General features: G+C 35.6%; 3 protein-coding genes and 1 non-coding gene across 4 annotated transcripts; 1 reads left to right on the forward strand and 3 right to left on the reverse strand.

Annotated features, from left to right (window-relative positions):
• Positions 1-2,604: 2,604 nt before the first annotated feature.
• On the reverse strand, positions 2,605-2,979 carry LOC108468387 (uncharacterized). Its single transcript, XM_017769274.1, has one exon. The coding sequence runs from the start codon at positions 2,977-2,979 to the stop codon at positions 2,605-2,607; it is 375 nt and encodes a 124-aa protein (XP_017624763.1).
• A 29,636-nt stretch (positions 2,980-32,615) lies between these two features.
• On the reverse strand, positions 32,616-35,105 carry LOC128290548 (uncharacterized). Its single transcript, XM_053026243.1, has 4 exons — positions 34,923-35,105; positions 34,322-34,387; positions 32,982-33,341; positions 32,616-32,912 (listed from the first exon to the last, which is right to left on the reverse strand). Exons 1-4 carry the CDS (start codon positions 35,103-35,105, stop codon positions 32,616-32,618), a joined length of 906 nt encoding a protein of 301 aa, XP_052882203.1.
• A 14,098-nt stretch (positions 35,106-49,203) lies between these two features.
• LOC128291114 (small nucleolar RNA R71) lies at positions 49,204-49,310 on the reverse strand. Its single transcript, XR_008280890.1, has one exon. It is a non-coding gene; the product is annotated as a small nucleolar RNA R71 (small nucleolar RNA).
• A 514-nt stretch (positions 49,311-49,824) lies between these two features.
• Positions 49,825-56,131, forward strand: LOC128290549 (uncharacterized). The gene is made up of 6 exons (XM_053026244.1): positions 49,825-50,367; positions 50,472-50,622; positions 50,818-50,901; positions 50,980-51,148; positions 55,613-55,987; positions 56,098-56,131. The coding sequence occupies exons 1-6, from the start codon at positions 49,825-49,827 to the stop codon at positions 56,129-56,131; spliced, it is 1,356 nt and encodes a 451-aa protein (XP_052882204.1).
• Positions 56,132-60,948: the final 4,817 nt, after the last annotated feature.

A 60,948-nucleotide genomic window follows, 5' to 3' on the forward strand; every position in this document is an offset into this window, starting at 1 on the left:
TAACTTGATGTTCATGTTAGCCATGGTTCAAATCCTTGTTATGCCATGGGAATGGTATTTGGCCAAAGTTGTTATTGTGTTAAAGCCATTGCATGCTAAATGTGAAGCTTGCTAATGATGCATGCAATGATGGATTTTCTACTCTTGAAATTTCTTGTAGCCATCTTGAGTAAGACATTGAGTTTTCTTTTGTTTAACCATGATTGAAGTTGAAAGGGCATGATTGTGATGTATTCGCCATGATGCATTCATGAGCATGGTTCATGCTTCTTGCATGTTAGTAAAATTTGTGTTTTGGATGGCTATGGACACCTTGAAATTGACCTTGCACCTATATGTGTATATATGATTGCACATGATATTTTGATTATGAAGAAAGTGATAAATATGTTATTTAAAGAAGAAATTTGTTGAAGAATGTTGTGAAATTTGCATGTACAATCGGCCTAGTACACATATGATGTGAAAATCTTGCAATTTATTGTTGATTTTGTGCAAGTATGACTAAGTATAATCAGCCACATGGGGGAATTATTGTGCATGCATTCGGTTAGAGGCAAGCTTAATGATGCCTATTCTTGACTTAGGTAATCGGCTACCTTGTTGTGAGCTAAGGCCGAATGTGTGCGTAATTAAAGAAAATTGACTAAAGTGCTTAGTTATGTGATGTTGAGTCAATGATATGTGTATTCGCCAAGGCTAGCAAGCGAGACTTTAATGAATTGAATTTGTTTGAATTAGCTCAAGAGCTTAGAGGGCCACAATTGGATAAGGGAAGGAAAAAGTGATCGATTAGCCGTCGAAGTTGTTCGACAACATCCGAGGTAAGTCCTCAAGAAATGACCCTACTCGAATTATGTGAAATGAAATATGGATGTGTAATGATTATTGATTTATGTGTGTATGAGTATTTGAATGATACAGGCTAAGTCCCAAGGCGATTATGCAAGTGATATGTTTGTGTTTGAGCCTTAGTAACGAAAATGAAACATGGATGTGTAATGATTATTGATGTATGTGTGTGCATGAGCAATTGAATGATATCCGGGCTAAGTCCCGAAGACATTTATGCTAGTAATTATACCCGGGTTAAGACCCGAAGGCCATTGTGCTAGTGACCACATCCGGGCTAAGACCCGAAGGCATTCGTGCAGGTTGTTAAATCCTGGCTAATACCCGAAGGCATTTGTGCAAGTTGTTCTATCCGGGCTAAGACCCGAAGGCATTCGTACATGCGGTTATATCCGGTTGTATTCTGAAGAAGCTTGGGCTGAAGGTGAGCGTTGGTTGCTGTAATAAATTTAATTAGTACGCTCGAAAAGCCCAAAGGAAAAGGTATGTTTATATGTGCATTGGAAAAGTCGATATGTTTGAGTAACATTCGTTCAATCGACTAACGAATTTTCAGCTATTGAATTGGTTGATATCTTGTGAAAGTATACAATGATGAAGTGTGAAGCAAGTATGATTATGTGAATGTGTATTAATGAAATGATTCATTTGGCTATGTGAATGTAATGCCTTAGTTAAAGCTGATTTTATTGCTTGAGACTTACTAAGCATAAAAATGCTTACCCGTTGCTTTGGCTCTCTGTTTTATAGATTTTGCTCGTTAGCGATCGGATTCGGGATCATTAAAGTCGAAGTCATCTACACTATCAAAGCCTCCATTTTGGTATAATTTTGGTTGAACTTTGAAATGGCATGTATAGGACTACCCTAATGTTGAAGGTCATGTACCTTTCGGTTTTGTGTAAGCTTGGATAGCCATGCGAAAATGGCTTATATCGCTTTTAGTATGATTCTATAATAGTTTGTATGATAATCATTATGGGGTATGAAATTGTCTGAAAGGATTAGCCATTGGAATGGTTAATCATAATCACACTTTGTGCTATGTGTGCAAAAAGGGCCATTTGAATCGTGGAAATCATGAAATAGGTAATGGTTACTTTGAAAACAGATGCTGGCAGCAGCAGTGGTATGGTTTTGAAAAATCACCAAAATTTGTAGGAATGGTATTAAATAATGAATAAATTATGCAAATGAACCTTAATGAGTCTACTTTCATGTGGAATAAACGAAACAGTCATAGGAGTTACATGTTAAGAGATATTAAAGCTATTGTGAGATAGGGGCAGAACGGTTTCTGGGTCCCCTGTCGCAACTTTAAAAATTTATTATAAATTATCCAGAAAGAATTAGGAGTAATTCCTTATATGTACAGATTCCATTTTGAGTCTAGTTTCATTAGAAATAAACGGCACCAGTATTAAAGCCCTGTACGGAGAGATATTCAAGTTGTAACGCGCGAAGGTCAGAGCAGTCGATCACTGTAACATGGGTTACTTTAACTAATAAACTGTACCAATTGGCCTGACCAAAAATTCTAGAAATAAATCCATAGATGGATATATGAGTCTAAATTCAGGGAAAATTTACGGAATCAGTTTCCGAGTTTTGAAACTCGAGATATGATTTTTAAGGTGAAAGTGACGCAGATTTCCAGCCTGTCTGGAAATGTCAAATTGGTGGGTGAAATATGTGGATTTGGCTTGTTAACCCCTCGTGTCCGACACCGGCGATGGTCTCGGGTTCGGGGTGTTACAGGATAAGTTCATTGTCCTTAGGTACACAGACCCTATCTTTGAACATTATACACCCATCGGTACTAATCCGAAAGTCTGATTTACCATCTGTCTTGCCCTGAGTCGTCTTGACTTGAAATTTCTTATCACCCTTCTGAGCTTCATAGATCTCTTGAAGGAACATCGATCTGGCTCCCAGTTCTGCTAGAACTGAACCATCATTGGCCATAGACAACTGAGTGTTCATGGCCCTCAAGGCAAATAATAACTTTCTACTCAGAGTGTCGGTGACTACGTTTTCTTTTCCCGGGTGGTAGTCGATTATCAACTTGTAGTCTTTTATCAACTCCAACCATCTCCGTTGCTGCAGGTTCAACTTCTTCTGAGTCATCAAATACTTGAGGCTTTTATGGTCAGTGAACACTTGCCATTTCTCACCATACAAATGGTATCTCCATATTTTCAATACGAATACAATGGTGGCAAAATCTAAATCGTGCATTGGGTAGGTTTTCTCATGCGGCTTTAATTGTCTCGATGCATAGGCTATGACCTTACCTTCTTGCGTGAGTATGCACCCCAATCCATTCAAGGAGGCGTCGCTATATACCATAAATTCCTTTTTCAATTTTGGTTGCACTAAAATTGGGGCTTCGGTCAATAAAGCCTTTAATGTCTCAAAACTCTGTTGGCACTTATCATAACATTCAAACTTGACCTCTTTTTGTAGCAATCTAGTCATTGGAGTAGCTATAATCGAGAACCCTTTAACAAACCATCTGTAGTACCTAACTAAGCCTAGAAAGCTTCTAATCTCTATTACATTCCTCGACAGTTTCCATTCTACAATAGCATAGATGTTACTTGGGTCAACTCTAATTCCAGCACCCGACATGATGTGTCCTAAGAATCCGACCTCTTGGAGCAAAAACTCACTTTTACTAAACTTGGCATACAGGTGCTTATCCCTTAAGGTCTGCAAAATAGTTCTCGAATGGTCCGTGTGTTCACTTGTATCTCGAGAATAAATCAATATATCATTGATAAAGACCACTACGAACTTATCCAAATATGGCCAAAAAATGCGATTCACCAAGTCCATAAACACCGCAAGGGCATTCGTTAAATCAAAGGGCATGACAAGGAACTTATAGTGCCCGTACCTCATCCTAAACGCGGTCTTCGGTACATCTTACTCCTTGTCCCTTAGCTGATAATAACAGGACCTTAGGACTATCTCAGAAAACACTGTGGCTCCTTTCAATTGGTCAAACAGATCGTCTATCCTTGGTAAAGGATACTTGTTATTCACCGTCACCTTGTTGAGCTGTTGATAATCTATACGTAACCTCATCATCTCGTCTTTCTTTTTCACAAAAAGTACCGAGCACCCCACGAGGAATAGCTCGGTCTCGCAAAACCCTTATCCGTTAACTCTTGTAGCTGAACTTTCAACTCCTTTAACTCTGTCGGAGCCATCCTATATGGAGTAATCAAGATGGGTGTCGTACTAGGGACTAACTCGATGCCAAACTCAACTTTCCTAGTTGGAGGCAATCTGGGTAATTCCTCCGAAAACACATCTATGAACTCACATACCACTGGTACTGACTCGATCTTCAATTCAGATACTTAAGTATTCAATAAAAAATCAAGGTAAGCTTCATACCCTTTTCTCAAATATCTCACTACCGACATGGATGATATCACTACAGGTGAATTATCTAATTCACCCGTTTCAACTCGAAGAACATCCCTGCTTCCACATTTCAACTCGATAACTTTTCGTCCACAATCCACTACAACACCATGAGAAGTTAACCAATCTATCCCAAGGATTACATCAAATTCATTAAACGGCAATAACTTCAGATTGGCCGAAAAATGATGACTTCTAATTATCAAAGGACAATTTCTACATACTTGGTCAACTATCACATGTTTTCCTAATGGTTTGGACACTTTTACCACAAATTCAGTTGGCTCGACTAGCATTCTAATATTGGGTATTAGTTTCATACAAATATAAGAATGGGTAGACCCGAGATCAATTAAATTAATCACAGCTATATCATGGATAGAAAAAGTACCCGTAATCACATCAGGAGACTCTGCCTCTTCACGGGCACGTATAGCATAAGTCCTTGCAGGCGCTATGCCCTCAGACCTCACAGTGGAATTCTTAGGTGTACCTTGGCTGCCAGCCTCACTTCCCCGGTTCTTCTGTGGTTTACCCCTCGAAGAAGCGTTACCCGATTTCACAACTTGATCTCTATTTTTTCGCTCATCTCAGGACAACTATGGATAAAATGGTCAAGTGACCTATACTTGAAATAGCCTCTTTCACTTCCTCGGCATTATCCAAAATGACGTCTACCGTACTGAGAACACTCTGGTCGATCCAAGCGAGCACTACCAACACTCGTGATTGCAGTGGTTTGGGCTTTACTCACTGCATACTGCTTATTCTTGCTCTTGCTCGAGAACCCCACTAACGCATTTGACCAAGTAGGAAACTCTCTCGATCTCTTGGATGAGGTTTGATGTGACTTCCCCATCTGTCTCTTTTTTGACTTGCAGGACTCAATGCCCACTCTTCTCTTTTCCTTAGCCAATTCTTCGGCCTTGCAAGCTCTATCAACAAGTACCACAAATTCTCTTAACTCTAAGATGTAACACCCTCTTACCCGAGACCGTCGCCGGAGTCGAGCACGAGGCGTTAACAGACTTAAATTATCACTTAAACAATTTCAAACAATTTATTTCACCTTTCGTAATAAACTGCCTATCTGTGTCACAGTCGCTAAAAAAATCATATCTCGAGTTACAAAACTCAAAATTAAAATCCGTAAATTTTTCCTGAAACTAGACTCATATATCTATTTACTAATTGTTTTCCAAATTTTTGGTTGGGCCAATTATTACAGTTTATTAGTTAAAGTTTCCCCCATTTCAGTGTTCGACTGCTCTAACCACTATTCACTACGAATCACTTTTCTCTCTGTACAAAATTCAAATGACTATTCCATTTGTTTCTATTAAACTTACACTCAATAAGGAATCTATAAATATAAAGTATGACTTCTAATTATTTTTTTTACAATTTACAGTGAATTTTTAAAGTCAGAATAGGGGATTCAGAAATTGCTCTGACCCTGTTCTACCAAAACTCAAATTTCTCATAATATACAACTCAGTTACATGTTTTGTTTCTTCCATATCAAAATATACTCAATGAGATTTAATTTCATATTTATTCATCATCTAATTCTGTCTCTACTATTTTTAGTGATTTTTCAAACTCACGTCATTGCTGTTGTATGATACTGTTTTATAGCAAATTTCACCTTTTTATGAATTTCCATGGATTAGATAGCACATTAAGTATACTTAACACCAAATATGATCTTGATTAGCCATTCCAATGGCTAATCATTACCAAACATTTCCTTACCACCCAATAGCCATATCATAAGATCATATACATAAAATGATTATAATGTTATACATGCCATACTCAAAATATACAAGCCATTATACCAAAATGGTCCACGAATAGTGTAAGCGAGCCTCTAACTGTTCCCAATTTTCGAGCTGGCTTGTCAAAACTACAGAGAATGGAAAGGAGGGAGTAAGTATAAATGCTTAGAAAGTTCACATGTAAATAGCAAGTAACATAATCAAGCAATCCAACATAAAACATCATTTGTATAAATATCACCAAGACATTCATGTTACATTTGCATTTATTATCTTACCATGATTTCATCGTACCAAGTTCTCAACCTGAGGGTTTAAGTGCATACCTGTCCAAATTTTCTCATTCACCACACTTACCAACATGTCACCTTCGTCTTAAGTATTCTCCTTATTCACTTAAGATTCACCCGTTGAACACATCAGAATATAATTTGGATACACGGATTGCATGCACATAAGTGCCATACCCGCAGCTAGACAAACTCAATAGCCTGCAAAAATTATGTAGCCAAGCTTCCATGTAACCCGCCCATAAGTGAACTCGGACTCAACTCAACGAGCTCGGGCGTTCGCATCCTTAAGTGAACTCGGACTCAACTCAACGAGTTCGGATGCCTAGTTACATCTCACAAACTTGGACTTAATTCAACGAGTTCGGAACTCAAATATCCTAGTGACATGTCACTTGTATCCTAATCTATTCCCAAGGTTCAAAAGGGATTTTCCTCAATCACACATCTTTACTGTCTTCCACAGAATGTCGGAACCGATACTTGATAGCATTTCATATTTATCAAGTAGCTCACTTAATTTGTATATATTACTAAATAATAATCCACAAAGCATAATATTTCATGATAATAATCATCATATCATATAAATAACATTAAATTACTTAAAATGACAATTATGTTACTACATTTACACCTGAACTTACCTCAGTACAAAATGTTAGAAATCGAGCCTATTCCTCGTAAACTTTATTTTTCCCTCGATCACGACTCGAATCTTGTTTCTCTTCATCTAAAATAAAAAATTTAGCTTATTTAATACTCACATTTATTAAAACAGTCCTTGACTCAAACTTTGGAAAAATCACATTTTTGCCCCTAAACTTTTACATATTTACACTTTTTCCCCAAGGCTCGAAAATTAAACTTCATCCTATTTTCTTATGTTTTATGACATGCTGATCATTTTTCCATTCTATGGAAACATCAAATTCTCACTCTAACATGTACTTATGAACATTAGGTATTTTTACCGATTATGTCGTTTTACTCGTTTTCACGTAAAATCGCTTAGCAAAAGTTGTTTAACACAATTTCAAGCTTCATATTCTACCATAAAAAATCAAATAAACACATTTCACCTATGGGTATTTTTCTAAATATAAACCCTAGGTTAAATTATTGCTAGAATAAACTTAATCAAGTTACCAGGACTCCAAAAACGTAAAGAACATTAAAAACGGTGCTAAAATGGACTTACAATCGAGCTTAGAAGCTTGAAAAACCCTAGCTATGTCTTCCTCATGTGAAATTCAGCCAAAGGGTTGAAGATGGACAACAATTGGCTTTTAATTTTGTTTTTAATTCATTTTAATAACTAAATGACCAAAATGCCCTTAATTAAAAACTATGGTATTTTATCTTCCTTTAGGTATTTTTTTCCAAACTGGTATAATGGTCTAATTACTATCCAAGGACCTCCAATTTAAAAACCCATTACTCACAAGTACTTATTACCTTTGTGAACTAGAGCACACATTTTACAACTTTTGCAATTTAGTCCTAAATATCAAATTGGACCCTCTATCGATAAAATTTCTAAACGAAATTTTCACACAATCATGAAATCATTCCATAGACCTTAAAATGATAATAAAATAATTATTTATATCTCGAATTTGTGGTCCTGAAACCAATATTCTGATTAGGCCCTGATTCGGGATATTACAACTCTCTCCCCTTTAGGGATTTTCGTCCCCGAAAATCTTACCGGTAAACAGGTGTGGGTATTGATTCCTCATAGTTTCCTTGGGCTCCCATGTAGCCTCTTTTACCCCGTGCTTTTGCCACAATACTTTCACGAGATCGATACTTTTATTTCTTAGTTGCTTGACCTCCTGAGCTAAAATCTTGTTCGGTTCTTCATTGTAAGTCATATCTGGTTGTAGCTCAATTTCCGTCGGTGAAATTACATGTGAAGGATCCGAACGATACCGGCGTAACATAGATACATGTAACACATCATGAATCTTCTTTAATTTAGGTGGTAATGCTAACCGATATGCTACTAGTCCAACTATTTCAATTATCCCATACGGTCCGATAAAATGAGGACTCAACTTGCCTTTCCGACCAAATCTAAGAACTTTCTTCCATAGAGACACTTTTAAAAATACCTTATTACCGACTTGAAACTTGATTTCTTTTTGTTCTGCGTAGGATTTTTGTCCATCTGAAGCAGCTTTCAAACAATCTCGAATCACTTTCACTTTTTCTTCGGTTTTTTTAATTAGATCAACTCTGTAAATCTGATTTTCTTTGAGTTGAGTCCAATACAATGGCGTCCGACACTTACGACCGTACAATGCTTCATAAGGTGACATCTTCAAACTCGTCTGATAACTATTATTGTAGGAAAATTCTACCAACGGTAAGTATCTTTCCCAACTACCTTGGAATTCCAATACACAACATCTGAGCATGTCTTCGAGAATCTGAATTACTCTCTCTGATTGTCCATCAGTCTGTGGATGGAAGGCAGTGCTGAAATTTAACTTCGTACCTAATGCCTCTTGTAGCTATTTCCAAAACCGCAATGTAAATCTCAGATCTCTATCCGAAATGATCGACAAAGGTACTCCATGAAGTCTAAAAATCTCACTGATATACAATTCAGCCAACTTATTAAGAGAATAATCAGTACATACAGGAATAAAATGAGCTGATTTAGTCAATCTGTCGACTATTACCCAGATGGCATCTTTCTTCCTTAGAGTTAACGGCAACCCTGATACAAAATCCTTAGTAATTCGATCCCATTTCCACTCGGGAGCCATGATAGGCTGAAGCAGTCCCGAAGGCACTTGGTGTTCAGCTTTCACTTGTTGACAAATTAAGAATTTTGATATGAACTCGGTGATATCTCTTTTCATTCCGTTCCACCAATACATTTTCTTCAAGTCATTATACATTTTTGTACTGCCTAGGTGAATTGACAAACAACCACTATGTGCTTCATGCAAGATCTTTTGAATCAACTCATCATTTTTCGGTACACAAATCCGATATTTAAACATTAAGCAACCATCAGAACCGATTCTAAAATCTGATCTTGTATCAGCCTCACATTACTTCCTCTTGGCTTGCAAATCTTTGTCACTTTTCTGAGCTTTACAAATCTCTTGTAAAAACATCGGTCTTGTTCTCAACTCTGCTAGAATCGAACCATCGTCAGACATCATCAACTGAGTATTCATAGCTCTCAAAGCAAACAACGACTTTCTACTCAAAGCATCGGCAACAACATTCGCTTTCCCCGGATGGTAGTCAATCACAAGCACGTAATCTTTTAATAATTCTAACATCAAGTCCTTGAGACTTTGGTGGTCGGTATACACTCGACACTTTTCACCATACAAATAATGTTGCCAAATCTTCAAAGCAAACACTATAGCAGCCAGTTCCAAATCATGAGTCGGATAATTCCTTTCATGAGGTTTCAACTACCTCGAAGCATAAGCCAACACTTTTCCTTCTTGCATAAGTACACATCCCAAGCCATTTAGAGAAGCATCACTATACACCACAAGTCCTTTACCTGACTCGGGTTGTACTAACACTAGTGCCTCAGTCAGTAACTTTTTCAATTTCTCAAAGCTTTGTTGACATTCTTTCGTCCAGTCAAATTTAACATCCTTTTGGAGTAGTCTGGTCATAGGAGTAGCAATTATAGAAAATCCATTTACAAACCGTCAATAATAACCAGCTAGACCCAAGAAACTTCTAACCTCAGTTACATTCTTCTGCGGTTTCCAATCAACAATAGCCGAACTGGGATCAACCCGTATGCCACCATCTGAAACAATATGACCAAAAATCCAACTTCTCAAAGCCAAAATTCACTCTTACTAAATTTGGCATACAACTACTTATCTCTCAAAGTTTGCAAAACTATCCTCAAGTGCTTAGCATGCTCTATCTCATCTTTCGAATAAACTAAGATATCATCAATAAATACCACAACAAACTTGTCCATGTATGGTCGAAATATACGATTCATTAAATCCATAAACACAGCAGGAGCATTTGTCAAACCAAATGGCATAACTAAAAATTCATAATGGTCGTACCTTGTTCTAAAAGCAATTTTAGGCACATCTGAATCTTTTACTCGCAGTTGGTAATATCCAGACCTCCAGTCAATCTTTGAAAACCATGTTGCTCCTTTCAGCTGATCAAACAAATTGTCAATTCTCGGCAACGGATACTTGTTCTTTATTGTTGCCTTATTTAACTACCGATAGTCTATACACAATCTCATAGAACCATCCTTTTTTTTTCACAAATAATACGAGAGCACCCCAAGACAAAAAACTCGGTCTCACAAAGGCTTTTTCAGTCAACTCTTGCAACTGCGACTTTAATTCTTTCAACTCTGTTGGTGCCATTCTTTATGGAGCAATCGAGATCGGAGTTGTTCTCGATATCAACTCAATACCAAATTCTACTTCTCTGATAGGAGGCAAACCTGGCAACTCTTCTAGAAATACATCCGCGAATTCACGTACAATCGATACTGATTCAATTTTCTTCTCAAATTCCTTTGTATTCAACACATATGCCAAATAAGCTTCATAACCCTTTCTAAAATATCTCTGAGCCAACATCGAAGAAATCATACTAGGCAATGCCTCTGATTCGTTTGATTCAACCCGTAAAATTTTACCATTTTCACATTTTAATTCAATAACCTTTTGTTTAAAATTTACTATAGCATCATGCAATGTCAACCAATCCATACCCAAAATAACATCAAATTCGTCAAACGGCAACAACATCAAGTTGGCTGGAAAATAATGACCTCTAATCATCAAAGGACATTTCTTGCATACTTTATCAACTATAACACATTTTCCTAACGGGTTTGACACTTTAATCATAAACTCCGTAGACTCAATAGGTATACTCATATTAGACACCAATTTCATGCACACATATGAATGAGTAGAACCGGGGTCAATCAAAGCAATAACGTTAACATCATAAAGAGAGAAAATACTAGTGATCACATCGGGAGATGAAGCATCTTCACGCGCCCTTATGGCATAAGCTCTAGCCGGAGCTCTAGCTTCAGATTTAAATGCTGAATATCTGACTACATTCTTACCGTTTGCCTCATTCTCAGCATTTCTCGAAGATCTTCCTCTCGAAACTGTACCACTAGGTTTTGTACTCTGAAATTTTTCTTTCTCAATTCTCTCGGGATAGTTTCTAATAAAATGATCTGGAGAACCACACTGGTAACATTCGTTAGTTCTACATGGACCAAGGTGACTTCTACCACATTGTTGGCACTCAAGTCTAACGAATCTCGAATTTCCCACATTAGCCACAGAAGTAGTCTGAGATTTAAAACCCGCATTTTGCTTCTTACGATTCCTATACGAATGTCTGGCTGAAACATGAGACCGAGAATACATATCTCTGGATTTTCTAGATTGCGGTGGGAATGCACTGCTCATCAGTCTTTTTTCAAATTTCTAGTCTCAGCTTTTACCTTTCTCTTTTCTTTAATTAGTTTTTCAGCCTTGCAAGCCCGATCAACAAGTACTACGAACTCTTTCAACTCAAGAATTCCCACAAATACTTTGATATCTTCATTGAGTCCGTCTTCAAATCGTTTGCACATTTTAGACTCTGAAGGAATACATTCTCTAGCATACTTACTCAACCGAATGAACTCCCTTTCATACTCAGTAACTGTCATGTTGCCTTGTTTCAACTCGAGAAACTCTTTACGCTTCTGTTCAACAAATCTTTCACTGATGTATTTCTTCCGAAATTCTTCTTGAAAGAACTCCCAAGTCACTTTCTCTTTCAGTACCACTGAAATCAATGTCTTCCACCACTAATAGGCTGAATCTCTCAACAAGGATATAGCACATTTTAAGCACTCTTTAGATGTACAAGTCAATTCATCAAATACCCGAATAGAATTCTGAAGCCAAAATTCTGCTTTCTCGGCATCATCATCAACATTTGACCTGAATTCTTTAGCCCCTTGCTTACGAATTCTGTCAACTGAGGTTCTATGAAATTGCATCAGATCTATACCTTGAGGCATCGGGGGTACAAGTTGAGGAATCAGGGGAGGTGGGGGAGGTTGTTGAGCATTCGGGTTCGTGCGAACGAACTCAGTGTACCATGCATTCATCATCTGGAGAAAGGCTTCCCGAGCCCCTTCTCCTCCTCCTTAACTAAAAGTAGGAGGTCAGTTTTTAGTCGACACTGCCCCTTCAGCAAGAGTTGGTGCATTACTCCCTACATCATCAGCCACAGCTAGATCGGGATCCATTTACTATAAAAAAATCATTTTAAAGGTCAGGAGTCGTCACACTATCACAATATATATGGCATGTATAGCAAAACCCGTATATACGCCACGTTAGTCCGAGAACCGACTAAATCATAGCTCTGATACCACCAAATGTAACACCCCCTTACCCGAGACCATCGTTGGAGTCTAGAACAAGACATTAACAGACTTAAATTACCACTTAAACAATTTCAAACAATTTATTTCACATTTCATAATAAACTGCCCGTCTGTGTCATAGTCACTAAAAAAATTCACATCTCGAGTTACAAAACTCAAAATTAAAATCCGTAGATATTTCTTGAAACTAGAATCATATATCTATTTACTAATTTTTTTCCAGAATTTTTAGTCAGGCCAATTAGTACAGTTTATTAGTTAAAGTTTCCCCTATTTCAGTGTTCAACTACTCTGGCCACTATTCACTACGAATTACTTTTCTCTCTGTACAAAATTAAAATAACTATGCTGTTTGTTTCTATTAAATGTAGACTCAATAAGGAATCTATAAATATAAAGTATGACTCCTAATTATTTTTTTACAATTTACAGTGAATTTTTAAATTCAGAATAGGGGATTCAGAAATTGCTCTGACCCTGTTCTACCAAAACTCAAATTTCTCATAAAATACGACTCAGTTACATGTTTTGTTTCTTCCATATCAAAATATACTCAATAAGATTCAATTTCATATTTTATTCATCATCTAATTCTGTCTTTACTATTTTTAATGATTTTTCAAACTCACATCATTGCTGCTGTATGATACTGTTTTATAGCAAATTTCACCTTTTTATGAATTTCCATGGATTAGATAGCACATTAAGTATACATAACACCAAATATGATCTTGATTAGCCATTCCAATGGCTAATCATTACCAAACATTTCCTTACCACCCAATAGCCATATCATAAGATCATATTTAGAAAATGGTTATAATGCTATACATGCCATACTCAAAATATACAAGCCATTATACCAAAATGGTCCACGGATAGTGTGAGCGAGCCTCTGACCGTTCCTAATTTCCGAGCTGGCTTGTCAAAACTACAAAGAATGGAAAGGAGGGAGTAAGCATAAATGCTTAGTAAGTTCACATGTAAATAGCAAGTAACATAATCATGCAATCCAACATAAAACATCATTTGTATAAATATCACCAAGACATTCATATTACATTTGCATTTACTATCTTACCACGATTTCATCATACCAAGTTCTCAACCCGAGGGTTTAAGCGCATACCTGTCCGAATTTTCTCATTCACCACACTTACCAACATGTCACCTTTGTCTTAAGTATTCTCCTTATTCACTTAAGATTCACCCGTTGAACACATTGGAATATAATTTGGATACACAGACTGCATGCACATAAGTGCCATACCCGCAGCTAGACAAACTCAATAGCCTACGAAAATTATGTAGCCAAGCTACCATGTAACCCGCCCATAAGTGAACTCGGACTCAACTTAACAAGCTCGGGTATTTGCATCCGTAAGTGAACTCGGACTCAACTCAACGAGTTCGGATGCCTAGTTACATCTCACAAACTTGGACTTAACTCAACGAGTTCGGAACTCAAATATCCTAGTGACATGGCACTTGTATCCTAATCTATTCCCAAGGTTCAAACGGGATTTTCCTCAATCACACATCTTTGCTGTCTTCCACAGAATGTCGGAACCGATATTTGATAGCATTTCATATTTATCAAGTAGCTCACATAATTTGCATATTACTAAATAATAATCCACAAAGCATAATATTTCATGATAATAATCATCATATCATATAAATAACATTAAATTACTTAAAATGACAATTATGTTACTACATTTACACCTGAACTTACCTCGGTACAAAATGTTAGAAATTGAGCCTATTCCTCGTAAACTTTATTTTTCCCTCGATCACGACTCGAATCTTGTTTCTCTTGATCTAAAATAACAAATTTAGCTTATTTAATACTCACATTTATTAAAACAGTCCTTGACTCAAACTTTGGCAAAATTACATTTTTGCCCCTAAACTTTTACATACACTTTTTCCCCAAGGCTCGGAAATTAAAATTCATCCTATTTTGTTATGTTTTATGACATGCTGATCATTTTTCCATTCTATGGAAACATCAAATTCTCACTCTAACATGTACTTATGAACATTAGGTATTTTTACCGATTTTGTCATTTTACTCGTTTTCACGTAAAATCGCATAGCAAAAGTTGTTTAACACAATTTCAAGCTTTTTATTCCATCATAAAACATCAAAATAAACACATTTTACCTATGGGTATTTTTCCAAATATAAACCCTAGGTTAAATTATTGCTAGAATAAGCTTAATCAAGTTACCAGGACTCCAAAAACGTAAAGAACATTAAAAACGAGGCTAAAATGGACTTACAATTGAGCTTGGAAGCTTAAAAAACCCTAGTTATGTATTCCTCATGTGAAATTCGGCAAAGGGGTTGAAGATGGACAAAAATTGGCTTTTAATTTTGTTTTTAATTCATTTTAATAACTAAATGACCAAATTGCCCTTAATTAAAAACTATGGTGTTTTATCTTCCTTTAGGCATTTTTGTCCAAACTAGTATAATGGTCTAATTAATATCCAAGGATCTCCACTTTAAAAACCCATTACTCACAAGTACTTAGTTCCTTTGTGAACTAGAACACACATTTTACAACTTTTGCAATTTAGTCCTAAATATCAAATTGGACCCTCTATCGATAAAATTTCTAGATGAAATTTTCACACAATCATGAAATCATGCCATAGACCTTAAAATGATAATAAAATGATTATTTGTATCTCGGATTTGTGGTCTCGAAACTACAATTGCAATTAGGTCCTAATTCGGGATATTACATAAGATTCCAACCAATAGTCGGATGTCTTCATTCAATCCATCCTCAGACCCCTTACACATAATAGCTTCTATGGATACAAACTCTCACGCATATTTATTGAGTCTCATGAACTCGCGCTCATACTCCGTCACTGTCATACGGCTTTGCTTCAGTTCAAGAAATTCCTTCCTCTTTTGATCGATAAATTGTTGGCTAATATACTTCTTCCAGAATTCTTCCTGGAAGAATCCCCAAGTTACCCTCTCCCTCGGCACAATAGACATGAGAGTATTCCACCACTGATAGGCTAAATCTCGTAGGAGTGACAAGGCACACTTCATTCACTCTTCGAGTTTGCATGATAGCTCATCAAATACCCTAATGGTATTTTCCAACCAAAACTCTACTCTCTCCGGGTCATCATCAATGTTCGATCGAAATTCCTTGGCCCCATGCTTACGGATTCTGTCTACTAGAGGTTTCTCCCTCCTAATCATGTTTTCTCTAAGGGGAGTCATAGGGGTAGGATGAGGAATCAGAGGAGGTGAGGGAGGTAGAGTGTTCAGATTTGCACGAACGAATTCCGAGTACCATGCATCCATCATTTGGAGGTAAGATTCTCTAGCCCCTCCACCCTGACTCATTGTCACGAGCCCACTATCTACTGACGCGGTCCTTTCAGCGAGAGCCAGTATATTACTTTCAACATCATCCACCGTAGCCACGTCAGGATCCATTTACTATATCTAAAAAAACACAATTTATCTCGTCAGAAGTCGCCACACTATCAGTATACAACTATGACATGTATAGATAGACTCATACTCACGTAGGTTAGTCCTAGAATCGACTAAACCATAGCTTTGATACCACTAAATGTAACACCCCTTACCCAAGTCTGAGCCTGGGACTGGGAACGAGGTATTACTTAACTTAAACACATGCATACAATCATTTTTGAGTCATAAAAACTAGATCAAATTTAAAACTTTTCACTCTTAATCTAGAAATTCTTAATATTGGCCTACATGGTCCAAATCACACTTTGGAAATGATCCGGGATGAATCTGAACACCTTTGAAAACATTGAAAACTGTCACTTGAAACAGGGGCATGCATTTGTATAGCCATTTTGACCTAGCCGTGCTGAAGGCCCGTGTGGTTCACACGGCCTAAGCACAAGGGGACACGCCCGTGTCCCTAACCCGTGTAAATTTAATTCCAAATTCAAACCTACAGAGATTTTTACACGAACTGGCACACGCCCTTGTTATAGCCCGTGTCGCAGCCCTTGTGTAAAAAACTTAACATTCTATTTCTGATGTCAACAACAAATTAGGGGCACACGTCCAAGGCACATGCTCGTGGCCAGAGGCTGTGTTCTCCACACGAATGGGACACACATTCGTGTCTCTGCCCATGTGTTTACTGCCATGCATACTGACTTGCAAATTCAATGTGCAGGGGACACACGACCGGACAACACACCCATGGGGCTGACCGTGTGTCACACATGGCCTAGACACATGCCCGTGCGTCTACCCTTGTGGACAAAAATAAGGCTATCTACCAAGCCTTTTTGCTACCTTTACTTGCACTAACTCATACCATATCAATATTACAAATTCAACCACAACATGATAATTAAAAACAACCCATATTACACTATAATAATCCAAGCATGCACTTATTCATTCATGCAATTTGCCCATCCATGAGACATCATCAATTGCATATCATAGATAAATATTAGCCATAATTTGTGGCCTTATACAAAAGAAAGGGTTTCATCCCAAGCCAACACATTCGGCCAAATAACAAAGACACAAAACTCAAAAGACAAAGTCCTATACATGCCATATTCAAAATAAAAGAACTAACTATACCAAGCTTCAAATGATAGTGTGAACAAGGCCTCTAACGGTATCTGATCCACAGGCTAATTTAGCGGCACTACAAGGAAATGGAAAGGAAAAGAGGTAAGCATAAAGCTTAGTAAGTCGCATGTAAATAATAAAATAACTACAAGTTACCATAAGGGATCATACTTCTAATATAATTCAATTTTGCACTCGAAAGTGAAGATTCATAAATATTATTTGCTCATATTCATCTCTCACCAAGCATAAACGTTGATTGAATTCACATTTCATACTTCATGTAACATAAACAAATGGTTATAAGCATAACTTACTCACTTTCCTTTATTATTAAATATACAATGTAAATGAAGCTCGTATTTCGTAATTCTCATTTAGGTACCTGTACCACTCACCACATGGTCAAAAGTTTTCTTATTTCGATACAAACCATAAATATCCTATTGAACCATTTGGAATACCACAAGATATTTAATAGCCCCAAACATGGGATAAGATGCCGACGCCATATCCCAAACGTGGTCTTACACTAGCTAGCACGTCAAAGTCGATGCCATGTCCCAGACAGGTCTTACACTGACTTTCATATATCGAGGCCGATACCATGTCCCAGATAAGTCTTACACTAGCTCTCATCTATCGGTGTCGATGCCATGTCCTAGACAGGTTTGACACTAACACACAACAAGATGACGCCCTGTACCAGACAGGTCTTACACTAGCTCGTATATCTCAAGGCCGATGCATGTCCCAGACATGTTTTACACTAGCTTTCGTCTTAATACCGATGCATGTCCCAGACATGTCTTACATTGGCTCTTATAATGGGGCCGATGCATGTCCTAGACATGTCTTACACTAGCACACATATCACCTAATGTCATGACATGAATATCCAAATCTATTCCTAATGTTCAACCGGGAGTCTTTATTACATTAATTCTTATAATTCACATTCCTAACACAACTCCACAATTCATGCCAAACTAATTGTATAATACATGATAACATTTAATTTGCATTATTTATGTACAACTTACCTCAGTCTACAAAAGTAGGTGACTAGGTCGAGTTATTCAACTAGCTTGGTCTTCCCCCAGTCTAAGTCCAAATTGCGTCTTTCTTGATTTAAAATGAAAAATTTCTCTAATTTAATCATCATAATAATTAATACACTCTAAAATTCATACTTTGGCAAATTGACCATTTTGCCTTTAGACTTTACAAAAATTACGAATTTTCTCTTAGGCTCATAAATTGGTTTCAATCAAATATTCATATCAACCAAGCCTAGACGAACCTATTTCATGCTTATGGAAATGCATAATTTCACACATTTCACATGATTACCACCTATTTTACAAGCCTTACAAAATGGCCCTATTAGGGGTTTTCATGAAAAATCCTTTCACAAAAGTTGTTTACTTAACAACCAAGGTTCCTTTTCTTCCATAAAAACTCAGCAAACATCATAAATTCTTTCATGGAAAATCCCTAAACTGTCAACCATTTTTCAAAATAGTCCCCTCAATGGAAAGCTCATGCTACAAGGGTCCTAAAAATACAGAAATCATCAACAATGAATATGAAAATCACTTACTTTTAAAGGTGATAAGTTGTTGAAAATTTCAAGCTTCCAAAAACCCCATTTTTGCTGAAAAGTTTGGTGGAGGAGAAAGGAAAAATGAAAAAGATCTTGGCTAGTCACTAGGGTAATATTTTATTATACATTAAGTCACCTACCCATTTGACCATTTGATTTTCTTGTCCCCTATGGCCGGCCATCAGCTTTTAGAGGGTCTATTTACTCTTTAAACCCCTCCAATTATGGTTCTCCAACAATTTTACACCTTTAACTAATAAAACAAAACTTTTACCCTTTATGCGATTTGGTCCTTTTTCGCAATTAAGCTCACAAACGCTACAATTAACTCACCAAAATTTTCATGCACTCATATAATCATACTGTGACACCAAAATAATAGTAAAAATAATTTCTCAACCTCGAATTTGTGGTCCCAAAACCACTGTTCCAACTAAGCCCAAAATTGGATTGTTACATAGACAGATCCTTTAAAGTGATGGTAAATAGATATCCCTCATATGAGTTCACCAACGTTTGATGACTAAACTAGCTTTGGCTATAATAAAGAGGGACAACTATGCAAACATTAGTCTTATGTATTCATGAGCAAAAATAGGTTGTCAAAATGAGAGGGGAGTCCACTGAAGACTCTCTTAGGAATGAAGTCAGCTGAAGACTATCTTGGGTAGAAAATTGTGGAGAATAAAGATGGGAATGTTTGTTAGGATTATAAAGTGCAAGAAAGTCCACGGGGACCATCAGACGAGGAATTCCACAATGACCCTCTTAGGAGAGGAGTTCGCCAATGACTAACTTGGATGAAAAATTCGTAAGAGATTTACAAAGGAAAGAAGATGTCTCTTAAGACTATGTTGCATGATAAAGTTAATCTGGGGCTATAAGATGTGGAAGCCCACCACAGGCAGTCTAGGAAAGAGGTAGTCCACTGAGAACTATTTGTAATGAGAATTTCTTGGTAAATGGTTTGCAATAGGTAAGGTATTACGTGGCTGATTAATAAATACTAGTCTGCAAGATTGAAGACGCTTCGTTATTAGCCACATATCATATCCAAGACTGTAAATGATGATGTTAAGCTGGGTTTTCCTTAAGGAATGATCTATGCAAAAAGCTAAGTTAAAGAAAGACAGTCACCGGGGTAACATGGAAATCACATGTTTAGAATAATGTGGAATGGACGGATCAGGCTAGGGATCCACTAAGATGGTGAAGACGATTTCAAGTCTGCCAGTAGAAGAGGTAGTGACCAAACCACATAGACACATATATGGTTATCTTAAGGAGGCAAAACCAGGAAAGGTAAAATGAAAATCTGTAATAAAGTAGGACAAGAATCAAATTTGAAAAGGAATTGCTCTTTGGAAAAGTATGCTTGAAAATAAATCAGTGGAAAAGTCAGCTAACAGTGAAAGTTGGAAAAGATAAGGCTTTGACCATATCAAAAAATTGTGAAATTTCCATCTACACACAAGAAGTTGAAATTCTGTGCCTTTATTGTTTCTTCCTAAAAATATAGAGTAGTTATAATGAACTGACATTTAAAATCTCAGTAAGTTGTTTTTGAACTTATGATTTGCTGCCTGTTATGTAAGAACAAGGATTGTCGAGACCTTAAAGAAAGGGGGAAGCCAAATTCCTACAAATTCCTGTGATGGGCGTTAAATCCATTTCATTCGTATAAATGGGCTCCTTTAGAGCCCACATGTCAGGGACAAATTTAGTGTAGCTGTAGTGAGGCATTAAGTTGTAATTTGTAAATAATTATTTGTGTTTGAGAAGGATGAATGACTGCTAAAACTTAATACTTTAAGTTTATAGAATTTAACTGGAAATTTAACCTTGAAAACTATCATTGACCATGAAATTGGTTATAGGTTGATTAGTAACAATAATAGAAATAAAAATGTTAGTTTTTTCTATGTCTACAAGAAATTCAGATTAGAAGTTTTATTAAGTTATTCAAGTTAATTGTGACACTTGGTACTTGGACTTGGTGATCTGGTCGGGTATAGTGTGCTACAGATGAATTGTGTAGGTATTTTTTGCAAGTCTTGAATGGGAATCAAAATGACATTTTACCAAAAATAGGCCTTGTCACGACCTCCAACTATCAACGTTGCAATGTGGTTTCAAAACAGGATGTCATCACAACATTGGTATATATGAAGTCATGACGTGACATACTGAGATGGTGACGTCACAACATGGATAGCGTGAAGTCACGACGTCAGCCCAAATTTTTTCAAAATTTACAATTAGGTCATAATTTAAGCTCAGGTTAACAAAAGAGCTTTTGTAAGCTCACGTGTGTAACAACTCAAAAGCCTGTGCTATCGGAAACAATGGTTTTGGAACACTTTTCTCCAATGATCGAGTTAGTAAAATTTTTTAATTAATATTTATGAGTTAATTATAATATTATATTAAAATTTTTTTGACGAATTTTTTTATTGGATGGTTAGTTAAAGTACAAATATATTGACCCTAAAGTTAGTGTTATTGGAAAATGAGGTATCAGAACCTCATTTCTATAAATCAAGCCCATAAATAATTTTATTAAATATTTACAAAGTTATTATATTGGTGTATTGAATTTTGAATAGGTAATTTTATTGAATTAGTGATTAATTAATGTACAAAGACTAAATCATAAAAGTTGTAAAAGTCAAATTGTTATAAATTTTTAATTAGCTGAAGGACTAGATGAGCAATTAGACCCTCCCTTGTTTGAAAAATAGTGGTGGATGACAACTAGCATGCACCAACCAGGTTAATTATGATTAATGTGATTAAATTTTGGTTAATTAAATAAACTAGGACTAATTAATTATTAAAGTAAGTATATATTTTAAAATCAAAGAAGCAAAAGCTATTGTTCATCTTTTATTCTTCTCCAACCATAGCTAAAAAGGGAAAAATAAAGTTTCATGCATATCAACTTTTGGTCCTTCAAATTGGTATGTATTCAAGTTTATTTTTCGTAAATTTTATATTTTTGAGATTGTTGTAACTCGATTTAGTTAACCCGTATATCTATTTTCAAAACTCTTCAAGTTTATAAATATTTTCATTATTGAATCTTGAAGCTTTTGGTGTTAAATGGTTACATTTAAAGACTACATATGGAAAAAGACTAATTTGTAAAGTGAAAGTTGCTAGTTTTGAACATAAAAACTAAAGTGCAAATATTTCAAAATTGGTATGAAATTTCTGTAAATATGGATAGTAGTGAGCTGTAGAAGCATGAAATTGAGACCGGTTTCGAAATTGAGACTCAAATTTGAAAGTTATAACTATTTCTGTCTTAGGGACTAAATTGGATAAAATGTAAAACTGTAAGGAGCATTGAGCTAATGCATATTTATAATAGGATGAAATAAGAGGGCTGAAATTGAAAAATTGAGTTGAATAATTGTATATATTGGGAATTGGACCAAATTAAATATACTCGGGAAAATGGCAAAATTTGTTGATTAGTCCTTAGAGTGTTGTTTGTTTGTTCTCTTGAACAAGTAAGTTCATACGATATGTTTATATTGAATTTTATGTATTTAAAATTATAATTGTAAATATTTTTAGTTAAAGTTTTGATTGTTTACGATTTGGTACAAAAATGTGATATATGGATTAAATCATAAAATGACAAATTGACTGATAAATTGAATATAATGAATTGAAATTTGAGGTTGATTAGTTGAATTGAACCAAATTGATATGATTATGTTTTATCTTCAAGATAGAGAACTAAATTGAATAGACTAGGGAATATTGTATATTGTTGTAATTGCAAAATTGGTTTTATGTTAAGATGAATTATAATGTTATGCATACAAATTGATAATTGGTTTATGCAATGAAAACATTGAATTGAGAAATTGGCTTACAAATGAAATTGAGTAAATTGCAACCCTATTATCAGCTCGAGCAGAGTTGGATATAGTTGGCATGCCATAAGATAGGAATAGTTTAGCGCGTAGGTTGTGCAAGTGTACACAGTCGTTATCAAGCAATAAGTAAGTATCGAGTTATCGTCTCCACAGGGATTGTATTTGTGCTAAGTCACCTAATTTGTAAAATTATATTAACAATTTGGTAAATAAAAACACAATATAGTTGAGAAGTGATGATTAAAATATATTAAGCTAAATGCAATGATCCTTAATGCAAATTATCCTAAGTATGCAAACTATGTGATTGAAATAGATTTTAGCAAAATTAAACACAATTTTCAACAATTATAACATAAATAAATTAGGAAAATTACTTTAATTAAACTCAATTTATTTTCAACATGCTTAATAACATTCGAAAAAACATTCCATGGCAACTCGATCTTTCATGAGTTTAGAAACCACATTAGGTCCTTTCAAAATCCTTTAATTAGTAAATACACATTTTACTGATCCTTATTTACTAAGGGTTTCTTAGTATTCGTGTGAGGTAACAGGGACGTGTTAGGTTTGAAACAGATTAATCACACAAATCTAAAAACTATGCTGATAGCAGGGCTTGGTTAGAGTTGTTATGCAACCTGCAATTTAATCGGGTTAGGATCTAAATTGAGCATGCACATTTCAATTATTTGTCCACTAGCCTTCGTCTGGTTAGGATAGCTCAGCTATTTCAAGTGCATTTCAATCACGTATGAACAAAATATCAACTTGATTTTAATTGAAAACATGATCGGTTAAGGCACAAACATTATAAGCATTAATCAAATAAATATTATTTGATTAAATAATGTTAGCTTAAATAAAATTAAGCTAACATTGTTGTAAACAAGAACAAAGAACACATAGCAAACATTTTTAGATTAAATTAAAGAAAAGAAAGATTAAACCAAAATCAAAGTGGCTGTCACCCAAGACTTTGACTGACGAGGCTCTTTCGCTTCTTCACTTTGCTCCTTTGCTGATGGCTCTCCAAGGTGGCCGACCAAGGGCTCTTTAAGAGGATTTAATTGCTAAAATCTCTATGAAGAGATGATGCTAGGAGTGGGAAATGGAAAATGCTAAGAGAATTGAGAGAGAAGAGAGAATGATGAATGATGAGGGAATGAAGGGGTCATATTTATAGGTGAAGAGAGGTGGGTAGTTTGCTAAAAATAGCTAGGTTTAGTCTTTTCAAATCTCTTCCTTGGATGGCCGGCCACAATTATTGAAATTTGAGCTGATTTTTTCTTGATTTTTAAGCAAATTAAATGCCATAATAACTCAGGACTGAGACTCGGTCAATCGTAAATCTTCTGGAAAATCTCTAATTTCTTCAACAATACAAGGACCTTGTGTAATTAAACCAAAAAGTGGTTTAAGTGGACAGCCATGTGTAGCCGAGTTTATGAATGGATGGAGTATTAGAACGGACTTGGTCTTCAATTTGGACGGTTTTTGTAATCCAACAAAGCTATCAGACCTGTCCAAAATAAATCAATAAGTTAAAGGACCAATGAATAAAATTTAACCAATTTTAAATAATTAATTAAAACCCAAATTATTAATGAAATATCTTAATATGAATTATTAAATATAATTTTATATTTTATTATTTAATTTAATCATGCATGGCCCATTTTATGTCTTAAAAATATAATATTCTCAAACCAATATAAAATAAGCTATTTTATGCATGAAAATTATATAATAAAGCATAAAATCACATTTTAATATTTTCTATGTCCTAATTTCATATTTTCATATATTTCATTAATTTATTAAACAATTACTTAGTTTTAACAACAAATTTAAGTAAAAGGTGATAAATTACATAGGAAAAATCCTATATATTTTTCAATTTACACACCCCCAAACTTAAATCATTGCTCGTCTCGAGTAATGTTTATGCACAGTAAAAGGTCTTGCTAAGACAAATTTGCTAATTGTGTAAGCAGCATCAATATTTGTCCCATAATCATGCATTAATAAATTCATGCTCATCGATAGTTTTTATTAACAAGTAATTCATATGTAAACATTTTGAGAATTTTATACTAAGTTTCAAAATATGCCAACATGAATCATAGTTTGTATGTATGTCATAGCCATAGATAACATTCTTCATTCAACATAATTTCTTATCAATCAAGCAAACAATCATAAGGCTTATTTATTATCTTCTTATGTTGAACTTAGGACTTCCTCTCCACTAATGTAGGTGACATAATCATCAAATCAGTAGGTCTTTTATAAGGTTGTAATGGGGCCTGGTTAAAGGTAGGGATTTTAAGAGATGAGACATTTCATTTTTAAAAATCTTAACATTTAACTTTGTCTTGGTTTTCTCGTAATACAACCTTTCTCTTTAAGTGAACCTTTGGAACACCCCCAAACTTATTTTGAACTCAAGCTCATATATTTTTCCTTTTTGGAGACTGAGCAAACTTTTGTTCGCTCTTTCTTTGTTTTTTTTTTAAGCATGAGCACATACATCTTTTTGAAAATTTCCTCAAATGTTGATTACCAAGACAACTTTAGTTAAGATGGGTGCACAAAATTAGGATAACTTTAAAAGATGGTAATGTGGCTTATAATATAGGTTTATCGCAATAAACAGGCCTTTAAGGTCAAAATTACAGTTTCAAGGGTCTAATATCATAGGGTTGGCTTGAAAAGGCTCAAATGATCCAAAGAAATGGTGCGCATATCATTTTAGATTTTTATGTCCCCTAGGATTTCGCCTTAAAAAAGTTATTAAGTCAATTCTAAAGATATAAACCTTCATGCATGTCTAATCTCAAGAGCAACTAAATTTTCATGGAAAACATTACTAAGGCTAAGATCATACAAGCATTCCATTCTTCATGATAACATACTTTCACTCAGATAAAATTATCATTCGTATTTGCATACAAACTATCTCATTAACAAAATATCTCTAAATATTCATTTATTAAAACATACTTATGAAATAAATTATTGAAACATACTTGAAAATTTTAAAAATTTAAGCAATTTATTTACCTTACCCCATTTAAAAAGAAGCAATGTCCTCATTGCAAAAACAAAGTAATGAATGAAAACTGAACACAAGGTAGGGTTGTAAAAAAAGTTTAAATGGGATAAATAATATATGAATTGTGTTGTTAATATGATTTCAGGATACAAATACATGTTGTGATTTATAAAAGATCATGCGAACTTATTATACGAGCCTAGAGGACCAATACAGAAATTTGATGAATTAATGATTTGATTCGAAATTTGAATAATGAAATGAAATAGTGAATAATATTATATTGAAATTGGATGTATTGTTGAAAATATATAGAAAATGATATGAAATTGATATTGAATTGAATAGCTATTGGTTATAAGTGATTGGGAATGTTATATTCTTTATTTATTATAAGATGCAATATATGTTCATACTCACCTTGTTGATATGTGGTTGCCATATCGTAAAGATAGTATCTTATCAAATTAAGTTGTAATTTGAGGTAAGTTGTTGTTTACATATCTGTGAACTTACTAAGCATATGTAATGCTTACCCCGTTGTTTCCCTTTCTCTGTAGAGGGATAACTTGCAAAACATGTCAAATGAATCGTCGAGAAGCTTAAACTATCCCGATATCGATTCAGAAGCTCTTTTGATCATTTTATGTTCGGTTATATGGCATGTATATAGGGTTGATATAAGTGTTTACCTTGGTTGGTTGATTTTGGTTTGAACCTTGTTGAATGTCTGGTTTTGGACTTGTCCATAGGCATGTATAAATGTGTGCAAGCTTGGTAATATGTTATATTGCATGTGGATCTTATGATTGAAAATTTTGTAAAATAATTAGTATGGTTATATTGGTGAAATTGATTGAATGTACAATAGGAGAAGGATTAAATGTTTACAAGTGAAATGATTACTTAAGGACTTTAATGATATATAAATGTTTGGTTGATTGAGAAATTGTGTGTTAAGGTATTGGAATGGAGTTTAATGGTATGGTTTAATGCATAATGCTATGAAAATATGATGACTTTAAATTGTATATGGATGTTAGGTAAGTTTGAATTGAGCTAGAAGTTTTGATAAGTTTTGGTGCCAAAATTTTAGACATGATGCATTGGCAATTAGAATTGTTTGAATTGAGTAATCATAAATGAATGTTTGGGAATGCCTTTAAATTGGTTTTGTACAGGTTTAGAAGGGCATATATTGTCACACTTGGATTCCTTTAAACTCGGCTATGTTGGACCAATTTGGGGTTCAGATTGAAAGGGACCGTAAGCTGGCAGTCTCTATTGAAAAACAAGAAATTAGTTAGGAACAAAATTAGATATGGTTGAAAATCCATTTTTGTTCAGTTGAGATGAAACCAGCCGATACTTTAGTGGGGGATGTAAACTGAAAAATATATAGGATTTTTCCTATATAATTCGTCACCTTTTACTTAAATTTGTTGTTAAAACCAAGTAATTACTTAATAAATTAATGAAATATATGGAAATATGAAATTGGGACATAGAAATTATTAAAATGTGATTTTATGCTTTATTATATAGTTTTCATGCGAAAATGACTTCTTTTATATTAATTTGAGAATATTATATTTTCAAGCTATAAAGTGGGCCATGCATGATTAAATTAAATAATAAAATATAGATTTATACTTAATAACTTATTTTAATATGTTTCATTAATAATTTGGATTTTAATTAATTAAGTAAATTGATTAATTAAAGTGGTTAAATTATTTTCTTTGGTCCTCTAAATTATGTATTATTTTTGGACAGGTCTGAGAGCTTTATTTTGATTACAAAACCATCCAAATGGAGGACCAAGTCAACCCAAAATTTGGTTGCATGTGGATGTTCATAAATCAAATTTTGGTTTAATTGCACAAGGTCCTTGAAGAGTTGAAGAAATTAGAGATTTACCAGGAGATTTGCAATTGACAGAGTCTTGATCCTGATGATGTTGTGGCACTTAAATCAAGAAAAAATCAGCCACACTTCCAAAAATCATGGCTGGCCACCCTTGGAGGAATTCTCAAAAGATGGACACTCCTATTTTTAGCAAACTAGCTCCCTTGCCTCACCTACAAATAAGACCCCATTTCTCACTTTTCAAATCATCCCTCACTCATTCATCATTCTCTCATCTCTCAACTCTCTTAGCCCTCACGCCTATCATCATCTTTGCATAAAGATTTTTAGCTAGTTAGCCTCTTAAAGAGCCCTTGGTCGGCCACCTTGGAGAGCCATCAGCAAAGAAGTGAAGCAAAGGAACGAAGGAACCCTCGTCAGTCAGTTTGGGTGACAACCACTTTGATTTGGGTTTAATCTTTCTTTTCTTTAACTTAATTCATGAATGTTTTTGTTTACTGTTCTTGTTTACAACAATTACAGCTTAATTTTATTTAAGCTAGGATGACTATTTTGATTAAATAATATTTATTTGATTCATGCTTATAATATTTGTGCCTCATTCGACCATGTTTTCAATTAAAATCAAGTTTGTATTTCGTTCATACGTGATTGAAATGCACTTGAATTGGTTGAACGATCCTAACCAGACGACGACTAATGGACACATAATTGAAATGTGCATGCTCAATTTAGATCCTAACTCGATTAAATTGCAGGTTGTATAATAACCCTAACCAGGCTTTGTTATCTTTATAGTTTTTATATTTGTGTGATTAAATTGTTTCAAACCTAACACGTCCCTGTTACCTCACACGAATACTAAGAAACCCTTAGTAAATAAGAATCAGTAGAATGCGTATTTACTAAGTAAATGATTCTGAAAGGACCTAATGTGGTTTCCAAACTCATGAAAGATTGAGTTGCCATAGAATGTTTTTCCGAATATTAATAAGCATGTTGATAATAATTTGAGTTTAATTAAAGTAATTGTCCTAGCTTAATTATGTAATAATTGTTGCTTATTGTGTTAATTATGCTAAAATCTATTTCATTCATATAGTTTGCATACTTAGGATAAGTTGCATTGGGGATCATTGCATTTAGTTTCATATACTTAATTTTTCATCACGTCTCAATTATATTGTTTTTTATTTACCAAATTGTTGATATAATTTTGCAAATTAGTTGGCTTAGCACAAATACAATCCCTTTGGAGATGATATGTAACACCCCAAATCCGGCATAGACATTATGGCTGAATCTATGATGTAACATTGGAGTGTTTTTCCAAAACACAAATTGACAAAAATTTGTTTTTCATAAAAACTTCTTTAGATTCTAAATAAAAGGTTAAGGTGACTAGTTCCTTGTGAAAACTCAAGTTATTTAAGCAAAATATTAATTATACTAGTTCCTCAAATTTTTAAAACAGTGTTTGTTATAGAAGCTTTTAAAAACATATGGCGTAAGCGTGATGATTTCAGAAAAACATTGGTTTATGCTTTTTGGAAAATAAGAGTCCTATTATTAACAGGTAAAATTAAAGTAATTAAATCTCCAAATTAAAATAAACTTTAAAATGCCTTATTACATAACAAAAACCCAATATCAATTAAAATCTAAATTATAGTATTTTAAATAAATTAACTACGTTGAGTGGCCAACTTCGAGTCCTCCGTTGCCTCGATCCGTCTAAGCCTGGGGATTTCCTGCACAGATAACAGATGGGTGAGTTTACGAAAACTTAGTGTGTGAAATCCCAGAATAACAAATAATCAGAGTAAACGCAATCTGGGTCTAGGCCCGTTAGTTCTGGTTAGGGCCTTAACCCCTTTTTCAGTAACAGAATCAGTTTGGGCCTGAGCCCATTTCAGTAATAGAGGCAATCTGGGCCTTAGCCCATTTCAGTACAGTATGCAAACAAAGAATCCTACCCAATCCAACCGCTACACACTATATCCGTACTAGCCCTACATACCATGTGGGGATCAAATCGACCCACCCAACCCTACACACTGAGTCGTACCGATTTCGGTACTAATAGTATTTGCAGCAGAGCTGCCAGTAATAGGCTTTTAGCCTTTTAGTACACTTCCTCCAAAATCATATATCCCACCCCATGTAATGCACCATAATATCATACGTGTATGCAGAAATGTCAAGCTAAAAAACAGTCATACATAATACAGGGGTATTTCAGTCAATTTACCTCACAGGGGTATATTGGTCATTTCATCAATAGAGGGTCTAAGTATACTTGTCGACCCAAAAGTAAGTCCACAGCCGTCTTAAGCGACCCTTGCAACCTTTAATAGTCAAACAGTGATAATGGGCCTTTAGCCCATATTGCAGGCCCATGTGGGCCTCTACTCTTATATGGCCCACTTAGCCCAGAAATGGCCTTAACCATGTAGTTTACACAGACTGGCCCACAATCTACCACATTTTATGTGAATTTTCTGTCTAGGGCCCACGGGCCCATAAGCCAATACAGCCCAGTTCGACCCAAATTGGCCCAATACCATTTCGGCCCATGAAATCGATCAAGGCCACTTCATCAACCACATGGCCTTATTTTACTACTCGGCCTGCCACACGGGTGGCCACATGCCAATGTGGTGTCAACAACCCACTTTTCAGCTTTTTGCCAATCTATGCTAATAGCAGTGTGATTCCACACACTTGTTATGGAGTTGTAACTGAACCACTTCTGAATAGAGAACCTATGATCAACCACGACCCCTCATTAGTCTAAATCAATCGTTAAACCAAACCAATATATCGAAGAGGATTCAACAAATTCACTGACACTTACCAATCCAATAATTGCAGAATCCCACTGACTTAACCCCCACGTACTGCTCCAAAACTTTGCCCTTCACAAGAAACATTGGATCAATTGGTAAGTATTTAAAATCCCATATGGAATACATTGTACTTAAATCACTTACCCCAAAAATGGATAGACTACTTGCAAAGAGAGGGGTAATCGGCCCAACCTTCCATTATAGAATCCACGCCCCTAGCATGATTTGGCAAAACACAATCGTTAAAAGAAGAACCTATATTCGGCCCCCAAAGAGAAAGAGAAGGGAAAGCTGAAACTTGCTTAGTAGAGCCAACTAAAGTTCGGCTAGGAAGAGCAATAATAAAGTGATCAAAACATACCATTGCCACTAGATCCAATGAACTTTAGCAACAGTAAATCAAGAAGATTCGGCCACAGCAAGAAGAACAAGATTTGAGAGGTGAGAGTAGGGATATTCGGCCTCATAGAGAAAGAAACAATAAGAATGAACAAGGAAGTATTCGGCTTTAGAGAAAAGGAGAAGAAGAAGAAGAAGATGCTCAATCGGCCAAAGAAGAAGAAGAAGAAGAGTTAAGATACCACTTGGGTATACGACCAAAGAAAAACAAGAGACTGAGAGGTTTTCAGAAGTATACGACTAGAGCCAAAAAAGAAATAAAGTTGCCAAAAACCCGAAGTATAGAAATCGAAATTGACCTAAAGCTAGCTAACACAAATCGGCATCCCAAGCCTATAGCCAAATTTTTTGACCAAAAACACTCCACAAATTTGGTCAACCTTCAACACACTAAACACCTCCTCACTTCCTACACAAACGAACACTCAAAGGGAGTCTAGAGTCCCCATTCGGGACAACATCTTCTCACCCCTCAACTCCTCACATCACCTCTCCAAAATCCTCCACCAATCACTCAACCAATCAACTCCTATCCACATCCCCAAATTTACTCCTAGAATCTCGGCTATACACTCCTACATCCCCTCAAACACACCAACCACCCAAGCTTCAGGGTTTCAGTGATATACAACCACCTACACAGAACAACAGAAAAAAGACATCCCTTGCGTGCAATAGGACTCAAACTCAAGTCTCTTAGCATATGCAACACGCCACTTACCACTAGGCTAGCAGGCTCTTTATGCCATGCTACCCTCACAATAATTTAAGAGTCTACTAGCTGGTGATAAGGGTTTATTCAAATAGAAGCAAAATTTCTTTCTTAAGACTTTCACCTCACGATCTAAAATCTGAACTGGTTCTTCCTCAAAAATTAGATCTGGTTTAACTTCAATCTCCTCAACCGACACAATATGTGAAGGATCAGAACGGTAGCATCTCAGTATAGAGACGTGGAACACATCGTGAATCTGATCTAATTTCAGAGGTAGCTCTAACTGGTAGGCAACTGGTCCTACTCGCCCCACTATGCGATAAGGCCCAATAAATCTTGGGTTCAACTTGCCTTAACGCCCAAATCTCAGCACCTTCTTCCATAGTGAGACCTTCAGAAAGACAAAATCTCCCATAGAATACTCAATTTCCTTACACTTTAGATCCGCATAAAACTTCTGTTTGTCTGACGCTGCCTTCAGTCTATCCCGAATAAATCTGGCTTTATCCTCGGTATCAGATACTAGATCAGGACCTAGAGCACGCCGCTCACCCAACTCAGTCCAACATGACGGAGTGCGACACCTACGACCATAAAGTGCTTCGTAAGGTGCCATATGTATGCTAGACTGGTGGCTATTGTTGTAAGCAAACTTTGCTAATGGCAAGTAATCCTCCCAACTACCTCAGAAGTCAATTACACAACTGCTTAGCATGTCCTCCAGTATCTAAATCACCCTCTCCGACTGACCATCTGTCTCAGGATGAAACACAATACTGAAGTCCAATCGTGTACCCAAAGCTCCATGTAACTTATTCTAAAACCGAGACGTGAAGCAAGGATCTCTGTCAGACATTATAGAAACTGGTACCCCATGCAGTCTCACTACCTCTGATACATACAGCTTATCCAGTTTCTGCAACGAATAATCTGTGCGAACTAGTATGAAATGGGCAGTTTTGGTCAATTGATCCACGATAACCCACAAAAAATCTTTCTTAGAAGACATTAGGGGTAGCCCACTTACAAAGTCCATAGTTACTCTTTTCCACTTCGACATCAGAATTTTAACCGGCTGAAGTAACCTAGAAAGCAACTGATGTTCTGCTTTAACCTGTTGGCAAGTCAGACATTTCCCCACAAAGTTGTTAATTTCACACTTAAGACACGGCCACCAATATACCTCACGAAGATCTCTGTACATCTTATTTCCACCTGGGTGCATACCATAGAGGCTACTATGCACCTCCCGCAGTAAAGTCTTTCTCAAATCAGTATCCTTAGGTATGCAAATTCTGCCTTGGAAATAGAGTACCCCTTCATCGTTTAGCCCAAAATCCACAGTATTACCATTTTCGACCTGACAGAATCGAAGACCCAAAGACTTATCCTCCAACTGTTTACTCTTAATCTGCTCAATCCACACTATTTTAACTTGGAGCTCAACTAACAAACTACCATTGTCCAATAAGCTAAGACAAGCAAACATTGTTCTCAGTTCAATCATAGCCTTACAGCTTAGTGCATCGACCACCACATTGGCCTTAACAGGATGGTATTCAATCGAATAGTCATAGTCCTTAAGCAGCTCGATCCATCTACGCTGCTTAAGATTTAACTCCTTCTGAGTGAGGAGATACTTGAGGCTCTTGTGATCTGTGTAAATGATACACTTTTCATCGTACAAGTAATGCCTCCAAATTTTTTGTAACACCCCTAACCCGTATCCGTCGCCAGACTCGGGTTACGAGGCATTACTATGCAAAAACATAATTCTAAACTTTCACAAATTCAGACATATTACATTATCATTAATCATTTATACATTAGCAAATATATACATACACATACACATATACTTTCATTATATACCAAACATCATTCAATTCACAAACATGTACATGTATATATATACATATAATTAATATTTTCAAAAATTTATATAATTCCCATAGTATACTTTTACACAAAATCACTATTCAATTGGTTATTTAACATTGTTTCACTTACAAGCCTTATTAAGCAAAACAATCTCAATAATTCACCATTATTTAACTTCATAACTAAATTAGTACTCATACATTTTTTTTATGCAAACCGAACTAAACTAATCTATGCATATTCGAACATATGCATGCCTCATGTCATACATTTCTAAAAATACATTAAACATGCTTAACATTTGAGCTCATGTTTATAAATGAATAAACATACACCAAAATCAAATAGTCAGACCATATTTATTCATATTTATACACATCAAGACTGGATGATCCACCACAACCAATCCCACTTATCACTTCAAGCTATTTCCAACACATATAGAACCATCCACCTTTACTTTTCTTTCATTTCACATAACATTAAAATCAAAACAAAATAAACCATTACAAAACATAACCAAAACCAAGCTTTAAAGTTAAGCCATATTCGCATAGCTCAATTTATACATATACAAAGTTGAACAAAATACATATTAGCCTATACATGCCAAAAAGTTAAAACTAGACTTTTTAAAAGTACCAAAAGTTGACGATAGTGTGGATGACTTTGATAACGATCCTCGAGCTCGAAACTTACAACCAAAATCTATAAAACAGAATAACAAGAACGCACAGAGTAAGCTAACTTAGCTTAATAAGCCTTAAGTAAATTAAACAACTCATTGTATAATTAAAACATTCAAACTAACCAAATTATATCCATAATGCTATACTTTATCTTAATAAAATACCTTGGCTGAATGTTCATAATCAATTATATAACACCATATAAATATTTCCTATATAACTAAATACTCAATATTAATTATATCATCACATAGACACTTATATATAAAGCCGAATATACAAGGTTCATCATAACATCACATGTGGCCGAATATAAAAATTAAATAAAACATCACATGTAACCTATAGTTCGAAATTCAATAGTACGTCATATATGGCCGAATATGCACATTCAAGTTAACTTCACATATAACCGAATATACAAGTTTAATATAAGCTCACATGTGCTTACCTTTTTGGCCGAACAAATACAATGCAAAATTTAGCTCAATTTCATTTGCTCAATATCCACAATTACTTGAATTCTTATAATTATAGACTTGAAAACAAATCACCAGTATAAAACCTGCTAGGCGTAAGCCTGAATCACCCACCGGCACAAGGCCTGCTAGACCCAAGGTCTGATATTTATTCACCGGTACTAAGCCTGCTAAGCACAAAGCCCGATCAAAGTCACCAGCACAAGGCTTGCTAGCGTAAAGCTTGAATATCACAATTATAGAATCATTCCACAACATTTCATATATCGAATTATACAATATTCTATGTAACACATACAACTTTCAAAGGTTTTAAATCAGTCAAATGAAACTCAATCACAATAATTCAATGATACATCACATTCGGCTATTGTACTAATAGATTATAAAATTCGAATCATCACAGTAAAACATTCTATGTTCAAAATAAACCATGTTTAATTACTTAAAGACTTACCTCAGATATCGACGGACGTTACAAATCGGCTATTTTTGTTTTTCCTCAATCCAAGTTCGATTTCCTTTGTTCTTGATCTATATAATTTCAAATTAACCTCATTTAAACACAATTTCATTCAATATAATCCAACAATACATAAATGGGAAAATTACCATTTTACCCGTGATATTTTATATTTTTTTACAAATTAGTCCTAATTGTATAAAACACAAAATACTTAAAATCTCATCACATCATAGCTAGGCCAAATCTTCCTTATGTCCATACTAATCCATACATTCCAATTATTTTGCATTTTAATCCTTCAATTTATTATATTTGCAATTTAGTCCTATTAACTAAAAATCATCAAAACTCCAATACAAAACATGTTAATCTAAAATATATTTTTGATATTTCATCATCAAACATCACAAAACACAAATATTCATCAATGGCATAACTCAAAATATTCACCAAAATAAAAATTCAAGCATGGGTAGGGTAGTACTCGAAGCAACGATCTCAAAAACGTAAAAATGATCAAAAACTGAAACAAAACTAACCTTGAATCAAGCTTGAAATTGGCCGAAAATCACAAAGCTCTTGATTCTTTTTCTTTTATCAAGTTTCAGTGATGGAATATAATGAATATAATTTTTATTTTATGTTTTAATATATTATATGTTAACATTTAACATATTTTACTTATTTAACCTTATAAAAATAATAACATAAACGTATACATTAAGGGTACACTCGGCCATCACTAATATAAAGGATTATTTGCAACATAAATACTCCATATTTAAAAGCCACTAACAATTCGACCTTTATGAATTAAACTATCAAGTTTTCAACTTAAGCTATTAAGTCCTTTTATCAAATTAAATACACAAACAATCAAATTTTCATACGAAATTTTCACACATGCAAATTCACATATAATAAACACGGAAAATAATATTTAAATATTTTTATAACTCAGATTCGTGGTCCTGAAACTACCGTTCTGATTAGGGTCTAAATCGGACTATTACAACTCTCCCCCTTAGGGATTTTCGTCCACGAAAATCTTACCGGCGAATAGGTTCGGATAACGCTCTTTCATTGTATCCTTTGGCTCCCACGTTGCTTCCTCAACTCTATGTTTATGCCACAATACTTTAACCAATGGAATTTTCTTATTTCGCAACTCTTTAATCTCGCGAGCCAGAATATGAATCGGTTCTTCCTCGTACGACATATCGGGCTTAATCTCAACTTTAGTCAGACTAATCACGTGTGAAGGATCAGATCAATATCTATGAAGCATCGAGAGATGGAATACATTGTGAATCTTTTCTAGTTCAGGTGGTAACAGCAATGTATGCACAACTGACCCAATCCACTCGATAATCTCATACGACCCAATAAATCTCGAACTCAATTTGCCTTTAAGACCAAATCTGAGTATTTTCTTCCACGGTGAAACTTTCAAAAACACTCTATCCCCGATCTGAAACTCTATGTCTTTTGGTTTCAAATCTGCATACGATTTTTGTCTATCTGATGCTGCTTTCAAACTTTCACGAATCACTTTTACTTTCTGTTCTGTTTCTTTGATCAAATCAACCCCGTGTATCTTATTTTCACCGAGCTCAGTCCAGTACAAAGTTGTACGACATTTACGACCGTACAAAGCTTCATAAGGTGCCATTTTGATACTCGATTGAAAGCTATCATTGTATGCAAATTCAATCAGAGGTAGATATCGTTCCCACATACCTTCAAACTCAAGAATGCAATATCTCAACATATCCTCAAGTATCTAAATAATTCGCTCGGATTGACCATCTGTCTGAGGATGAAAAGTAGTGCTAAAATGCAATTTAGTACCTAATGCATCTTGTAGTTTCTTCTAAAATCGTGATGTAAACTTTGGATCTCTATCTGAAACAATAGATATAGGCACACCATGTAACCTCATAATCTGAGAAACATACAATTCAGCCAGTTTACCAAGTGAAAAATCTGTACGAACTGGAATAAAGTGAGAAGAATTGGTCAATCTATCAAAAATAACCCAAATTGCATCTTTCTTGCTCGATGTCATCGGTAAACTGGATACAAAATCCATCGTAACTCTGTCCCATTTCCATTTAGGTATCATGATCAGTTGTAGCAATCCGGAAGGTATCTGATGCTCGGCTTTTACTTGCTGACAAACTAAACATTTTGATATAAAGTCAGAAATGTTTCGTTTCATACCTGGCCACCAATAGTGCTGTTTCAGATCATTATACATCTTCGTACTACCCGGATGAACAGATATTCGACTGTTGTGAGCTTTATTCAAAATCATCTAAATCAATTCTGTATTTCTCAGAACACCTATTCAATTTCTGAATCTCAAACATTCATCAACATTAACTCGAAACTCTAAATCAGCATTTGAATCACATTAAGCTCGTTTCATTATCAAATCGTTGTCAATTTTCTGAGCTTCACAAATCTGCTGAATAAATAACGATCTTGCTTTTAACTCAACTATCATCGCACCATCATCTGACATAGCTATATGTGCATTTGTTGCACACAAAGCAAACAGTGATTTTCGGCTTAAAGCATCAGCAACCACATTAGCCTTCCCTGGGTGATAGTCAATCACAAGCTCATAGTCTTTTAGTAACTCTAACCATCGACGCTATCGCAGATTCAAATCTTTCTGAGTCATTAAGTACTTTAGACTTTTGTGATCGGAATAAACATGAAATTTTTCACCGAACAAATAATGGCGCCATATTTTCAATGCAAACACAATAGCTGCCAATTCTAGATCATGCATCGGATAATTCTTTTCATGCGATTTTAACTGTCTCGAGGCATAAGCTATAACTTTGCCTTTCTGTATTAAAACACATCCCAAACCATTTAAAGACGCATCACTATAAATAACAAATTGTTTACAAAATTCTGGCTAGACTAACACCGGGGCTTTAGTCAAAAGAGCTTTCAACTGATCAAAACTTTTCTGGCATTTTTCTGACCACTCGAATTTGACATCTTTCTGCAGCAGCTTCGTCATCGGTGTTGCAATCATAGAGAAACCTTTCACAAACCGTCTATAGTAATCAGCAAGTCCCAAAAAATTCTGACTTCAGAAATGTTTCTAGGAGGTTTCGAATCGAGTATAGCTTAAATCTTACTCAGATCAAACCGAATACCTGATGCTGAAACAACATGTCCCAGAAAACTAACTTTGTGTAACCAGAACTCGCATTTACTAAACTTCGCATACAACTATTTTTCTCGCAAAGTCTGTAACACAAGTCTCAAATGCTCGGCATGTTCGGTTTCGCTATGAGAGTAGTTCAGTATATCATCAATGAACACAACTACAAATTGATCTAAATACTACCTAAAGATTTGATTCATCAAATCCATAAAAATAGTAGGCGCATTAGTAAGTCTGAACGACATAACTAGAAACTCATAATGTCTGTACCTCGTTCGAAAAGCAGTTTTTGGCACATCGGAGTCTCTGACTCGCAACTGATAATAACCCGATCTCAAGTCTATCTTCTAAAACACTGAATCCCATTTTAACTGATCGAACAAGTAGTTAATCCGTGGCAATGGGTATTTATTCTTTATAGTCACTTTATTTAACTGGCGATAATCAATACACATTATCATAGTTCCATCTTTTTTTTTCACAAATAAAACTGGTGCACCCCAAGGAGAGAAACTCGGTCGTGTAAAACCTCTATCTGTTAACTCTTGTAGCTGTGCTTTCAATTCTTTTAATTCAGTAGGTGCCATCTGATACAGAGCTATCGAAATCGGAGTCATCCCCAGTACTAACTCAATACCAAACTCTACCTCTCGGATAGGTGGCAAACCTGGCAATTCTTCAGAAAACACATCCGGATACTCGCGCACAACTGATACAGATTCAATCTTCTTTTCAGTTACTTTACTATCAAGCACATAAGAAAGGTAATCTTCACAACCTTTTCTCACATATTCCTAGCTAACATCAAAGATATTACCGCTGGTAAACCATTCAGATCATTAGATTCAATCCGAATAATCTCGTTGTTCTGACATCTCAAATCAATGGTCTTTCTTTTGCAATTAACAACAACATCGTGCAAAGTCAGCCAATCTATAACCAAAATTATATCAAACTCATCGAAAGGTAACAACATCAAATCAGTCGGAAAGCATGAATCTCGAATCGTCAACGGGCAATTCTTACACACTTCGTCAACCAGAAGACACTGACCCAGTGGGTTTGATACTCGAATCACAAACTCAGTAGACTCAACAGGCAAATTCTTACTAGATACTAATGTTTAACACACATATGAATGAGTCGAACCAGGATCAATTAATGCAATAAAACTAGTATCATAAAGAGTGAAAGTACCGGTAATAACATCTGGGGAAGAAGCCTCCTCGTGAGCTCGTATAGCATATGCTCTAGCAGGTGCACGAGCCTCAGATCGAACCGTTGTATCTTTCATCCCTTTCTGACTACCACTCACATTACTCAAATGTTGGGGTGGTCTGCCTCATGCTGACATGGTACTCAGTTTTGCGTTCTGAACAGTGTTTTACTCGGCTAACATCGGACAATCTCGGATAAAATGATCCATCGATCCACATTTAAAACATGACCGATCATGCAATCTACAATTTCCAGAATGCCATTTACCATAATGCTTACACTCGAGTTTTTTCTACCAACCATTGCCAACACTAGCAATCGAAGTGGCTCGTGAACTCACGGAGGTCGGTCTCGATCTCGCCTAGAAAAGTCCAAAGTAGCTTTAATTCGACTAGAATCATCTTTGAACTTCTTTAATGTTAAGTGAAAAGTATTGCTCGGTGATCTTTTACGGGAATCTTTGGCTTCAAAATCAGCTTTTCTTTTCTCTTTCCCAAGCTCTTCAACTTTGCAAGCTTGCTCAACAAGTACCACGAACTCTTTAATTTCAAGTATACCAACCAGCAATTTAATGTCTTCATTTAAACCGTCTTCGAATCTTTTACACATGATAGCTTCCGTTGAAACAAATTCATGAGCATATCGATTAAGTCTCACAAATTTCCGCTCATACTCGGTTACGGTCATACAACCCTGTTTCAATTCCAGAAATTCTTTACGTTTCTGGTCGATAAATCTCTGGCTGATGTATTTCTTACTGAACTCCACTTGAAAGAATTCCCAAGTCACTATCTATTTCGGGACCACTGATACTAGTGTATTCCACTAGTGATATGTAGTGTCTCGTAATAAAGATATGGCACACTTTAAACATTCATCTGGAGTACATGATAACTCGTCGAACACATGGATAGTATTATCGAGCCACAACTCGGCCTGCTCAGCATCATCATCATCATTAGCCTTAAACTCTTCGGACCCGTGTTTTCTGATTTTATCTACAGGAGGTCTGTTAAATCTCATCAAATCAATCATCGGAGGTATCACAGGTATCGGAGATGGATTATTCGAGGGTGGAGGTTGTTGTATAGCTGGATTAGTGCGGATATACTGAGTAAACCATTCATTCATTATTTGGTAGAAGACTTGTTTAGCCTCCCCCTCATGGCTACTCAAGATAGATCGTGATTCAACTGGCCCTGTCCCATGCGCGGGAGTAGGTGCTACGTTCTCAACATCATCAGCCACAGCTGTATCGGGATCCATTTACTATATAAAAGCACATTTTCAAATGTCAGAAGTTATCACACAATCGCAATAAAAATTTTGGCATGTATAGCTAAACTTACACACGCTACGTTAGTCCTAAAATTGACTAAACCGTAGCTCTGTTACCAATAATATGTAACACCCCTAACCCGTATCCGTAACCAGACTCGGGTTACGAGGCATTACTATGCAAAAACATAATTCTAAACTTTCACGAATTCAGACATATTACATTATCATTAATCATTTATACATTAGCAAATATATACATACACATATATTTTCATTATATACCAAACATCATTCGAATTCACAAACATGTACATGTATATATATACATATAATTAATATTTTTCAAAAATTTATATAATTCCCATAGTATACTTTTACACAAAATCACTATTCAATTGGTTATTTAACATTGTTTCACTTACAAGCCTCATTAAGCAAAACAATCTCAATAATTCACCATTATTTAACTTCATAACTAAATTAGTACTCATACATTTTTTTTATGCAAACCGAACTAAACTAATCTATGCATATTCGAACATATGCACGTCTCATGTCATACATTTCTAAAAATACATTAAACATGCTTAACATTTGATAAACATACACCAAAATCAAATAGTCAGACCATATTTATTCATATTTATACACATCAAGATCGAATGATCAACCACAACCAATCCCACTTATCACTTCAAGCTATTTCCAACATATATAGAACCATTCACCTTTACTTTTCATTCATTTCACATAACATTAAAATCAAAACAAAATAAACCATTACAAAACATAACCAAAACCAAGCTTTAAAGTTAAGCCATATTCGCATAGCTCAATTTATACATATACAAAGTTGAACAAAATACATATTAGCCTTTACATGCCAAAAAGTTAAAAATAGACTTTTTAAAAGTACCGAAAGTTAACGTTAGTGTGGATGACTTCGATAATGATCCCCGAGCTAGAAACTTACAACCAAAATCTATAAAACAGAATAACAAGAATGCACAGAGTAAGCTAACTTAGCTTAGTAAGCCTTAAGACTTAGCTTAGTAAGCCTTAAGCAAATTAAACAACTCATTGTATAATCAAAACATTCAAACTAACCAAATTATACCCATAATGCTATACTTTATCTTAATGAAATACCTTGGCCGAATGTTCACAATCAATTATATAACAACATATAAATATTTCCTATATAACTAAATATTCAAGATTAATTATATCATCACATAGTCACTTATATATAAAGCCGAATATACAAGGTTGATCATAAAATCACATGTATCTGAATATAAAAATTAAATAAAACATCACATGTAACCTATAGTTCAAAATTCAATAGTACGTCATATATGGTCGAATATGCACATTCAAGTTAACTTCACATGTAACCGAGTATACAAGTTCAATATAAGCTCACATGTGCTTACCTTTTTGGCCGAAAAAATACAATGCAAAATTTAGCTCAATTTCATTTGCTCAATATCCACAATAGCTTGAATTCTTATTATTATAGACTTGAAAACAAATCACCGGTATAAAACCTGCTAGGCGTAAGCCTGAATCACCCACCAGCACAAGGCCTGCTAGACCCAAGGTCTGACATTTATTCACCCACACTAAGCCTACTAGGCACAAAGCCCGATCAAAGTCACCAGCACAAGGCTTGCTAGGCTTAAAGCCCGAATATCACAAATATAGAATCATTCCAAAACATTTCATATATCGAAGTATACAATATTCTATGTAACACATACCACTTCCAAAGGTTTTAAATCAGTCAAATGAAACTCAATCACTATAATTCAATGATACATCACATTCAGCTATTATACTAATAGATTATAAAATTTGAATCATCGCAGTAAAACATTCTATGTTCAAAATAAGCCATGTTTAATTACTTAAAGACTTACCTCGGATATCGACGGACGTTACAAATCGGCTATTTTTGTTTTTCCCCGATCCAAGTCTGATTTCCTTTGTTCTTGATCTATATAATTTCAAATTAGCCTCATTTAAACATAATTTCATTCAATTTAATCCAACAACACATAAATAGGAAAATTACCATTTTACCCCTAATATTTCATACTTTTTACAAATTAGTCCTAATTGTATAAAATACAAAATACTCAAAATCTCATCACATCATAGCTAGGCCGAATCTTCCTTATGTCCATACTAATCCATACATTCTAATTATTTTTCATTTTAGTCCTTCAATTTATTATTTTTGCAATTTAGTCCTATTAACTAAAAATCATCAAAAACTCCAATACAAAACATGTTAATCTAAAACATATTTTGATATTTCATCATCAAACATCACAAAACACAAATATTCATCAATGGCATAACTTAAACTATTCACCGAAATAAAAAATTCAAGCATGGGTCGGGTAGTACTCGAAGCAACGATCTCAAAAATGTAAAAAGTATCAAAAATCGAAACCAAACTAACCTTGAATCAAGCTTGAAATTGGCCGAAAATCACAAAGCTCTTGATTCTTTTTCTTTTATCAAGTTTCAGTGATGGAATATAGTGAATATAATTTTTATTTTATGTTTTAATATATTATATGTTAACATTTAACATATTTTATTTATTTAACCTTATAAAAATAATAACATAAACATATACATTAAGGGTACATTCGGCCATCACTAATATAAAGGATTATTTGCAACATAAATACTCCATATTTAAAAGCCACTATCAATTCGAACTTTATGAATTAAACTATCAAGTTTTCAACTTAAGCTATTAAGTTCTTTTATCAAATTAAATACACAAACAATCAAATTTACCCGAACAGACTGTCCCAGTGGACTTAGAACAGTAACTCTGCTCAAAGTATTCACAACATGAATCCCCAATTTCTTAGTAACAGTGCAAGCAACATAAGAATGGGTAGATCCTATATCTATTACTGCAGTATAATGTACTTTATGGATACATAACGTACCCGTTATAGAATCTGGAGCATCCTCATCCTCTCGGCAATGTGCAACATAAACCAGTGCCGATTGCCTCGCCTCAGTATAACCAACACCTCTGCCCGGTGCTCTGCGACCACGGCCCAAACCATTACCACCCCTGGCCTAACCACAACCTCTCGATGGCTACTGAACACCTCTCTATGGCTGACTCATGCCCATATACCAATAGCTTGCATCTGATCGGGCCTCTACGAACAATCTTTAACCCGATGCTCCAATGATTCACACCTCATACATGCACCCAACTTCCTCCAACACTCACCCTGATGGCGTTTTCCACAATCAACACAGGATTGCGATCCAGCAGTAGCAGCAAGGGCCCTAACTTTGATATGTCCATCATCTCTAGGCTTTTTCTTAAACCTCTGAAAAGAATTTGAGGGCTCAGCATCCCTCTTACCTCTGCCTTTCTCTCTGTTCTGGCGCTCAGCACGCGTCACATCCTCGACGATTTTTGCCTTGTCAACCAGTGCTGCAAAATCCCGCTCCCTCTTAGGAGCTATCAAAACTCTTAGACCATCCCTAAGGCCATCCTCAAATTGAACACACTGCTTGAATTCTGTTGCCACTATTCCAAGTGCATAACGGCTCAATCGTAAAAATTCAGCCTCATATTCAACCACTATCCTATCTCCCTGAGTTAAGTAGAAATTCCTTTCTACGGGCATCCACATAGCTGACACCCACAAATTTATCTTGGAAAGTAGTCTTGAAAAACTCCCAGGTCAAATGATTGGCTTGAGTGCCCTCTTTGATGGTAAGCCACCACTGGTAAGCTTCGTCTCTCAGTAGAGATACTGCACCTTTTAACTTCTGATCAGGGGTACAGTCAAGGTCACCCATGATCCTTTCTGTAGCCTTTATCTAATATTCAGCCACATTAAGTGCAACTCTAGTAATACCCCTAAATATCTCTGCCCCATTAGACCTGAGTCATTCTGTAACCAACCCACAGCCCACATTACCAGTACCAGGCCCAGCAACCTTTTCCAGAATTCTTAACATCGCTTGGGACAGTGCATTGTCCCCAACCACTTGATTCTGAGCCCCTGTCTCAGCCATAAGTGAAGCTGATGCCTCTCTAACTTCCTCATTAGGCTAGTGTCCAAAAGACGAAGACCCAGCCCGAGCACCTCAGGGCCTCTACAGTGGCCTCTACCACGAGTACCCCTAGTGCTCATTATCAACTCGTGCTTTTATTTGTATTAAAATTTTTATGCCAATCAGTTATTATTCTAGTGTTTATTTCAGATGTTTTATGAACAGTATTATTTCAGAGTTCGTTTTAGCAATTCACCGTTCAAAGTTTACTCTAACTAAAGAGGCTTTCATATAGTTTTTACTACCTAAAATAGTCTTAGTAATATTTCAGTAAAAATAGTCAGAAGACTTACAAGATTGGCACGGAGACTCAGTGTACCACTACTTTAGTAAAACATTTCCACAGTTTTGAAAACCCAAACCCACAGTCGAGTTTTGTAACCTGGCTCTGATACCACTAAATGTAACACCTCAAACCTGGCCTAGACGTTATGGCTGAATCTGTGATGTGACATTGGAGTGTTTTTCCAAAACACAAATTGACAAAATCTATTTTTCATAGACACTTCTTTAGATTCTAAATAAAAGGTTAAGGTGACTAGTTCCTTGTGAAAACTCAAGTTATTTAAGCAAAATATTAATTATACTAGTTCCTCAAATTTTTAAAATAGTGTTTGTTATAGAAGCTTTTAAGAATGTATGGCGTAAGCGTGATAATTTCAGAAAAATATTAGTTTATGCTTTCTGGAAAATACGAGTCCTATTATTAACATGTAAAATTAAAGTAATTAAATCTCCAAATTAAAATAAACTTTAAAATGCCTTATTACATAACGAAAACCCAATATCAATTAAAATCTAAATTATAGTATTTTAAATAAATTAACTACGTTGAGTGGCCACCTTCGAGTCCTCCGTCACCTCGATCTGTCTAAGCCTAGGGATTTCATGCAAGATAACAGATGGGTGAGTTTACGAAAACTTAGTGTGTGAAATCCCAGAATAACAAACAATCAGAGCAAACGCAATTTGGGTCTAAGCCCGTTAGTTCGGGTTAGGGCCTTAGCCCCTTTTTCAGTAACAGTATCAGTATGGGCCTAAGCCCATTTCAGTAACAGAGGCAGTTTGGGCCTTAGCCCATTTCAATACAGTATGCAAACAAAGAATCCTACCCAATCCAACCGTTACACACCATCTCCATACCAGCCCTACGCACCATGTGGGGATAAAATCGACCCACCCAACCCTACACACCAAGTCGTACCGGTTTCGGTACTAAAACAGTATTTGCAGCAGAGCTGCTAGTAATAGGCTTTTAGCCTTTCAATACACTTCCTCCAAAATCATATATCCCACCCCATGTAATGCACTATAGTATCATATGTGTATGCAAAAATGTCATGCTAAAAAATAGTCATACATAATACAGGGGTATTTCAGTCAATTTACCTTACAGGGTTATATTGGTCATTTCATCAGTATAGGGTCTAAGTATACTTGCCGACCCAACAGTAAGTCCACAGTCATCTTAGGCGACCTGTGCAACCTTAATAGTCAAATAATGATAATGGGCCTTCAGTCCATATTGAGGGCCCATGTGGGCCCCTACTCTCATATGACCCACTTAGCCTAGAAATGGCCTTAACCATGTAGTTTACACAGCCTAGCCCACAATCTACCACACTTTGTGCGATTTTTTCGTATGCGGCCTATGGGCCCATTAGGCCCAATTCAGCCCAAATTGGCCCAATACCATTTCGACCCATGAAATCGATTAAGGCCATTTCATCGACCACACGGCCTCGTTTTACTACTCTACATGCCACATGGGCAGCCACATGCCAGTGTGGTGTCGACAACCCACTTTTTGGCATTTCAACTTTTTTCCGATCTATGCTAATAGCAGTGTGATTCCACACACCTGTTATGGAGTTGAAACTGAACCACTTCTGAATCGAGAACCTATGATCAACCACAACCCCTCATTAGTACAAATCCATCGTTAAACCAAACCAATATATCGAAAAGGATTCAAAAAATTCACTAACACTTACCAATCCAATAATCGTAGAATCCCACTGACTTAACCCCCACGTACTGCTCTAAAACTTTGCCCTTCACGAGAAATATTGGATCGATTGGTAAGTATTTTAAATCCCATATAGAATACATTGTACTTAAATCACTTACCCTAAAAATGGATAGACTACTTGCAAAGAGAGGGGTAATCGGCCCAAGCTTCCATTATAGGATCCACGGCCCTAGCATGATTTGGCAAAACACAATCGTTAGAGGAAGAACCTATATTCGGCCCCCAAAGAGAAAGAGAAGGGAAAGCCAAAACTTACTTAGCAGAGCCAATCGAAGTTCAGCTAGAAAGATCAATAATAAAGTGATCAAAACATACTCTTGCCACTAGACCAGTGAACTTTAGCAATTGTAAATCAAGAAGATTTGACCACAGCAAGAAGAACAAGATTTGAGAGAGAAGCTTATGGATATTCGGCCCCACAGAGAAAGAAACAATGAGAATGAACAAGGAAATATTTGGCTTCAGAGAAAAGGAAAAGAATGAGAAAAAGATGCTCAATCAGCCAAAGAAGAAGAAGAATGAGAGTTAAGATACCACTTGGGTATACGGCCAAAGAAAATAAGAGACTGTGAGGTTTTCAAAAGTATACGACTAAAGCCAAAAAAGAAATAAAGTTGCCAAAAACTCGAAGTATAGAAATTGGGATTGACCTAAAGCTAGCTAACACAAATCGGCATCCCAAGCCTATAGCCGAATTTTTTAACCGAAAGTACTCCAAAAATTCGGTCAACCTTTAACACACTAAACACCTCCCCACTCCCTACACAAACGAACACTCAAAGGGAGTCTAAAGTCCCTATTCGGCACAACATCTTCTCACCCCTCAACTCCCCACAATCACCTCCCCAAAATCCTCCACCAATCACTCAACCGATCAACTCCTATCTATATCCCCAAATTTACTCTTAGAATCTTGGCTACACACTCCTACATCCCCTCAAACACCCTAACTGCCCAAGCTTCAAAGTTTCAGTGATATACAACCACCTACACGGTACAATAGCAAAAAAGACATCCCTTGCATGCAGTAAGACTCAAACTCAAGTCCCTTAGCATATGCAACACGCCACTTACCACTAGGCTAGCAGGCTCTTTATGCCATGCTACCCTCACAATAATTTAAAAGTCTACTAGTTGGTGACAAGGGTTTATTCAAATAGAAGCAAAATTTTTGCTCAAGCCAAGGCTTGAACTCATGACTTCCAGACACTCCCAAAGCACCAAACTACTAAGGCAACATACATCCACATCACAAACACACAAAAATAAATTTAACAGGGGTTTTTGGGATTTGGGGCATTACATGATAACTCAATACTTACTTATTACTTGATAACAACTGTATACACTTGTACAAACCCGAGTGCTACCAGTTTTTGGCACCGTTTTCAGGGATTGTCAACTGTTTCCATAGTCATTTTTTGTGAAATTATTTATTTTCAATTTGGTTATTCCCAACATTACTAACTTATTGTTTTTTGTTTTGTGATTTTCTTCTCAAGTGTTTATGAGCATAGATCAAATTATCGATTTACTCCCAGTAGACCCTGAAATTGAGCGAAATTTCAGACAAAGAAGACGTGAACGAACAGCTCAAAGAAAATTCGAGATGGACCTTGGAAATCAGAATCAAGATCAAGGTAATGAAGCCGGTCATGTATGAAATCCCATCCTCATTGTCGATGATAGGGATCGATGCATCAGACAATATACTATACCACTTTTCAATGAGTTAAATTCAGGAACTAGAAGGCCAGATATTGAGGCAACCCAATTCAAATTGAAACCAGTGATGTTTCAAATGCTACAAACAGTGGGCCAATTTAGTGGTATGCTCACGAAAGATCCACATCTCCACCTTCGATTGTTTATGGAGGTGAGTGATTCATTTAAGATAGCCGGTGTGACTGAAGACGCACTGAGGTTGAAGTTGTTTTCGTACTTGTTGATAGATCGAGCACGAGCATGGCTCAATTCATTGCCACCAAGTTCCATATCTACATGACAAGAATTAGCAGAGAGATTTTTGGTTAAGTATTTCTCGCCTAGCAAGAACGCTAAGTTGAGGAACAAGATCACAACTTTCCAACAATTGGATGACGAGCCTTTGTATGAGGCTTGGGAGCGATTTAAGAAGTTACTTCGTAAGTGTCCTCATCATGGGATTCCTTATTGTATCTAGCTGGAGACATTCTATAATGGTCTCAATGCACATACAAGATTGATGGTAGATGCTTCTGCGAATGGTGCAATTTTATCTAAGTCTTATAATGAGGCTTATAAGATCATCGAGAGGATCGCAAGTAATAACTATCAATGGCCAACAAATCGAACAACTTCAGGAAGACGTGTAGCTGGAATTCATGAAGTTGATGGTCTCACTTCGTTATCAGCTCAGGTATCATCTATTTCCTCAATGTTAAAGCAGTTTACCGCTAATAGTACTAATAATTTTGTAGCTCAGCTACCAAGTCCATTTGAAGTAGTTTTCTGTGTGTACTGTAGGGAAGTTCATTCTTTCGAGAATTGCCCATTGAATCCCAAGGCAGTGTACTATGTGGGGAACCAATATCAAAATAGGAGTGGACAAGGACCTCAATCCAACTTCTATAATCCTTCATGGTGTAATCATCCTAACTTTTCTTGGAGCAACCAAGGAAATGGACCAAACAACAACTTTATGCAGCATAGACCTAACCAATCTCAAGGGTTTAATCAAAAAGCTCCAAAACCACCTCAAGTTAAGGCATCAAATAGTTTGGATAACTTGTTGAAAGTGTACATGAAAAAGAATGATGATTTGGTCCAAAGCCAAGCAGCAACACTGAAAAATTTGGAAAACCAAATGGGTCAGTTAGCTACGGAGCTTCGTAAAAGACCACAAAGAACCTTGTCGAGCGATACTGAGAATCCAAAAAACTTGAGTAAAGAACATATCAAGAAAGTGGCATTACGCAGTGGTAAAATTTTGGAACCCCGATTGATTGATGCCGAAGACGAGCCTGTTGAAAAGGAGGAAAGTCAACCAGCTGTAGAAATTCCTACACCAAAAGAATCAGAAACTGCAAAGACTGACATGGTAAATCCTAACTTAGTTAATTCATATACTTTAACATCTTATTTGGATGCAGATTTACCTACTCAGAAGAGTTGTCCGGCCCAATTGAAAGTTCCATCACCTCCATATCCACAAAGATTGCAGCAACACAAGCTGAAACAAGAGGTGCAATTCAAGAAGTTTTTGGATGTTTTGAAGCAATTACACATCAATATTCCATTAGTGGAGGCTTTAGAAAAAAAATGTTGAATTACGTGAAGTTTATGAAGGATGTACTATCCAAGAAGAAACGACTGAGTGGGTATGAGACTGTCGCCTTGAAAAAGGAGTGCAGTGCGTTCCTGCAGAACAAGCTGCCACCAAAATTGAAGGATCCAAAAAGCTTTACGATACCCTATAACATTGGTGAATCTTACTATGGTAAAGCTTTGTGTGACTTAGGAGTAAGTATCAACTTGATACCTATTTTTAAGATGCTAGGGATAGGAGAAGTAAGACCTACAACTGTGACGCTTCAGCTAGCGAATCGATCTTTAGCATGCCCCGAAGGAAAGATCGAGGATGTTTTGGTAAGAGTCGATAAATTTATTTTTCCTACTGATTTCATTATTCTAGATTTTGAAGCAGATAAGGAAGTGCCAATTATCCTTGTTAGACCTTTCCTAGCCACGGGAAGAACGTTAATTGATGTGCAGAAAGGCAAACTCACCATGCAAGTTCAAGATGATCAGGTAACTTTTAACATTCTTAAAGTGATGAAATTTCCCGATCTGACAGAAGAGTGTTCAGTTATGGAAGAGTTGGAAACCTTGATTTCTATGGAAAGTAATTTTGAAGAAGATCCATTAGAGAAAACCTTTGAGTTTGACCCTTTAGAGGATGAAGAAAGTGAAGAAAACATGGTTCTGGTGGAAGCCAATCTGAGAAATTTTATTCAGCCCACACGGTTTGAACTATTGGAGTTGGAAGTCAGAAAATTTGTACAACCTAAATTGTCAATCGAAGAACCACCTACACTCGAACTAAAAGTACTTCCTTCCCATTTAAAATACATTTATTTAGGTGACTGTTCCACCATGCCTGTGATTATTTCAGCAGAACTGAAAAAAGATCAAGAGGAGCAACTAATTTCTGTTTTAAAGAAACTTAAGAAAGCAATTGGTTGGACCATAGTTGATATTCAAGGTATAAGCCCTTCATTTTACTTGCATAAAATTATTCTAGAGGAAGGTGAGAGAGCTCGAATTGATGGGCAAAGGAGGCTCAATCCTATTATGAAGAAAGTTGTGAGAAAGAGAGTGATCAAATGGTTGGATGCAAGAATCATCTATCTTATTTCAGATAATTTCTGGGTAAGTTTAGTACAGTGTGTACCGAATAAATGTGGAATTACAATTGTTAAGAATGTGCGTAACGAATTGATCCCAACAAAAATTGTTACTGGTTGGAGAATTTTTGTTGACTACAGAAAGCTAAATAAAGCCACTCGGAATGACCAATTTCTGTTGCCTTTTATGGATCAGATGTTAGATCGACTGGCAAGTAATGAATTCTATTGTTTTTTAGATGGTTATTCGAGATATAACCAAATAGTTGTAACCCTGGAAGACCAACATAAAACAACTTTTACTTGTCTGTACAGTACATTTTCTTTTAGGCGAATGCCTTTTCGTTTATGTAATGCACCTGCAACATTCCAACGATGTATGATGGCAATATTCACTGATATGGTCGAAAATTTTGTTGAGGTTTTCATGGATGATTTTTCTGTTTTTGGTAACACTTATGATACTTGTTTGAGTAATTTGGCTAAGGTACTGAAGAGATGCGAAGAGATGAATCTTGTCCTTAACAAGGAGAAATACCATTTTATGGTTAAGGAAGGGATTGTCTTAGGCATAGAATTTCAAAGAAATGAATTGAAGTTGACAAAGCAAATGTCGACATAATTAAAAGGTTACCAGCCCCAATGAATGTGAAAGGAGTTAGAAGTTTCTTAGGCCATGCTGGTTTTTACCAAAGGTTTATCAAAGATTTTTCAAAAATTTCTAAACCTTTTTTTTTTTTGTTAGAGAAAGATGCAGTGTTCGATTTTAACAAAGCATGTTTAGAAGCTTTTGAAGAGCTGAAAAAATGGCTAATCTCAACCCCCATAATCATTACACCCAATTGGAGCACACCTTCTGAGTTGATGTACGATGCAAGTGATTATGCTGTTGGAGCTGTGATGGGTCAAAGAAAAAATAAAGTGTTCTACTTCATTTACTATGCAAGTAGAACATTGACGGGAGCCCAAATCAATTATACGGTAACTGAAAAGGAACTATTTGCTATAGTCTTTACTTTTGAAAAATTTCGCTCATATCTTATAGGTACCAAAGTTACAGTATTTACTGACCATGTAGCCATTAAATACTTGCTCACGAAAAAAGGTGCAAAATCGAGGCTAAATCATTGGATACTTTTACTCCAAGAATTTGACCTTAAGATCCAAGATAGAAAAGGTGTAGAAAATCAAGTAGCTGTTCATCTGTCGAGGTTGGAGCAAGATGAGGTATCTCGATCACATGTGCCTATCAACAAGAATTTCCCAAATGAACACTTATTTGAGGTAAGTCAAATTCATGAAACACCTTGGTTTTATAATTTTTCCAATTATCTTGCATGTGGAATAATTCCTCAAGAAATAACATACCAACAAAGGAAGAAATTCCTTCATGATAGTCGGTATTATTTCTGGGAAGACCCGTTCTTATTTAAACAGTATGCAGATGATATAATCTAAAAGTGTGTAGCTGAAAGTGAGATTGCTGAAATCTTATATCATTGCCATTCATCTCCAAGTGGGGGACACTTTAGTGGTACACATACTGCAGCTAAGGTTTTGCAAGCAGGTTTCTTTTAGCCTACACTATTTAAAGATGCTTATGCCTATGTGAAGAACTATGATAGATGCCAAAGGAGCAGAAACATATCAAGGAGGAATAAATGCCCTTAATAAATATTTTTGAGATTGAATTATTCAACGTATGGGGCCTTGACTTTTTAGGCACATTTCCTTTTTTGTATGGGAACAAATACATCTTAGTTGCTGTGGACTATGTATCCTAGTGGGTTGAAGCTGAAGCATACCCTACAAATGATGCTAAGGTAGTCATGCGATTCTTACATAAGCATGTGTTTACACGATTTGGGACACCAAAAGCTATTATTAGTGATGAAGGTTCTCATTTTGTGAACAAGTGGCTTAAGTGGTTGCTTGACAAATATGATGTGAAGCACAAGATTGCTACTGCTTATCACCCCCAGTCTAATGGGCAAGTTGAAAGAGTGAACCACGAAATCAAAGGTATCCTTGAAAAGGTAGTACGCCCCAGTAGAAAAGATTGGTCTCGAAGGCTCGATGATACATTATGGGCCTATCGAACAGAATTTAAGACACTGTTAGCAATGACTCCTTATTGGTTGGTTTTTGGGAAGGCATGTCATTTTCCATTAGATTTGGAGAATAGAGCTCAATGGGCTTTGAAGAAGTTGAATTTTGATCTTAAGCAATCCGGTGAGAGAAGGATGTTACAATTGGATGAGTTGGAAGAGCTGAGGTTGTTTTCCTATGAGAATACCAAAATGTATAAAGAAAGATCAAAAAGATGGCATGATAGTCATATACGACCTCGCGAGTTTAAAGAAGGTCAGAAGGTTTTATTGTTTAATTCAAGCCTGAAGTTATTTCCTGGAAAGCTGAAATCCCGATGGAAAGGACCTTATACCATCTATCGAGTTTATCCTTATGGAGCTGTTGAATTATACGAATATTACGGAGGTATGTTAAAGTCAATGGTCAACGTCTCAAACATTATTGGGATGGTAACATTGAGCAAGTTGAACCCTCGTTCAAATTAACAGACCCTTGATTTTTCATAAACTTGTTTTGTAAATAAATAAATAATTAGGATTTATTTTCTTAATTTAGTACATTTAATTAAATCTGTCTAAGGAGATTGGAACTTAAGCGAGACCATTATGACCCCTCCAACCTTTCCTGAGAATTAATTGAATGTAATTTATGGAGAAGAAAATTTCTAATTAAGATTTAAAAGTTTTTTTTAGTTTCATTTGTTTTGTTTAAATTTTAAATTTTTATGTTAATAAAGGGGGTCAAATTTGGCCCAAGTACTAATTAGTTTTTTTTAGTAAGATACAATCTGAATTTGAGGCCTAAGACAACAAAAAGAGGGAAAACTCCACACCTATTGCCGCCACTTTAATTGTATACCGCCCAAGTAACCTAAATGTAGCTAAGTTTTTGCCACATGTTGCCCTAATTTTTCCCTATATAAACCCCTCTTCGTTCTACTATTTTTCATATCCCTCAAAGCTATTTGCTTAAACCCCAAAATCATTAAACTTTTCTCTTGTGCCGTCAACCTCAAATCTCGAAAGAAACCCTAGTTTCTCTTCCTCCTCTGCCAAAATCATCTAGTGCCACTGCAAAGAGATTTTTGAAGCGTCGCTGCTGCTTTTGTAAGTCATTGTCGCTGCCGCACATTGCCATCGTCACCACCGCATGCCACCGTTGCTGTCACACACTATCGTCGCACCATTCTTGCCGTGGCAAGGTTGTTTCCGTAGCAAGTTCTACCCACCTTGCCGATTTCTCTTTTTCCCTTGTAAGCAGAACTTTGCCAAATTTTTGGGAAAATACCATGTCTCGCAAAAGAACTAGATCATCGAAAACTACTCCTGAAAACCCAATTGTGATTGATGAAGAAGTGAAAGAGAGATTTGATTCAATTTTCAAGCATCAAGTTATGATACCGAAAAAAGGTTTTAACTTGAAGAGTAATGATTTCATGGTTGTCCCTATGCCAATTAGAAAGACAATCAATGCTCTCAAGTGGGAACGATTTTAAGATACTCGTTCACTTCCCGATGATGAACTAGTTCTATGCAAGTTTGACCACACAAGATGTGACTGAGGTCATCATTCTAAAGAAAAAGGTACCTCTTACTTCTAAGTCCATCAATGATTTGTTTAACTTACCTGATGTTGAAGAAGATGAGTACTACCCTATGATGGACAACATAAATTGGGATTTTCTTCAACAAGTACTTAATGTTGTGAAAATCCGGGATCCCAATGGATTATAAGAAAGTATCGAAGCCATTATTGCCGAAGAGAATACCTAAAACTAGTAGCAAAGGTATGGTTTTATTTTGTTCGCTACAGTTTTATGCCTATCTCACATAGTTCCACCATCTCGATGAAACGAATGCTCTTGTTATATGCAATCTTGACAGAAAAGTCCATTAATGTGAGGAAAATTATTCTCAATGAGATTTATTACTATGCTAAAAAGAAGACAGGAAGTGCTTATTTCCCATCATTAATCACTTCACTTTGCTTAAGGGACCATGTTAAAACACAAGCGAATTTGAAGGGGCAATATGTCCAAGGGTGCATTACAAGTCATGATCTTGAAAAGTTAGTAGAGAAGGTGCATGAGCTGAATCAAGGTGAGCAAAAAGAAGCAACTGAGCCAGATACTGAGGAGTCAACAAATGAAACCGAAACTGAATCAATTACAGCCACTGAAGTAAAAGAATCTGATAAGGAATCAAAAAATCCTAAACCAGTTGAAGGATCTAAAAACCTTGAATCAAGGGTTGAGTTAAAAGAAGAACCAGTCAAGCTAAGTGTTGAACCTGAGTATACAACTCCCATGCTAACTTTTGCAAGTACTTCAAGGAAATCAGAGTTGTCAATATTGATGGATATGTGCAAGTTCACGCACAATCAACAACAAACTTACTGGAAATATGCAAAAATTGGAGACAATTCGATTCGAAATACTTTTAAGAATATCTCTAGCACTTTTGTTCCTGAGTTCCCAGATGCCATCTTTTAGACATGGACAGAAGATACTGATTGTACAAGTGGAGAAGGAGATAAAGAAGACAAGCGGAATGAGTCAGAAAAATAAAAGGGGGATTTTTGTCTTTTATTTATTTTTTTTAGGTCTTTAGGAATTTGTTTCTTTAGTAATTAGGATTTAATTTCTGCATAATAAAACATAGCAAGCATGAATAAATGTTTCTTTAAAAAGAAAAAGACTAAGTGATGTGGTAATGGGAATGGACATATCTAGGATTAGATTATGAGGAAAGACTTGGTATTTAAGTAGTCTTAATGACTCACCTCTCTTTCTTTTTAACCTTACATGGTGTTTAGTTTTCATTCATTATTTTGTTCTTTCAATGAGGACATTTCTTCTTTTTAAATGGTGGTAAGGCAAATAATTGCTCAAAATTTTTAAAATTTTCAAGTATGTTTCAATCATTTCTTCTATGAGTATTTTTTAATAAATGAATGTTTAGAGAAATTCTTTGTTAATGAGATAGCTTGTATGCGAGCATGAATGATGCTTTTATCTGAGTGATTGTATGTTATCATGAAGAATGGAATAATTGTATGATCTTAGTCTTAGGTAATGTTTTCCATGACAACTTAGTTTCTTTTGAGATTAGACATGCATGAAGGTTTATATCTTTAGAATTGACTTAGTAAATTTCTTCAGGCGAAATCCTAGGAGACATAAAAATCTAAAATGATATTGGCACTATTTCTTTGGATCGCTTGAGCCTTTTCAAACCCACCTTATGATATTAGACCCTTGAAACTACAATTTTCAGCTTAAAAGGTCTGTTTATTGCAATGAACCTACATTACAAGCCATATCTCCATCTTTTGAAGTTATCCTAATTTTGTGCACCTATCTTAACTAAAGTTGTCTTGGTAAGCAATGTTTGAGGAAATTTTCATGTATGTGCTCATTTGAGGAAATTTTCATAAGGATGTATGTGCTCATATTGAAAAAAAAAAGGAGTGAAGAAAAGTTTGCTCAGTTTCCACAAAGAAAAAAGGTATGAGCATGAGTTCAAAATAAGTTTAGGGGTATTTCAAAGAATCACTTAAAGAAAAAGGTTAAATTTCGAGAAATCCAAGACAAAATTAAAGGTTAAGATTTTGAAACCGACATGTCTCATCTCTTAAAATTCCTACCTTTAACCGAGCCCCATTACAACCTTATAAAAGACCTATTGATTTGATGATTATGTCGCCTACATTAGTGGAGAGGGAGTTCTAAGTTGAACATATGAAGATCATAAATAAGCCTTATGATTGCTTGCTTGATTGAGGAGAAATTATGTTGAATGAAGAATATTATCTATGGCTGTGACATATATACATACTATGATTCATGTTGGCATATCTTGAAACTTAGTGTAAAATTTTCAAAATGTTTGTATATGAATTACTTGTTAATGAAGAAGATCGATGAGCATGAAGTTATTAATGAATGATTATGGGATAAAGATTCATGTTCCTGCACAAATTACCAAATTTTGCTTTAGCAAGACCTTGTGCTGTGCATGAACATTACTCGGGACAAGGTGTAAACTGAAAGATATATAGGATTTTTCCTATATAATTCGTCATCTTTTTACTTAAATTTGTTATTAAAACCAAGTAATTGCTTAATAAATTAATGAAATATATGAAAATATGAAATTAGGACATAGAAATTATTAAAATGTGATTTTATGTTTTATTATATAGTTTCCATGCGAAAAATGGTTTCTTTTATATTAATTTGAGCATATTATATTTTCAAGCTATAAAGTGGGTCATGCATGATTAAATTAAATAATAAAATATAGAGTTATATTTAATAATTTATTTTAATATGTTTCATTAATAAATTGGGTTTTAATTAATTAAGTAAGTAAATTGATTAATTAAAGTTGTTAAATTATTTTCTTTGGTCCTCTAAATTATCTATTATTTTTGGACAGGTCTGAGAGCTTTATTTTGATTACAAAACCATCCAAATGGAGGACCAAATCAACCCAAAATTCAGCTGCATGTGGATGTTCATAAATCAATTTTTCGTTTAATTGCACAAGGTCCTTGAAGAGTTGAAGAAATCGAAGATTTACCTGGAGATTTGCAATTGACCGAGTCTTGATCCTGATGATGTTGTGGCACTTAAATCAAGAAAAAATCAGCCACACTTCCACAAATCATGACCGGCCACCCTTGGAGGAATTCTCAAAAGATGGACACTCCTATTTTTAGCAAACTAGCTTCCTTGCCTCACCTACAAATAAGACCCCATTTCTCACTTTTCAAATCATCCCTCACTCATTCATCATTCTCTCCTCTCTCAACTCTCTTAGCCCTCACGCCTATCATCATCTTTGCATAAAGATTTTTAGTAAGTTAGCCTCTTAAAGAGCCCTTGGTTGGCCACCTTGGAGATCCATCAGCAAAGGAGCAAAGCGAAGGAACGAAGGAGCCCTTGTCAGTCAGAGTTTTGGGTGACAGCCACTTTGATTTGGGTTTAATCTTTCTTTTCTTTAACTTAATTCAAGAATGTTTGCTATGTGTTTACTGTTCTTGTTTACAACAATGATAGCTTAATTTTATTTAAGCTAGGATGATTATTTTGATTGAATAATATTTATTTGATTCATGCTTTTAATATTTGTGCCTCAGTCGATCATGTTTTCAATTAAAATCAAGTCTGTATTTCGTTCATACATGATTGAAATGCACCTGAATTAGCTAAGCGATCCTAACCAGATGACAGCTAATGGACACATAATTGAAATGTGCATGCTCAATTTAGATTCTAACCCGATTAAATTGCAAGTTGCATAGCAACCCTAACCAGGCTCTGTTATCTGCATAGTTTTTAGATTTGTGTGATTAGACTGTTTCAAACCTAACACGTCCCTGTTACCTCACATGAATACTAAGAAACTCTTAGTAAATAAGGATCAGTAAAATGCATATTTACTAAATAAAGGATCCGAAAGGACCTAATGTGGTTTACAAACTCATGAAAGATCAAGTTGCCTTGGAATGTTTTTCTGAATATTAATAATCATATTGATAATAATTTGAGTTTAATTAAAGTAATTGTCCTAGCTTATTTATGTTATAATTGTTGCTTATTGTGTTAATTATGCTCAAATCTATTTCATTCATATAGTTTGCATACTTAGGATAAATTGCATTAGGGATCATTGCATTAGGATAAATTACATTAGGGATCATTGTATTTAGTTTCATATACTTAATTTTTCATCACGTCTCAATTATATTGTTTTTTATTTATCAAGTTGTTAATATAATTTTACAAATTAATTGGCTTAGCACAAATACAATCCCTGTGGAGACGATAACTCGATACTTATTACTTGATAAAGACAGTGTACACTTGCACAAACCCGAGCATTACAGGGGAAAAAATGATTGTAAATAGAAAGATTTTATACGGTGGAAGGTCATTCGGGAAGGGTTATAAATAGCTGAGAAATGACTTCTCGAGGATACTTCTTCTTCAACTTGTTTCATTTTTCATATTCTTCTTTAGTAGCTCCTAGAGGAGATGGTTACAAGAAAACTCTACATGGAGATATGATCATGAGGTTTGAGTAGGAAAAATAGAGAATCCAACAAGCCGGTAAGGTTCTTAGCCCTTTGGTATATATAAAGTTAAGAGAATAAAGATTAGGATTTCTAAAATCCATTTGAAAGGGTTTTGCGTTTTTCTAAAAATCTTGAGTTTAATCCAAGATTTGGTTGTCATTCTTAGTTTCTAGGAGAATAGAAGCTCTGTTACTAGGAAAAGCTAAGTTGATGAGGCAAGGAAGCACCAGGTGATATTTTGTACTCAAACCCTGAACTGCTAAAGTATGCTGCATGATTGTATGAGTTATTTAGTATTAGTCATTCTAGTTGAATATGCATGATGTGGAAGGGAAATTACTAAAGGGATTAGAAAAAGTTAGGATTTGAGAAAAATGGTGATTTTGTTAGATACCACCATCTGGTGTTGCTATGTGTACCCGTCATGTGAGAAGCTCGGGGCCTTGCGGAGGGAACACTACAGTGTTCGGGCATCAAGGTTAGGAATGGTGAAATAGAAGAATGGAAGAAATGCTAAGGAAGGGTAGATAAGAAAGATCATGGCTAAGCCATGGAACCGATCAAAGACTATACGCCTAAAATGAGTAAGAACCTAGTTAAGAGACACTATGGCATCATGATTAAGATAAGTAAAACCATAGTTGAAAGATGTTATGGCATCATGATAGAAATGAGTAAGACCATAGCTGAAAGGCGCTATGACATCATGTGAAAGCATGCTAGAATGACTAAATAAGATTAATACCATGGCTAAAAGACACTATGACATCCTTTGATGGTCCGTCGGAATAGTAAACACAGGGTTATATTGTGTAAGACCATAGCTGAAAGACGTTATGGCATCATAGTTAGTCTGAAGAGACAATAAAAATGGATAGTCCAATGAGACATTAAACACGGGATAATCCAATAGGACAATAAACACACTGATAACACATTAAACACAGGATAGTCTGACGAGATAATAAACAGGGGATAGTTTGCTAGGACACTATACTCAGGGCAGTCCGCCGAGACAGTAAACATGAGGATTTTGAGGCGTAAGACCACACCTCGACTATGGCAACTGATAGAGTCTATCAGGACATCAAACATGGGATTAGGTGAGTAAAACCATAGCATGACTACAATAACTTGTGGAGTCCGTCAAGACACTGAAAATAGAGTAGTCTACCGGGATAACAACCATTGGTGGATATCAGGACAGTAATTGTGGAAAATCAAGAAAATATGGAAAAATGGTTAGA

The sequence above is a fragment of the Gossypium arboreum genome, chromosome 3 (assembly GCF_025698485.1).
Source record: "Gossypium arboreum isolate Shixiya-1 chromosome 3, ASM2569848v2, whole genome shotgun sequence".
Classification (NCBI taxonomy): Eukaryota; Viridiplantae; Streptophyta; class Magnoliopsida; order Malvales; family Malvaceae; genus Gossypium; species Gossypium arboreum.

Coding starts and splice junctions, on each gene's coding strand:
- LOC108468387 (XM_017769274.1), bottom strand. CDS start 2,979: ATGACTCAGAAGAAGTTGAACCTGCAGCAACGGAGATGGTTGGAGTTG.
- LOC128290548 (XM_053026243.1), bottom strand. CDS start 35,105: ATGTTGTGGAATGATTCTATAATTGTGATATTCAAGCTTTACGCTAGC. Junction 34,388..34,922: donor GCCTAGCAGGTTTTATACTG/GTGATTTGTTTT, acceptor TCTGTTTTATAG/ATTTTGGTTGTAAGTTTCGA. Junction 33,342..34,321: donor CACACTATCGTCAACTTTTG/GTACTTTTAAAA, acceptor CATCCTGTTAAG/GCCAATGTGGTGGTCGATGC.
- LOC128290549 (XM_053026244.1), top strand. CDS start 49,825: ATGCAGCATAGACCTAACCAATCTCAAGGGTTTAATCAAAAAGCTCCA. Junction 50,368..50,471: donor AACACAAGCTGAAACAAGAG/GTGCAATTCAAG, acceptor AAGTTTATGAAG/GATGTACTATCCAAGAAGAA. Junction 51,149..55,612: donor AATTTTATTCAGCCCACACG/GTTTGAACTATT, acceptor ACTTTGCTTAAG/GGACCATGTTAAAACACAAG.